The following is a 72,089-nucleotide window of genomic DNA, read 5'->3' on the forward strand; positions in this document are numbered from 1 at the left end:
TACTAATAAGAATTTAGAATAGAAAGCACAGAATCAGGCCTAATATGTATGGAATCTTGATTCAGAAAAATAGGGCCCTGGGAAGCACTGGGAAATAAATAGCTTATTCAATAAATGGGGCTGGGTTCGTTGATTATCCAGATGAAACAAATATTGAAATGTAATTCCTACCTCACAGTATTTAGACAAATCAGTTCCAGGTGACTTCTAAATCTGTAAGTGAAGGCCAAAAAATAATACAACCACCCCCCGCCAGGGTTTATAAAAGATCAGGAAGTAGAAGGACTTCTCAAATGGGTTTAAAAAAACATTAGCTATAAAAATTTTTATAAATTTGGATATATGAGATTTAAGAACATATGTTAATGAAAGGATGCTGTTTGTACATGACAAGGTATTCCACACAGTGAAAGGAGGTAATTGCAAGATATCACTAACAAATGGGTCAAGGTCAGACTGTATAACAAATGCCTAGACACCCATGTGAAGAGAAAAAACTCAATGGAAAATGGGCAGAGCCTAACAAGGGCATTGCAAAGAGGATTGCCACTCGACCTAACACATGTGAAAATGTTCAACTTCATTAGCCACCAGGGAAATAAAAAATCTAACCGTAAAGAGATACACTGTCACCAAATTAAGTTAAAAAAGTCAGGAGCACCAAGTGGCAATGGTGGGATTTTTGTGGATCAGTAAGGAACTTTCATACATTATTGGAAAAATTGTAAACATATTATATACTATGTTTGAATATATAATTATGTTATACCCTATCAATCCCACTGTTAAGGGTATGTGTGTTTGTGTACTAAGATACATGTAATGAGGTTGCTTTATAGAAGCATTATTTATACTATCAAAAGCTGAACCAAACCTGGGAATAGCCTAAATGTTCATCAAGACTGGAAGGGATATATGAATTGTGGTGAATACATAATGGAATTCTATACTGCAATGAAAATGACTGAAGAACAGCTACTCTTAAAAAAGGTGTGACATGGATATAAAACAAGCCAAATTAAAATTATGATTTTATTCATGTGTACTTCAAAAGCAAGAAAAACTAAACTCCAGTATTTGAAGTTGCATACTTAAGCATTAAAACTATACTCTAAAACAAAGGAAGGTATCACAGAAGTCAGGAAATCTTGACCTCTTGGGGAACAGGAAGGGTTTTTGGAATTGGAGGAATATATTAATTTAGGTGAAGGTCAACTGGTAACAGAGACCAAAACCCAGAGCTCCGAAAGACATGATTATTTATTTCTCACGTCATCAATCATCTGGACAGTCCAGGCTGGTGGAGAAGCTATGGTCCATGAAGTTTTCAGGAACCCACCTTTCTTCCATGTCTATCTACCTTCCCCTAAAATATCAATCTCACTTCTAAGTCAAGACTGAGGTTTTGCCTTTCCAGCCCTTGGGAAGGTGCTGTTGTTTGGGGTGTTCTCCAGAAGGTGTGTGTTGGAACTTAAATCACTCAAATCACCTGTTAATGATATTTAGAGGTGATACCTTTTGAAGGTAGTGAGAATTAGATGAGGTTATAAGAGTGGAACCTCTAAGATGCAATTAGTGGCTTTTTCAGAAGAAGAAGAGAAACCCAAGCTATCAAATTTGCTCTATCTACCATGTGATGTCCTGTGCTGCCTTGGGACTCTGCAGAATTGCTTTCAAAAAGGAGTCCCTCATCAGATGCAGCCCCTTGACCTTGGGATTTCCAGCCTCAGGACTATAAGAAATAAATTTATTTTTTAAATGAATTACTTAGTCTGTGATAGTCAGTTATAGCAATGGAAAACAGACTAAGACAGAAAAGGAGAAAAAAAATTCAGGATGAGCAGCCAAGTTGCACACATCAAATTTATTTATATCCATTGGTCCAAACTTGGTGACACAGTCATGTATAGCAAGAGCATCTGGGAAATATAGTTTAATAGGATAGAGTTGGGAGTTTTCACTGCAATTTCTCTAACTCGGCTCTATCATGTATATTGGGCAAAGGGTGAATATACCTTGCCTTTTGTTCATAGGCCCCTGGAACACAAAGAGTCACATCCAGGCCTGATGAAGAGAAATGTGCATAAGTTAGAGATATTGGTCCTTTAGCTAGCTAGACATTTTGTTAGCATCCTTGAGGAAGGGGTAAATGTCTTATATTTGGGAAGAAAATAAACCCAGACATTTGGTGGCCCAAGGAATGAGCTGGGGCAGAGAGAGGTAATATTGTAGTCTTAAGGAGGTGGGTGGCCCAGAGGTAGGAAGGTGGTTCTACAGGGTCCTGCAGTTATGAGGCTCCTTCTATCTAGTTCTGCATCTTGAACACAAAGCCTCCAGCTAATGGTCTGAGCTAGTGGTTCTACTCCATTCCCCTGGCAAAATGCCAGGTGTTATTTTGACTTGTTTACAGACTCTAACACTCCTGTCACCACATCTGCCTTCAGTAAAGTAGGAAGGCAGTAGAGGGGGAAGGGAGATCATGGACCTTTTATTTTTAAGATATTAGCTGGAAGTTGTGCATATCACTTCTGCTTACAGCTCTGCCCCAAATCTAGTTTCAGCAGGCATCTAATTGAAAAGGAGATTAGACAATACAATCTGTAGCTGGCAGCTTTGCATTCAGCTAGACCTTCTATTTCTGTAGGAGTGAACAAAGCACATGGAAGGAATGTTGCTAAGTCATCTCTGCCACAATCAACTGGCCATTGAAGAAGGGACTGAGATGGGGCTTTTAAAATAGAAATAGAAATAGTATCTGGAACAGGGTTCACCATGTTCACAACATTTAGAGTTCAGTAATCAGTAATCATCCAGATTTCCAACAGACATACACGTTAATTTATAAAGGAAATCTCCATCCAGGTCCATCACAATATGATTACTGCTGTAAGTTCCAGAATGCTTTAAGCACTCTTGACGATAGCCACTGTGATCACATAAGCTCCTCTGTTGTCCTTGGCACTTGGCACGGCACTGAAGCACTGTGCAGAGATTACCAATTAAACCAGTGAAGTTGGTAGTTGAGGGTCTTTCACAATCATACAAATGGATACAGAGGAGACAAAAAGAAAGTAGAAACTATGTCAGAATTATGTGAACCTGCTAGATATTTTTTTAGGAGGCATTTGGAATCACTATATTTGACGGCAAAATCCTATCAATACCCTCATACGTCTTTGGCGGTATACGGATTTCATTAAATCCAAGATGGTGGATTTTCCATGTGGCTAAGGGAATTCTTGATCCCATAAGTTACTCTCTCCTCACACTAAACTTTTGTTCTTATTACAGCCCTCAGGTCTGATATCCTTCACTACAGGATTTCCCTATATTCAAAATGTCAACAAGGCAAAGCACTGATGGATGTCTGGTGATCACGAGTGTTATCGAAAGTGTTTCTATGGTTGGATGTGACAGTCTTGTAACCAAGGCTTCACAAATCTTGGGTTATCTCCCTTTACTGATTCTCTATTTTCAACCAATTAACAAATTCTATCTACTCTACCAAACACCATCAAAATCCTTCTCACATCCATTTACCTTCAACTTCACTGCCACCATCCTTGTCAGGCAGCATCATCTCTTACCTGTACGATCATAATACCTTTTTGACCGGCCCTTTTCTTTCTGTTTCCACTCTTGCTCCTCCATATAACAAATGCACACTTTTCTAACTCCAAGTCCTATCTATGGTGCAAAACTTTTAAAGGGCTTCCCTAACCCTTAAAAATAAGTCTAGATTTCTGATTAGGCTTCAATGAGTGATGGATCTGGAAATTATTAAGAAATTCCCCCATTCAGGCTTCACAGGAATGGCTAGCACCAGAAAAATATGTGGAATATTTTTGTAATATTAAAAATGAAGGCTTTCTTATTCAAGAATCAAAACTCAGAAAACATAAGGAAAAACTTGTATATGTCTTGGGTCATGAAAATGAAAATGTTTTGCATGGTAAAAGACATTATACATGCAATTTAAAAGAAATTAAAAGAATACAAAAAGTTATAATCAAGGATTATTATCCACAATATATAAAGAACATATATGAGTAAATACGAGAAATACAACATCATAGGAAAACAAACATAGATTATGTACAGGCAAATCACAGAGAACAAATCAAAGATGAATGGCCAATAGGCACATAAATGGCCAATAGGCACATTTTAAAAATTATAATAACATATATCTACTGAGGAAAATAGTTAAATAAGTAATAGAATATTCATATTACAGAAAACCATAAGTCCTTGGAATAAGATGGACTTTTATTAAGTGAGAAAAGCAAGAACAATATTGATATGAACCCATTGGTAAGAATACATTCCTATGGGTATATATGTGAAATATATAGGAAAAAATATGAAAGAATACACACCAAATTATTCTTTTTTTTAAAGTTGATAGGATTGATCAGGGCATTCAGTATGGGCTAGGTAAAATGAAATTTTTAATTTATTCTACATGCTTTTCTAATGTTGAATTTCTTTTACAGCAAATATTTATATATCCACCTATCAAGTAATTCTAAAAACTTTTAAAAAAAACAACAGAATATGTTTGGAAGTCACTTAGCAAAGTGCTTGGTATATAGTGTTAATGATAGTTGGAACCACACAAACAAACAGTGTTAGGAGTTACCTGGAAATGTCCTTAGGGAATGTGCAGCTCTACAGATATCCCTTAATCCATCTATCTCCAACCCTCTTACTGCATGTTGATTCCTCTCTATTTGCTTGAACCATTAGCTGTAAATGTAACTTAAAAACAAAGTATATTTAGTCATTGTACTTGTGGATCTAGCACTTGGGGAATTTCTTCAGGTGCAAATGAATTCCATGCTTGGGTTTGAGGATAATGTGGTTTGAGAAGACAGGAGGCCTGGTGAGGTCTGGAGTCACTTTGAAGTGGAGCAGAATCAAGGCAATGGCCACCTTTAACTCCAGCATGGCAAACTGCTCCCCGATGCAGTTTCTGAAGACACAGGGGAAGAGAAAGTGATGCTTGGAGCAATAATATTCCACCTGACTCTAATAATTAATTTCTAGAATCACAAGTCTAAAGTTTATAGTAAAGTAACTTTTTCACATTAAATGCCACTGAAACTTTTGGACTCTAGCCTTATGTTGTTCCCTGTAAGAAGATGAATGGGAGGCTCCAACATGATGTCCTCCCTACATAAGACGGCAGTTGGAATTACCTACAGAATTGTTTCTTCTGCATTGATGATGGACTCTTTGGAGTCCATGAGCAATAGTTTACATTGTATGATCTCTTTCTGAGACATGTGAAGATAATTGTGTTATCCTTTGTGAAACTAACTGATCTTTTCAGAGGTTTTTTGTAAAAACCAATATCTGCCTCATGAGACAATGAGGTTCCATGGAAGAATTTATAGCGCTGAGGGTCTAAAAGGAAGTGACTCCTAACTGAACATTTTTGTATATTTTCAGCAACTTCATATTGTCCTCACCTTGGTCCAGATGAGAATGGTAAGAAGGCATAAGGGTGTCTCTGATCAGAATTCTCCTTTGTAAATCTCAATGGGTCAAAGATCTGCAATAAGAAGACAACCCCACAACCATCCCCAAAACAATATTAACATATTTCTTAAAGTTACTACATACTGCTCAACAGAAACAATGGAAACCACATAGGCAATTTAAAATGCCTTGGTAGGCACCTTTTAAAAAGATGAAATTACTCTTTATAGTAGAATTTATTTAACCCCCCAATTCTATTGTTCCAAAATATAATTAGTATAAATAATTATTAAGGAAATACTTCACATTGTTTTGGTACTACGTCTTTAAAGTACATATCTCAATCCTGATTAGCCATGTTCAAGTGTGCAGTAGCTCAGTGTAGGCTAGTAGCTGCTTCACTCACAATGCACCTCTAGACCTGCAGACTTTGGCTACCAATTGACTTGTCTGCTAGTCAGAGTAAAGGGGAAGCAAAAATATGACAAGTGGCATTATTTTTACTTTGGAAGTGAGAGTGCCACATAAATCCATAGTTATTAATTACCAGGACAGGTAGACTAGGTTAGAGCTGAAACCCTACTGGCATATGTAAAGACAGCACTGGTACTTGAGTACTTGAGTTTCAAAAATATTGAATTAAGGAACTCAATGCTGCAACACATCTCCTCTTTGCCTGTCTAGATCCTCTCTCTATTTCCCAGACTATTCTGGGCCCCAGGAAGCTGTCACACGTGGTTTTCCATTGGGTTTGGACAATAATAGACACTGATAAGGGCTCTGGAGAGCGGGAGGATAGAGTTCCCTGTATTTACTCCCTGGCTCCTCTCTGCCTGCTGCCTCCGCTTGGCTGCATCTCTACCACAGCTCCTATCTGATGGCCTTTCCCCTTGAAGTTCATTCTCTCCAGGTTCTGTAACCCTCCCTCCTGGGTATCATCAGGCCTAGAAGAGATAAACACTTCTGGCAGATGTCTGTTCTAATTTGCTTTTCCTAAACCCTGCCCACATCCTCATAATAGTTCCTTACAACACATTCAAATCACCCAACTTGAGTGTGTCATCGATTTTCTGCTAGGATCTCTATTGTTCCATCCTGCAAAAGAGAGACTGAGTTTCCTAAATAACTCTATTGTCAGGCCTCAGTCTTGGAGATATCTAAGTAAATGCTGGGTAGAGCTTTACAGGGAAATGGCTGAAATAGAAACTGCGGCAATTTAGAGGAGATTGTGGGACATTATGTCAATCTGTTCATTCAAAGCAAAGGTAAAGCAGGAGTGGGGAAAGAGGGTAAGTTCCCATTAGTGGTCAAGTTCTATTCATTTTGGAGTTTTATGTCTATTTTTTGATTGCTTTCAGCTATTTGCTTAAACTGTAGAGCCACATTCATGCTCAGCTGCCCCAAATAAATTGGGTAGCGTTTGTACTCTGAAGTGTGTCTGTTGGAAGAGAATCATACCTTTGGGCTTTTCCAGACAGCAGGGTTGTGATGAAGACCCCAAATACTGAGAACCACGGTGATTCCTGAGGCAGGAGGGAAATAAAGAAGAATACAGGAGAAAGAATAAATTGGACTACTGCTATACTGTTCCTCTGAAAGGCTTATTCTGGAAGGAGAGCTAGCTCCTGGCAGAGCTGTGTGGCAGAGCTGATGCCACCAGAGAGGGATACAGGGAAAGAAGAGACTTAGATTTATACCCTAGTTTTCAGAGCAATGATTTACTTAATTCGTGATTTTATTCTAGGGAGCTCTTGGTGTCATATCGAAATGTTAAACTATGCTTATGTTTTTTCCACATTTGGAAATTACTTAAATGTCTGTAAATGGAATATAAAGCACCCACTAGCAACAACTTGGGTATGTTAAGAACAGAACTATAATTGTATCATGCAGATCCAGTGGCCAATTTTTGTTGATGCAGTTCAGACATGGAAAATGGGGAATTTTGGCAAATATTCATATAGTTTGGGGATAAAAAAGACAAAGGAGAGAGAATTTGAGATTTATTTTGTTACTAGAAATAATTCTGGTAAATTAATTCTGGATCTATCAACCAAGTTACAGGAAGGTTGTAGGTGTTTTCCACAAGCAATCCCGTTGACTAGCTTCCTAAGGCAGTTAGTGGGGCACTAAAGCAGACAGTGAGAGTGTCTTGTGTAATCCCACTGCATCTTACATGCCCAGCCCAGAAACCTAAGCTTGGAGTATGGGGCGTCTGCATGAATTTTAGCTTTGCTTATATCAATTAACCTCATCTGTACATTGGGGTTCTCCCAGGTTATTGGTGACATCAAAAGTATTTAAAAAATTTTTTTAAACTGTAAAACACTGTAGAAGTCAAATTCCAAGGGGTGAAAATGAGAAAATGTTTGAAGGCCCTATGTATATTAAATGTTTCAAACTTAGGGTGATATTATGATGATGAGGCAAAAAAATAAATCCCTCTGGGCCTCTCAGAATAAGATAATGATGCTCATCTCCCATGAAGTCTCATCTGGGTCTCAAAATCAGCCTAACAAATATTATCTTAGAAAAATACCTTACAATGGGAGAAAGCCTGGGCTGGATTCTAGAAATGTAGGTTATGAGCTTAGCTTTGCAGTAACTGGCTACGTGCCTTGGGAAAGTCACTGAAACTGAAATCTGATCAAGGAATTATCCTCTGAGCTATTGATAGATGCCTAACCATAAGCCAGAGGCCTTGAGGGTAGAAACCCACCAATCATTGTCACTGTGGTCCCCAAGATCCCATGGTCTCTAGGAACTGCTTAGGAAAAGAATACAAAGACCTGCAGGCAAGGAGCGTCCATCTGAGAAGGTAAGGGGCTTGCTGAGTTCTCTGGAAATGGACGTGACTGGAGGAATCAATCGGAACGTCTCCTTGATGCACATTGTGGTGTATGACATCTCACCCAGCTGGTCCCTGTGAGGACGAGGGAGGGAGGGAAGGGTCTCAGACTTCATATCTGGTTGTATAGTTTCCTACCTTTTGTTTGTTCCTAATAAATACTACTCTCAGGTTAAAGCTATTTTGTCATGGGTTTATGTATAAGATCGTTAAAATGGGACTTTCCACCTCAGGATCAGGTGAGGTCCCAGAGGTAGAGGAAAAAAAAAGAGGGGCCACATACCCTCATTATATAATGAGGCGTTCATCTAACAGCAAAAGGCTTGCCAAGGAGATTTTTGAAAACCAATTTTGCAACCCTTAGCTCATCATATTGGCCATTTGGTAATGTGAAATTCTAGTTTTAGTTTTGAACATTTTCCTTATGCTTAGGATAAAAAAAAAAAAGAGTAATTCTTCTTACCCTGGCAAGACTGTATAAGGAATAATTAAGGATTGAGGAGAAAAGACTAGAGAAGTTTAAGAGAGAAAAAAACATCCTTTAAAGAGATTTGTTGGAATACTGGAGTGCCATGGAGAATGGAAGGGGGTGCTGGCCCACCTCCAACACACAAAGGGAAGCTTCACTAGGGCAACTCAGATGGTCTGATGAGTGCTCCCTGGAGTTTGGGGAGCACAGGACTGATACGAGAGGCTCAGAATGGACAGAGAGGCAGGGGAGAGCAGCTGCACAGTAGAAATGTGCCAATGTGTCCTATGACCAACAAACCGACCAGAGGGAGGGAGGGAGAGCTCCAGATTCAGCTGGAGAAAGGCTCTGCCCAGGACCAGAATTCCCTGGGAATCATGGAGTTTCCAAGAGACCCACAGATGCGAGAGAAAGGGAAGCATTAAATATCCACCAACCCCCCTGAACAGGATCACGGTAGTTACAGACCTTTTCCCCTTTTTTTTTTTTTTTTATTTGAATTATTTGCATTTTATTTTTTTTTATTTTATTTTTTTTTTAAATTTTTTATTGTTGGCTGTTCAAAACATTACATAGTTCTTGATATATCATATTTCACAATTTGATTCAAGTGGGTTATGAGCTCCCATTTTTACCCCATATACAGATTGCAGAATCACATCAGTTACACATCCATTGATTTACATATTGCCATACTAGTGTCTGTTGTATTCTGCTGCCTTTCCTATCCTCTACTATCCCCCCTCCCCTCCCCTCCCCTCCCCTCCCCTCCCCTCTTCTCTCTCTGCTCCCTCTACTGACATTCGTTTGTCCCCCTTATATTATTTTTCCCCTTCCCCTCACTTCCTCTTGTATGTACTTTTGTATAACTCTGAGGGTCTCCTTCCATTTCCATGCATTTTCCCTTCTCTCTCCCTTTCCCTCCCACCTCTCATCCCTGTTTAATGTTAATCTTCTTCTCATGCTCTTCGACCCTACTCTGTTCTTAGTTACTCTCCTTATATCAAAGAAGACATTTGGCATTTGTTTTTTAGGGATTGGCTAGCTTCACTTAGCATAATCTGCTCTAATGCCATCCATTTCCCTGTAAATCCTTTTCCCCTTCTTTTCTCCCCAGCCCCAATCATTCCTGGAAGAGTCAGAAAGAGCAGCTTCCAGGTAGGGGAGGAGCTGATCAGTAAGGACAAGACAGCAAAAAAGTCCTCACTCTCTATTGGCTTCCAGGCCCAAAGAAGTGCCAAACTGGGATGGAGGGAGATGCTCCAAGGGGATGAGTATTTGAAGGTCTCACTATTATACGGGGCTGGACAGTTTAATCATGGACGTGAGACTACTCTTGTGATTTAAATGGATGAGACATACGGGGCTGGACAGTTTAATCATGGACATGAGACTATTCTTGTGATTTAAATGGATGAGACATATGGGGCTGGACAGTTTAATCATGGACATGAGACTATTCTTGTGATTTAAATGAATGAGACCTCTATGCGATCTCAGGATTCTGTTCTGGAGATGAAAGAACTTGCTCCATAGAGCAAGTTTGAAGTGTCAGCAGAAGAATAAAGTTGTATTTTTAATTTGCATTCTAGTTAATCAGTTTGGTTCAAAAGTAATAACTGCGTATATTTAGTCTAGTCACTTTTTTGTATTTGTATTTTCTTTTCTTTTTTTAAGTATATTTTTAGTTGTCAATGGATCTTTATTTTATTTATTTATATATACGGTGCTTAAAATCAAACCCCGTGCCTCACACATGCTAAGCAAGCACTCTGCTACTGAGCTACAACCCCAGCCCATATTTTCTTTTCTTATTACTTACTGTGAATGCAGAATTTGTCCATTTGGTAATATGAAATTTTAGTTTTGAACTCTTTCCTTAAGCTAAAGATAAAAAAAATAATTCTTACACTGGCATTTTGTATAATTAAGAATAAAAAATTTGCCCACCTCAATCATGGTGCAAAAAAAAAAAAAACTAGGAAAGAATTTTAATCCAACATAGAAATGGTCTGACAAGGAGCCAAATGGAAAAACTTGGACAACTATCCAGCTTTCCCATAAATTGCTTTTTGCAGAATGATTGCAGCACCTGTCTAGAGGAATTGTAAATTCTCAGAATACCACATCCCAATGTCATTACTATAAATACATGTGACAGTAAAAAAAGACATTTTGTTCTTTGTAATATTTTTGCCCTTTGTCTCATTAAAATAAATGACAATTAACAGATCATCTAGACTTTGTTTTCTCAGCCAGCAGAGAGTTACTTACTCTTTTCCCATTTAGGCCAAACAAGAATGAGAAAGGGTGATATTTTAGTTGTATAGGTATTTACCCTAGTGAAGGTTAAAATATCTAAGGCATGTTGGAAAGTGATATTCACTGTTATCACATCAATGAATAAATAAAGAATGATCACTCAGCAGGATAAGAGAATAGGAAGTTCCCACAGCCATTCACAGGCAAAAGTGCTTTGTGAAAAGCACTACCTTATCTGATGACCACCATAAAGTTTACTAATCAAAACAGCATGGCACATTATCAAAAACCAACAGAACAGGTTAAAGAGCCCAGAAATATATCCACATATTTATGGACAACTATTCTTCAGCAAAGATGCCAGGAACACACGGTGGAGAAATGGCAGAAATGGATTGAGAAAACCAGATGTGCGTACGCAGAATAATAAAATTAGAACTTTATCTCACCCCATATAAAAAAATCAACTCAAAATGGATTAAAGACTTAAATTTAAAACCTGAAACTATAAGACTACTAAAAAACAAAAGGGAGAAGCTTCTTGACATGTCTTGACAACATTTTTTTTTACATATGGTTTTCTAAACACAGACAACAAAAGCAAAATCAGACAAATGAGTTTGCATCAACCAAAAAGCTTATGCATAACAATCAACAAGGTGAAGAGACAGCCTAAAAAATGGGAGACAAGATTTACAAACCATATATATGATAAAGGAATAATATCCAAAATGTATAATAACTGACACAATTCAGCATCAAGAAAACAAATAATCCAATTAAAAAATGGGCAAAGAACCTGAATACACTATTTCTCAAAGACATACAAATGGCCACAGGCATACAAAAAACATGTTCAACATCACTAATCATCAGAGAAATGCAAATTAAAACCACAATGAGATATCACCTAACCATGTTAGAATGGCTATCATAAAATAAAAAAGAAAGATAAACATTGGTGGGGATGTGGAGAAAAGGGAACATTTGTACACTATCAGTGGCAATGAAAATTAATGCAGTCCTATAGGAAGAAGTACGAAAGTTCCATTAAAGATTGCAAATAGAATGACCATATTATCCAAAAATATCATTTCCAGATATATATCAAAAGGAAGCAAAATCAGTATGTCAAAGAGACATTTGCATTCCCATCTTCATTGCAGCATTATTCACAATAACCCAGATATGGAATCAACCTAAGTGTCCATCATCAGATGAATGGATAAAGAATATGTGGCAAACATACACAATAGGAAACCATCTAACTCTTAAAAAGAAAGAAATCTTGGGCTGGGGTTGTAGCTCAGTGGTAGAGTGCTTGCCTTGCATGTGGAAGGCACTGGGTTCAATCCTTAGCACCACATGAAAATTAAGTAAAGGTATTGTGTCATCTACAACTAAAAGTATATTAAAAAAAGAAGGAAATCTTATCATTTGCAAAAACATGGAAAAACTTGGAGGACATTATGCTAAGTGAAATAAAACAGGCACAGAAAGACAAAGACCATATGATCTCAATCACGTGAGGAATCTGAAGAAGTTGAATTCCTAGAAGCAGAGAGTAGAATGGTGCTTCAGGGGTCTAAGGACAAGGAGATACTAGTCAAAGGATACAAAACTTTGGTTAGATAGGAGAAATAAATTCAGGAGATACATTGCACATCATGCAATTCTATGGTAGCATTGCAAGTACAACATACAATTTGTGGTATACTTGAAAACTGCTAACAGGTTTGAAATGTCTCATCACCAAAAATAAGTATGTAAGTTAATAGATATGCCCACTGATTGATTTAGTTATCCCACAAGTTATACAAGTATCAAAACATCACTTGCATATTTGTCAGTTAAAAATAAAAATGAGCTGGATGAGGTAGTGCATGTCTGTAATCCCGGTAGCTTGGGAGGATGAGCCAGGAGGATGGTGAGTTCAAAGCCAGCTTCAGCAAAAGTGAGGCACTAGGCAACTCAGTGAGACCTTGTCTCTCTCTCTCTCTTTTTTTTCCCAGAGGACACAACATCGTTGTTTTTTGTTTTTTGTTTTGTATGTAGTGCTGAGGATCGAACCTGGGTGGCACGCATGCCAGGCGAGCGCGCTACCGCTTGAGCCACATCCCCAGCCCGAGACCCTGTCTCTTAATAAGACACAAACAATAAGGCTGGGGATGTGCTCAGAGGTTGAGTACCCATGAGTTCAATCCCTAGTACCACCCCCCACCCCACCCCACCCCACCCCTGGCAAAAAATAAAAATGACTGTCCAATTTTGTATTTTATGCTATATAAATTAAGCCTTTAATTTGTGTTAAGAAATCATTATAATTCCTTATAAAATGATAGCTCTACTATACCTTTATAACTTCAAATTTTGCTTTACGAATATTTCAATTGAGCTAATCCTCTCATATGAAATACGATGTTTGTTTTCCTAGTCATGTGGCTCAGTGACCCTTAGAATTTCTATCTTTCTGCTCCTTTTTACCAGGCAGGATGAAGGGTGTGATTTATGTCAGAAACATGTTGTTTCTTTCCAAACAGCATATTTGAGGAGCAAATCCATAAACTGGATTTTATTAATAACAAGATATGCTTAAACCTAGCAAAGTAGAGTTGAAGTTTTCCATGTGGTTAACTTCTACTAATTCTAAGGAAATCACTTTGAGCCCCCATGCCAGGCTAGGTGCCTGTCTTCTAAGTCTCTCTGGTGGCTAGCACATATCTCTATCATTGTCCTTATCACGCTATATTTCAATTTGTTCTATGGAGCTCTGTGTCCGCATTAGACTGTGAGCTCACTGAGGGCAGAACCCACATTAAATCTTCCTACTGAATACCATGTTCAAAGTCCAAAGTCACCTCGAGGAATGAAATTGATGACAAGGGGATGGTTTAGAGTGTCCACAATGAGCCTTAAATGATGCAGCTGTTCATTCAGTTCTCTCAGGAGTCCACTTGGGCCCAACCATTCAAACTCTAAATGCTAGCCTCTGGTCAGGTCCTCATTTCCAATGTGCCAGAGATTGGGTGAAAGAAAGAAATGGGTCATTTTATACACCACTGAGTAGAAAAGCAATGACAATTTCTGGATGAATGAATTTTTGCAAAAGACAAGGCATTAATTTGGGGCTTTCTTGAGAAAGAATAGAGAAATAGCCTACCTCTTCTGCTTCCACATACACATATCACGAGTCACTGTCATTATTAAGGAACCAGGGCAAAAAATACAGCAGAATCCCAGGGGGAGACTTAGAATGAAACGATTAGGGAGGTAGATCTTACCAGGTGATGGAAGATCCGTCCCCTAGGATGCTCCTGATCTCTTCCCGGCATCTCTCCTGATGCTCAGGGTTCAGAGCCAGGCAGTAGAGGAGCCAGGAGAGGCTCACAGCCGAGGTGTCATGCCCAGCCAACATGAACGTGTTCACCTCGGACCGCAGGTCAGCATTGGAGAAGCTGTCTTCATTTTCAGCCTAGAATGTACAGTAGAGATGTTTTAATGAAATGTGAGTTTACAGATCTTTGGAGACCCAATTAAAATTAATGGCTCCAGGGGAAGACTTAGAGATTTAAAAAAAAGTTTCAATTTTTATTCAGTTCAACAAATATATTCTATGAGTGACACCTCACTCAGAGCATAAAGGAGAACCAACATTAGACAGGAAAAGCAGACTGCAAAGTGCTTTCCACTCATCAGGCCCAAGGAATTCTCTTCAGACTCCCAGATCTATCCAGATTTTCCAGTGCCAACTCCTTCTCTTTTTACATGCTTACTCATGTGACCCATTTTCCTTTGATTCCCTAAATTCTATGTATCTGTATAATCCCCAATCCTGTCAAATACATAATTTAGTCTTCAATGACTATGTCTAGTGACAGGTGCAGGATTCTATCCTTACCCCAACCTTCATGGAGCCAACCTCTCAATTCAAAGTACTGTTAAATTTATTGGATCAGCTTTGCTTTTTTCTCCACCGCATCCCCTTTTATCCACCTACACACATAGTTAACTGGATGATTAACTAGGCTAAGATATTTGGAAGATTTACCTGGGCAGAAAGGATAATATCCAGGAAATCCTGGTACTTTTTCTTTTGAGTGTTATCCTGCTTCATTCCAGCCTTGAGGGGTTTTTTTCTGTCCTGGATTACCTTTTCTGGGTAGAATAATATCTCTCCATTACCAAAGTGGCAGCAAAGTCAATCAAAGTCAAGTAAATTATAAAGTAAGTCAGGGCCCATGAATAACTTCAGATTTTGCTGGCTTTTCAGAGACCAGACTGGGTACATTACATTTAAGTTGATTTAATTCACAGATGACTTATTTTTCCATCAAATGGACAACTTTTGATCAAAGTTCCAAAATAAAATACAACAAACCAAAGATATAGTTTATATAAGTAGGCAAGCAATATAATTAAGATAATTTCAAATTTAGATTCAAATGATCAATCATTCTTTTTTTCCTCTGAAATATCATCTTCATGAAAATTATCAGGTGAAATAGAAGATAGGCAAAACAATGGAAAAATGACCAAGAATAAACAAATAACCCCCCACCTCCAACACATGCTTGTTTGAAGGGACCAAAAGGAAAACCCCAAAAACATATGGAACAGAGCTATAGTTAAAAACCATAATCCAAGAAAAATTTCTAGAAATAAAAAATTGAAATCTATATATTAAAGGACCTAGTCTCTGCCTGGAAAAATTGGAACAGAATGACCAATTGTGATCTATACCTAGTAAAAATATTTGACATTAAAGACAGAGGAAAAAAAATCCTCAGAGACTTCTGACAAAAAGATTAAATGAGTTTTAGGGAAGAGAAAATTGGGCTAGCTCAAACTTGAGACAAACAGTAAAGAAATCAAGACAATAGTAGAACATTTCCAAGAAACTCAAGGAAATGAAGTATGAGATAAATATTTTATATGTAGACAAACTGTCCTTCCAGTATCAAGGCTATAGAAAAAAACTTGTTTTAAACATGGAAGAACTCAGAGAATGTTGTGCTCATGAACCCATTCTGAGGAATCTGCAGAGATGACTACTTCATTAAAAGTGCAGTTGGTTGCTCAACTATGTCTATATACTTGAAGTCACTGAAGTGTACACTTGCAAAAGGTTAAGATGGCAAATGCTAAATTATATACATTTTACCACAATACAAAAACTGGCAAGCTAGACCTCTTAGAACAGTAAAAGGTTAAATAAAGAAAAGTAGGAGACTAAGGATTCTACAAAGGAAATAAATACTATGGTAGCCTCAGAACAAAAACATAAACATCTTTATACTCCATGTATGTATAATATGTCAAAATACACTCTTCTGTCATGGGTATCTAAAAAGAACAAATAAAAAAATTAAAAAATATAAACAACTTAAATATCAAAGGCAGTATATTTAAAAAGACCAAAGATTACATGCTGTATAAAGAAACTATATAGTGGATTCAATAATGTCTCCCCAAAATTCATATCTACTAAGAGCTGTGAAGGAGGCCTTATTTCAAAAATATAGTCTTTGTGGAAGCAATCAAGTTATGATAAAGTTGTATTGGATTAGAGTAGGACCTACCTCACTGACTTGTATTCTTAAAAGAAGAGAGGAATTTGGAAGCAGAGAGAAATCAACGATTTGAAGACAGGCAGAAATAATAGTGACGCATTTGCAAGCTGAGGAATGCCAAGGATCATTAGCAGACACTAGGAGGCAGAAAGAGAAGGCAAGAGCCTTCTCTAGAGCCTTCCCAAGGAAACATGGCCCTGCCAATACTTTGTAGTTCTAGCCTCCAGAACTGTGATAGAGAAGAAGTCTGTTCTAAACATCGGTTCTAGTTTGTGATCACTTGTTATGACAACTTTAATAAATAAATACAGTAATTATACCATAATACACACAGTAATGATAACGTAGTTATATGACAGCATTGTGACCATGTATAACAGTCATTTCAATGAATGAGAATGAGAATAATATGCTTATTGAAATAAAAAGATTTTAAAACTGGCTCATAAAATTAAATCCAACTATGTGCTGCATAGAAGAAACATACCTAAAACAAAGTAATTCTGAATGGCTAAACATAAAAGGATAGGTGAGATTATATCAGACAATCATACATGACAAGGAAACAGGGTTGTAATCTTGATATTGGACAAAGTAGAATTTGAACAAAACTTATTGAACAAGATTCAGTTTTTAGTACTAAAAGTCATGATATCACAAGACAATCGCTAAGAAGATATATACTTCAAGTAACAGACCATTTTACCTTGGGCTTGCAGGGTTGGGTTCACCTCCCTCAGCCGGGGAGTGAGGGCTGAGGTTGTAAAATGCTTTGTACTTTACTCAGAGTTGCCTTTCCTCTGTTTCTATGCATTTTAGGCTTTCTGTAACTCATTTATTGATTCCTGGAGTTTCTCTTCTTTCTCTCCTTGGAATAGTTTCCCCTTTGTGGCCTTGACTCTTGTGACTTGCCAAATTCCTCAAAGGGTTCTTCTACTAGGCCATTTTGTCTCATGCCCATCAGAACCAACTCTTTTATTACCTAAATAATCTATAATTACAACTCCCATCAGGCAGCACAAAAGTAAATCTGCCTGCATATGTTTAAGTCAAAGGCCTCCAGCGTAATAGGAAAATAACTTTGATGTGCAGAAATATTTTTGAGTTACAATTGACTATTTCCTGCTACTCACATATATTTTAAAACTTAAATAAAATGGAAATTAAATGTAACAAAATCGACTGAAATAGAAACAGAAAAACAATTTACTTTCATAGAAGAAATGGATAAAAATATGAAGGTGCTACCTACCTCTACACACACACACACACACACACACACACGGAGAAGGAGGAAAGAAACAGAAATATTTGAAGCAATAAATGACTGAGAACTTTCCAAAATTAATAACACCAATCCACAGATCCAAGGAGCTCAGAGAATGCCATATAGGATGATATAAAAAATACATATATGCACAGCATATTCAAACTGCACAAAACAAACAGGAAATCATTAAAGAAAACACAGGAAAAACACCTTATTTATAGAGGACCAAGCATGAGAATCACATTGGACTTCTTGTTAGAAGCCATGCAAGCAAAAAGAAAGTGTAGTGAAATGTTTGAAGTGTTGAAAGAAAAAAAAATCCCATTTTCTAAAATTTTGTACCCAGAGAAATCATCTTTAAAAATTAAAGAGAACTTTCTAAGGCATATAAAATTGAGTAAATTTGTTACAGTAGAAATATTTTGTAAGGGCTGGGGATGTGGCTCAAGCAGTAGCGCGCTTGCCTGGCATGCGTGCGGCCCGGGTTCGATCCTCAGCACCACATACAAACAAAGATGTTGTGTCCCCAAAAAACTGAAAAAAATGGGTAAATGTTAAGATTCTCTCTCTCTAAAAAAATATTAAAAAAATATTTTGTAAGAAATGTTAAGAAGAAGTTCTTTAGCAACAAGGAAAATGATACAGACCAGAAGTTCAGATCTGCCCAAAGAAAGGAGCGTTAGGGGATAAGTGAAGGTAAAATATAGGTCTTTTGATTTTCCTATTTTTAACTGAGCTAACAGATTACAGTTTGTCTCAAGTAATTTCAGCAACAATATATTTAATGATTATAGTTTCCAGATAAGTGGAATAAATGGCAAGTAATGCTATAGGGGACAGGAGGGAGAAATCGGGAATACTCTGCCAGAAGGTGCTTGCACTACCAGTGAAGTAGTGTAGTGTTACTGGAAAGTAGACTTGGATTAACTGTGGATATGTATGGCCACTGACAAAAGCAAGATGTATGATTGATAAGCTGACAGAGTAGAAAAAAATTAAGTCATAGAAAACACTGAATTAAAAACTACAGAAGGAGGGCTGGGGTTGTGGCTCAGTGGTAGAGAGCTTACTTGGCATGTGTGAGGCAGTGGGTTTGATCCTCAGCACCACATTAAAAAAATAAATAAATGTAAAAAAAAGAACTTTATTAAAAACCCACAGAAGGTAGGAAAAGAATGGAAGACCAAAGAACAAAGAACAAAAACAAAGAGTAGAAAGCAGTAATAAATCTGGTAGCTACTAATTCAACTATATATATCATTTATCTTTTTTAAGCACCAGTGATCTAAATGTACCAATTGAAAGACGGATTGTCAGAGTACATAAAAAATGAGACACAGCTATATGTTGCCTATAAGAAACTTACCTTAAATATAAAGATACATACAGATTAAAAGTAAAGGAAAGAAGAAAGGTAAACCATAATAAATAAGCAAACGAAGGCTGGAGTATTTATATTCATTCCAGGCAGAATAAACTTCAGAGCAAGGAAAGGTACCCGATAAAGAAGGTATTTTATAATGATAACGAGGTTAATTCTCTAAGAGCACATCAAAAATCCTTAATGTGTATGCATAACAACAAGCATCCAAATACGAGAGGCAAAAACTGATAGAATATTTGGATACTTCACTGTCTCTCTATTATAAATCCAGTGTAGAAAAATCAGGAAGCACACAGTTAAAACCAACAACATCATCTATCAACTGAATCTAATTGACATATGTGGAATACTTCACCCAATAAAGAAAAAACCCAGATGAAATGGACCAAATCCTTGAAAGATAAAATCTTCAAAAAACTCACATGAGAGACAGATTAAAATAGGTCTGTATCCACTAAAGAAACTAAATCAATCATTGAGAACCTTCCAGAACAGGAAAAAAAAAAAAACAGGCCCAGATAATCTCACTAGTGAACTCTACCATACATTTAAGGAAGAAATCAAATGAATTCTATACAGTGTCTTCCATAAAATAGAAGTAGAATACTTTAACTCATTTTATGAAGCCAGCATTACCTTCATACCTAAATAAGATAGAGATATTACAAGAAAACCACAGACTGATATCTCTCATGAACATAGATGCAAAAATTCAACAAAAGTGGTATTTACTCCAGGTGGGCAAGGCTGGTTCAATATTTGAAAATCAATCAATGTAACTTATTAATTAACAGCGTAAAGAAGAAAGAGTATGATTAATCAGTAAATACAGAAAAGCCATTTGTCAAAATCTAACACTTATTCATGTTTAAAAGAAATCCCAGCAAATTGGGAACAGAAGGAAAACTTCCTCACCTTGACAAAGAATATCTACAAAACCCCTAAGTGTATATCATAGATAATGATGAGAAACTTGATATTTTCAATGAAGTTAGGAATAAAACAATGATGTCTCCTCTCACCACTCCTATTCAACATCTTACTGGAAATCCTTGCTGATACAATAAGACAAAATAATATAAAGTATACAGATTAGGAAAGAATAAACAGAACTATGTTTATCCACAGATGATATGATAGTAGAAAAATCTCAAAGATTCAACAAAAAACACCTGAAACTAGTAAGTAATTATGACAAGGTTGTAGGATATGAAGTTAATAAATAGAAGTGATTTTTTATATACTATCAACAAACAATTGACATTTGAATTAAAAATAGAATATTATGTACATTAGTTCTGAAAAACATAATACTTAATATAAATGTAACAAAGGATGTGCAAATCTATTATGAGGAATGCTTTAAAAACCTGAAGAAAAAAATAAAATTTATCTAGATAAATGAAAAAATATTCCGTGTATGTATATAGATAGGAAGATTCAATATTGTCAAGATGTCACTTCTTCTTCCCTACTTGATTTTTTAGATTCAACACACTCACAATGAAAATCCCCAGCAGGTTATTTAAAAAAATTTTTTTTTGGGGTACCAGGGATTGAACTCAGGGGCACTCAACCACTAAGTCACACCCCCAGCCCTATTTTGTATTTATTTAGAGACAGGGTCTCACAGAGTGCTCAGCACCTCGATAAATTGCTGAGACTGCCTTGAACTTGCAATCCTCTTGCGTCAGCACCCCAAGTTACTGGGACTATGGCATGCATCACCATACACAACTGAAAATGTTTTGTTTTTAAAGTTTTCAACAACCTGGACACTTAATATTTTCTCTAATACTTTTGATTTTGTTCTTTCATCATAATTATACATAATGAAAATGTAAAGAATCATCTAAGTCATATGTAGCTGCCCTCAAATCCACTCCTATTTACTCCAATAACCATATAAAAGTTAATATTTTCTGTGATCCATGATGCAAAAACATTTGAGGACTATTGCTATAAAGATGTAATGCCCACCTGTATCTTAAATTGTTTCTAACCTGCTTCACTGAATGTTCTCCTTATAGTATCTATGTGTATATGTAAGTGTGAATATGCATGTATTGGTGAGTCTTGAAAGTTTCCTGGGGGCAAAGATATTTGATATAGTAACTATACTTTATATTTAATATTTATCCAGTGCCAGGTACCATCCCAAGTCTTTTACATTTATTAGCACACTCATCATCACCAGAAACCTATGAGATAGGTTTATTTTTAAATCACCATTTTTCAGATGACTTTGAAACAAAGCAGTAACTGTCCAAAGTCAGGCTGCTAGTTAATGATGGAGTCCATGAGGGATAGACCTCTGGGTGAGTATTCTCTATTATGATACTTATGAAAAGTAATGTTGAATTGCTTAAAAAATTTATTCTAATTTTTGAGTTTACACTTTGCTAACATAAACATATTTTTGAATTAAGCTTCTTTTGTGTGCATTTCCATGTCTACTCTTTCTCCCATCCATTCCTACATTGCATGAGTACTTTTAACTTATAATTATTACTGTAATAACTGCACAAAAGCTATATGTTATATATGTTTTTAAATCTTAAGTGTCCACTTATTGTGTTTGTATTAATAACTGCACATAATAAAAGGAGAAGTCCTGAGAAGACTAATTACTACAATGGATGTAGCAAACTCTTCTAAAGGACTCAAACTCTATTTCATTTGAGCAGTGTCCTTATAAAAGCTCCATTAAGAACAATAATTTTTTTCTGTTCACACTGAGGCTTATCCCTCTTGATAGCCACAATACAATTAATGATGATATATGGACTTGGGCAAATCAAATCCAAGAAATACCCATGTATTTACCTGTGTGTTGATGTAGCACTTTGCTTAACTCTTGGAAGAGGTGGCCATTAGGGCTGAACTTGAAAATTATGTCATGGTGGTGCCAGAAATTGTACATGCGATAAAATATAATTTTGCGGAGTTCAACCGTTGCTTTTACATAAGGATCAAGGGAGCTAGAAAATAAAGTTGGGACACTGTGTCAATAATTGACTTAGATAATGATGAACAAATATCTGTTTTGCTCTCCTGTCACTGACCCATTTATCTGGCAGTTGGTCTCCCGGCTGAAAGCACATTTCATGATTATGTCCAGGGCCATCAAGTTGATGTGTTCAAAAACCTCCATGGCTGTGTCCTGAGTGCTGCAAATCTTCTCCCACTTATCCTGGCAGAGGAGGTCAAGATCAACATCATCACTATCATCAAAATGCCTTCATTTGCAGTCTCCTCCCTGACCTTGCCCTTATAACATAAGAGACACAATTTTGACCCCTCAGGAACCAAAGTTAAGAAAGCAAATGAGCCATGTGCTTATTTTGTGTTAGAGTCTGTAAACAAGTCAAAATAACACCTGGCATTTTGCCAGGGGAATGTTAGAGTTCATAAACAAGTCTGGATGGTGCCTGGCAAAATGCCAGAGGGAGTGGTTTGAGAAGTAAGAAAAGAGAGCCATTAAGTGTGGAGATTCCTGATTGGTTGACTGATGTATCTAGTTTATGTTAATTAGATAAGCTGTGTGGAATGTATAAATACTGCTCCTGTCCTGTAATAAACGGCTCCCTCTTCTGCTGTATCAACGTGCACAAGTTGTTCGTCACCCCCCGGTTATTTTGCTGCAGCCGGACTGTGGCAATTTTGGGCTTGAAGAAGAAAAATATGCATCTAGCTGAGTGATAAAAAACATGTAATAAATTGCATATCTGGTAAATGGTCCTTCAAGTGTTACTATTTCCACATAGATCAGAGTTCTGTAGAATAGGCATTGCTAGTGCAGGCCCCATAAGTACAAAGGGTTTCCTTCCTTCACTTTCAGTCCCCAACTTCCTAGACACCCTGCCACTACTCTCAGCCACAGTAACGGTACTTAAAAGATACTTGCAACATTTTCAAAAACATTTTATATTCAGAAACTGGGCTAGAGAGAAGCTGGGCAGTGGAATAGTTGCAGGGAGCTGGCTCCCAGCCAGGTGCAACCTGTGCCCACCTGAATTCCCCCCACAAAGAGACCTATTCACACGGCTTGAAATGCTTTGCCTGACTTTCCCAAACTGGCACAGAGTCCCCAGTTGTAAATGTAATTGTCAATATAAATATTCTTTGTGTAAAAATGCAAATAAATGGAAATGTTTAAGCTCAAGTCAACCTGCATTTGTTGAGCATCTACAAGTGCTAAGCTAGTTCCCAAGGACTAGGAGTCTGAATAAAAGGTAGAGTTTGAAAACCTTATACCAAAGTGTCAATTGTTTAGTCAGGTAGCTTGAATCTGAATTAGCTACTTTAAAAAATATTTTAATTAATTTCCATTAGTTGAATCTATTAATGGGGCTCAATGTGATATTTCAACACATGTATACAGTGTGCACAATGAGCACAAATGTTACGTTTAGAAGAGATGAGAGCAAGAGCAGTCTTTGAAGTTCAGTGCACTCTGGAACTGTTCTGCAGGGGGAGGAAGTATGAGAGGAACTCATGGAAATGGACTGAGAAACAGGAAAGGCAGAAATAGCTCCTAGAAATGGAGGTTGAAATTGTGTTGGTCGCTGAGCAGCACCAGAATTGGAAGAGGGTGCCCTCTTCCCTCTCTAACTCTGTACCTGGTAGTCTTTGGGTCTTTGCCTCAAGGCCTCACCAATGACTTCACCACCATCCAGGCAGGGGTTAAATGGGATTCTGTGAACTTGGCTGAGAAGCCAGTAGAGGAACTGGAAACAGTGATTCCTTGGGAACAGAAATGATTTTGGAGATGATGGTGAAGGGAATTTGGCTTTTTGGTATTTGAAGTATTTACGATGAAACTGTATTAATGAATTATTCACCCAATTAAAAGAAATACAATTTAAAAATTAAAAGCTTTTTAAAAGTAGAGCTTGGGCACAGCTAACTATAAATCAGAAACGATCCCAGGAATGCTCCTCTGCAAAGACCTCCTTCTCCTTTGGGGTGTAGATCACCTCATAGTGATCCTTCACTATCTACAAGGGGAACTTCATATCCGGATTTCAATGAAGACATTTAATCCTCTGCTTAGTTCTTTATGGCCCTCATACAAATCCATTCCAACCTACAAACCTTTGTTCATGCTGACCAGCTCCATCTAGAACTCTCTCAATCATATTATCTACATATACACACATCTAATTTATATTTCATGGTAAATTTTAGTCTCTCTGGAATCAGAAGCTGCCATAGCTGGTCTTGGCTTTCTTACTTGTCACCTACAGCACTTACTGCATGAATATCACTACTTGGTACTTGGTGTATTGCTATAGAATCTCAGAATATATCTAAGTCAGAAGACTAGATCTTTTCATTATTATTTTAATCACCCAAAGAAAACAGCAAAAGCTTACACAAACATCTGTTTTTCAGTGGGTACTTATACATGGATTAATTTCAGAAATTGACTTTTGATTTTCACTATCCATGAAATGTATGCCTAATACAATTCCAGTTAGAAGCCCCTTGCAATGCAACAGAGCTTCACTTCCCCACCCTACTTACCAACATCGTATTCACAGAATGGGCCATCATATCGACATATGTTTTCAGGATATCACAATGGAATCCAGGAGTCAGTAGTCGACGATGCTGGAACCACTTGGGCCCATCTAGATTCAAGAGTCCTTTTCCTTGAGAAATAAAAGACATAAATCCATGCCACTTATTAGATCAGAGAAAAAGGAAAGATAAAGAATAGCATGGAGTGAAATAGTATAATATCAAAGAAGGGCTCATAGGTTAAGATGGTAGCGAGTTTTGTTGCTTATATCTGGGATGGATGAATTTAACATCCTGAGTTTCAAAGTCTGATAAGTTTCAAAGTCTGATGAAATGAGAGTGGTAATACTAAAATCACTATGTAGTAATTGAGGAAGTTGATTAAACTTTCTGAGGCTTATTTTTTTTCAATAATAAATTTTGATAATAAATACCAATCTTACTGTGTCATGCAGATTCTATGGAGATGTATAATAAGATACAAAACCTAGTCCTGCCCTAGCTCACAGTAGAAACACAACAAATATCCATCTCCTCTCCACTGTAAACCAATTCATAAATGAGTGAAATACAAATTCACTAGGAACTGTATTTCCAGATACCACCCTCTTGAGCCCTGGTCTATGAATGACACACATGTAAACACTTATCAAGGCTAATACCTCACCATAATCTATTGCCAGAGTGTTCATTAAGGATTTATTTTTAAAAGGACCTGAAAGTCTGAATGACACTATTCATTGAGTGCTTAAAATATGCCAGACTCATGATGCATAGTCTGGCTCTGGTACAATGTTGGGCATTACATAAAGTGCTAGAAATACACATTAATTTGTCTCATAACAGCTATAACAGTGATTCTTATCCTCATTTTCAAAGATGAGGAAACTAAGGCATAGAGAGATTAAATTACTTCCTTAAAATCACATTCAATTAGTCTACTGGTATGGGGGGCAGGATTCAAATCTAAGGGGATCTGGATCCAAAGCCTAGATTCTTTCATTTAATTCTTTCCTGGTCTAGCACACACATTGATTATATGACTAAAGAGCTTAATTTATCTGCTCATAGAATATTGCCAAACTGTACTTCAGAATAAAATTCATTGATTTGCATATGAAAATAAGAGAACTACAAAAAAAAGAAAGAAAGAAAGAAAGAAAAATCCAAGGAAACAAGAGAGACCAAAGGAGTCTCTCAGAGTAGGAATGGTGAAGCTACAATTTTAAGGAAAGAGAAGGTAATGTAGGTTAGATACACAAAAACAAAATATAGATATTCTGATTTAGTTTAAATTTATGTCTTGTTTGGAATATATTATATCATTTTCAGTTGCTTCATTCATATTGGCAATGTCATGGATTAAAAAAAAGCTTTATTAATATAAAGTGCTTAAAACAGTTCTTGGAATGCACATAGTCAATGAATGTTGGCTAAAACAAACAATAAAAATGTGATGTCTCTATTAAAACAAAAAAGAAATTGAGGAGACAGTTTCATCCCTATGATGCCTTGAAAATGGGACTTTGAGGAGAGAAATGGATGAGAAGGCTTTCCAGGAAGTTCTGAGTTGACCTTCAAGCTCCCCTGTGACCTTCCCCTAGATAACTCCCAGTATATATCAACCTCACTCTTGATACTTTTGAGGTCAGATTTGAGTCTCTGAAATGCTCTACCATGCAAAGGGGACTTAGTGGGAAAGCAGGTTACAAGTTGGCGCATACATACCAAGACACGGAGTCATGAACCTGTATGGGTACTGGGACTTGGGGTCTGCAGAGTCAAGCAGAGGAAACAAACAAAAGACAGCATTAGAGGGAGCACTCATTACTAGTCAGTGAAGGTTTTTTTTTTTTTTTTTTTTTAATCATTTGCTCGTGTTCACCACAAACAGGGAGCAAATGGGAGCCCTGGGAGGTGGGGGAAACACAGGTCTTGGTTCAGTACCAGAGAACAGCAAGTCCGGGGAGACACACAGATACCCAAACCCAGATTCTTCCCTCATTTTCTCTTCCACCAACAGAAACAGTGGTTGCCAGAGGATTGCCACATTTCCAGAACAGGAGTAGCACAACATATATCCTTTGTGAAAGGTATATTAAATATGAGACACACCAGCAGTCACCATAGAGTGAGATACGAACGCCTCCTGTTGCTCTTGTGACTCTGACATGGAGTTTCTTAAGAGTTGAACTTGAGACAAATCAGAGGAGGGGGATGGGAAACCTGGAGACTTTCAGGGAAAGGCTCTTTTCTTTTATAAGGTTTTACTAAGGATGAGGAATATGAAGAACAGTTAGAATATGAGACACTTGTTTTGCAAAGTTGACAGAGCAAACACTGGCCATGTTAGTTCTGTGCTATGCATAATTCACGGTGGAGACCTTGAAAAGGGGTGGGCAGAGGAGGCAACTGATTCATGGCCCCCAAAAGAACATAGTTGAGTAACATACATAAAGGTTAAAAAAAAAACTGGATCATAATCAAGAGGTTGGGCTGGTATTGGAAAGATATACATCCAGAATTATGTATTGAGCCTACAGGGGCGGGGATACTTCTGATTTCCCCTGGAGGCTTATGTTCTGGACAGATGGGAGTCGGAGTATTGATGAAAGGGAAGTCACAAAAATGAGAGGGGCAAAGGCCAGTCTGGTAATGACAGCTCAGCTTTAAAGGACTCTGGAGTTGGGAACTAGACTAGGGACTGAGAAGGACATAAGGAGTTCACTTGGTCAGAGTCCCTGCAGGTGGACACTCAGTATTATGAGGCTGTGACCACCTGCTGGCTTGTGTCCTAACCACAGAGTCAGAGGGGTCAGAGTCCTGTCCCCTCTCCACACTTGCTCCAGGGTATCATAAAGATACCCTGATACCAGGGTATCATAAAGGCTCCTCTGAATGGAGCCTCCACTGCCATGGCTAATATCCAAAGCCTTCACAGTATACTGGGCCCATAGGCCCTGGATTGGCCTATTTTGATCCCCAGCAAGCAGCAGAAGGAGGAGCTAGAAGCACACTTCCTGAAGGACCCCTTTCCATCCCTGGGTGCCCTGGTGCCCCTGGCCTCCCACCTCGGCCTAGAGGAGCAACACATGAAGAACTGGTTTAGGGTGCAGCAGTGTTCATACTGGTACTGGGAACCAGGCTGTCACCGCTTTGAATTCCACCCCTACCGGCCCTCGCAGCCCTCGTGTTCATGCTGGGCACACTCAACCTGGGCAAGCCCAACCTGGGCAAGCCCCCCCTGGTCTGGCTTGTCTTGTACATGCCCATCTGCCAAAGACGCCCACTTCCCCAGCCCAAGAAGCCCCAGAAGCTTCTCCATTGAGGGCCAGGCCTGTGGGAACCTTCCAGAGAGTACCCAGGAGAGTGTCCCAGCAGCAGCCTTTCCTGGGGAGCCCCATGGCTGGGGCCTCGGGGTATATGGCAAGCAACTAGAAGCCGCCTTGAAGACACTTGCACATGACCTTCAAGACATCCTTGAAGAAGAAGACAAATGGGGTCCAAGAGATTTCTGAATGGATACGGGTTCTGTACCTGCCACATTCCACAGGTCTCACAGGTCCTCATTCTGGCCACTATTCCATCTAATTGTTGTCCCCACCTGTCATTTGAGTCACTTGGGAGTGTGTCTGGGTCTCTAGGAGTGGAATGGGGTTTCTGGGTGTATTCCCTTCGTGCTTCCCCCCACCCTGCAGGTGGACACTCAGTATTATGAGGCTGTGACCACCTGCTGGCTTGTGTCCTAACCACAGTTTTCCCTCATGAATAAAACCCCTCGTTTTTTGTTTTTTTTTAAAGACCCAGTACTAATCTCTGCCTCAGTTCCTGCTTGTGGGTCATGTCCATCTCACTCCTAGGAGGATTTGCCTCTTGTCTTACCTGTTCTGCTCAGAAATGTCTTTGCATAGTCTGGGTCATAGATAAAGAAAAATGCCTGAAAGGGCCCAACCCAACAAGGGAAGGCACAAGGATACTTTTCAACAGTCTCCTCAAGCTTCTCCATTTTATCTTCCTGAAGAAACTGCAGGGAAGAAAAGAAGAAAAAGAAAAAATAAAGTAAAGGAAATTAGAGAACTGGCTGGACTTGTCCTGTCTCAATAACTTCCTTAACAGGACTGCAAAACTCAGGAAATAATACCAAGGACTAACAAATGTTATGGCATCAAACTGAAAAGAAGAAATAAGTGTGTCAAGAGAGAAACTACAGAATGGGAGAAAATCTTTGTCAGTTACTCTTCTGACGGGGGATAAATATCTAGAATATATAAAGAATTAAAAAAAAAACTAACACCTCCTGAAAAAAAACCAAGTAACCCAATTAGTAGATAGACAAATGAATGAAACATATTCCTCAAAAATCAGAAATAACAATGGACAAGAAATATCAGAAAAAATGCTTGACATCTTTAGCCATCAGGGAAATACAAATCAAAACTTTATTGTAATTCCATCTCACTTCCATTAGAACTGCAATCATCAAGAATACCAATAATAATAATTGCTGGTGAGGAAGTGGCAAAAAAGAACACTTACATTTTGTTGGTGGGATTGTAAATTAATATGTCCACTAAGGAAATTATTATGGAGGCTCCATAATAATTTATTTCTAGTCAAAAGACTAGAAATAGAACCACCATATGGCCCAGCTATTTCACTGCTTGATATTTATCCAAAATAATTAAAGTAGCATACTATAGCTATACATAGAAAGAAGTGCATATATATGCCATATATACATATGTAAAGAAATAAGTGCATATATATATACCATATATATGTATACTATTTTTTAGCATTATAGTTATACATAGTAGTTGTGTTCATTTTGACAAAATCATACAAGCATGATATTTGATTTATTCCATTTCAATCCTTATTTCCCCCACTTTCCCTTCCATCCTCCCTTTCTCTATTTTCCTTCCTTTACTAATCTTCCTTTGCTTGTTTATTTATTTTTGATTGTTTGCTTTCTATATAATTTATATATACTATATATATACTATTTATATATACTATATATATAATATATATACTTTCTATATATATATATATATATATACTTTCTATAAATACTATACATACTATACTTGAAATTCACTGTGGTATATTTATACATGCACAGAGCATGACTTTGTTAAGTTTATTCTGCTTTTCTTCTCCTTTCCAGTCCTTCCTCCCTCCATTTCAATTTCCTTCTTCTTCTCCACTGATCTTCCCCATATCCTTATGATAGCTGATCCTTCCTTTTTTCCCCTTATTGTGTTCTAACTTCCCTATGTGAAAGAAAACATTTGACCTTTGATTTTTCTGAATCTGGCTTATTTCACTTAGCATGATGTTCTCTAGTTCTATATATTTACTGGCAAATGCCATGATTTCATTCTTTTTTATGGCTGAGTAAAACGTGTGTGTATGTGTGTGTATCACATTTTTTTAATCCATTCGTCTATTGACAGCATCTGGTCAGGTTCCATAATTTGGCTATTGTGAACTGTGTAGCTATAAACATTTATGTGGCTGTATCATATAGTATGCTGATTTTAGTTCTTTTGGATAAATACTAAGAATTGGGATAGCTGGGTTCCTTTCCTAGTTTTTTGAGGGGTCTCCATACTGCTTTTCAGCGTGGTTGTATTAATTTTCAGTCCTTCCAACAATTGCATATTTACGTTTATAGCATTGCAATTCACAACAGCCAAGTTAGGGAAGCAGCCTTAGTGTCCATCAATGGACAAGTGAATAAAGAACATGATATAGATACACATGGAGTTACTCAGCCATGAGGTAAGATAAAATCATATCACTTATAAGAAGGAACTAGAAAACATTATGTGAAGTAAAATAAGCCATACTCAGGAAGTCAAGGGCCATATGTTTTTTGTTTTTTTTTTTCTCACATGTGGAAGCTAGAGAGAGAGGAAAAAAAAAGGTGGGGAGGGGCGGGGTTGGAGTGGAGAGGAAATCTTATAAAAATAGGAGGAAGACCCTTAGGGTAGAAGAAAAGGATCAGGAAGAGGGAGGTACTGTGGAATGAAATTGATCAAATTTTGTGCATGTATCAATATAACACTATGAATCCCACTATTGGGCTGGGGATGTGGCTCAAGCGGTATCTCGCTCGCCTGGCATGCGTGCGGCCCGGGTTCGATCCTCAGCACCACATACAAACAAAGATGTTGTGTCCGCCGAAAACTAAAATAAATAAATAAATATTAAAATTCTCTCTCTCTCTATTTAAAAAAATGAATCCCACTATTACATATGATTATAATGCAGTAATAAAAAACTAAAGGAAAAGAAAAAGGAGTTGGGAGGGGATAGAAGAGGAAGAAAAAGAGAGAAGGTGACTATATGAGATGATGGAAATGCTAATTTGTTTGACTATATTAATCTCCTTACTATTCTTATGCCTATCAAGATAAATATATTAAAACATCATTTTATTAACCTTAAACATATACATTAAAACCTGAAACAAAATAATCAGAAAATTTTCAGCATTTTCAATAGTCATCTTGAAAGGTAGAGACAATGAAATAATGCCTTCAAAATTCTGAGAATAAACAATTTTTTTCTTTTTTTCTTCTGGTACCAAGGATTGAACCCAGGGGGCTAAGCCACAGCCCCAGCCCTTTTCTATATTTTATTTAGAGACAGGGTCTTGTTGATTGCTTAGGACCTTGCTAAGTTGCTAAGGTTGGCTTTGAACTCATGATCCTTCTGCCTCATCCTCTGCAGCTGCTGGGATTACAGGTATGAGCCATCTCCCCTGGCTTGGGAATAACCAATTTCTTCTTTTTTTAAGTTGTAGATAGACACAATGCCTTTATTTTACTTTTATGTGGTCTGTGGATAGAACCCAGTGCCTCACACATGCTAGGCATGCGCTCTGCCACTGAGCCACAATGCCAGCCTTGAGAGTAAATAATTTCTAAAGAATTCTATACCTAGCCAAACTTAATTCCATTCATGTTTGAAATTAGAATGTTTATAGCCATTTAACAGCTCAAAAAAAAATCTTTCACTCATTCCCAAGAATCAAACCATAAAAATGATGAAATAAATAGGAAACAAAAGAAGCCATACTGACCAGGAGACATGAGATGTGACACAGGACAGCATCAATAGGAGGTCCTGGAACAACAGCTACGTACCAGGCCTAACTGGATTCGAGCGGGAGGAGAGGGCTGTGGGAGAAATGCCTCCAGAAAAGCATCTGGCCTGATAGATTACTTGGTATATTTTAATATTTGAAAATACTGAGATGTGTGTGATAGCCCTATTAAAGCTATTTCCATAAAAAGCATAACAGATATTGAAAATCTAAGCACATGGGAAACTGAGGAAGTTAGCCATACTATAGGGGAGGGAGCTGTAGTAGAAAAGGGTCAAAATCAGCCTGGACCATTTAGATCAGCAGTAAATAGGATTCACACAACCAAAATAATATAGAACACCAAAGAAAGAAACTGAATAAGACATTAGAAGATGAAAACCTACATGCCCCACCCGTCCTTTTAAGATTCTGCACAGCCCTTCACAGACATTCTTTCCTCTCCTAGGAATTCTCCAAGACTCTATGAGCCTCCATTGAAGCACTTTCTACTTTGTATTTTCACTTCTTTTGGTGGCCTAAGTCTGTACCTGACTTGGGCCCCTTGAAGGTAGGGGCCCATTTTGTTTTTTGTAATTCTAGTATCTATCACACAAATGCCACTCAAAATTGGTTGAATTAAAAAAAAAGAAAATCAGGACTGGGAGCAGATTTAGAGAACAGGAGAGACCCAAAAGCAACAGTCTCCCTCTTTATTTGATAAATTTCAATCAATCATATTTCTTGAGAGGTTGGCTGGGATAGCTCCCTGCTTCACAAGAATCTTAGGAAAAGAAAGTTAATTTTCTTTGGTTAGAATGGACTAAAGGGTGCCAACAATTGTGTTTAATGTTGCACATTTTATGCAATTAATAAGTATTGTTTATAATAACATACTATTTTAAACAATATATGTGGAAGGCATTTTACAATGTAGTACCTATATACATGGAAGAGATGGGTGAAGCAATTGGCGGTTACCCCTCGCTTTTTCAATAGCTCCCTCCCGATCCCCCACTGTTTCTTCTCTAATGACCTTTCCCTGTGGGGCTGCTGAAAAGGTGCTGAGAGTCACAGGCTGAGCTGGGGGCTCCGTGCAGGACCGAGGGTCTGGAGATAGGAAAAGCAGCAGACGCCTCGCCATCCGCAGGCTGTCTCTGGCACCCACCTACGACCCCTTCCCTTCCAACTACCTTCTGGTGCCCGTAGAACCAGTGGGTGGGAGGCGCCGGGAAGGGGCGGAGGTCTCGCAGCAGTCGCTGCCTTCGTAGGTAGAGTTTGATGGTCTGCAGGAGTCCCAGGGCCAGGCAGAACACGAACGCCAGGTATAAAGGCCGCGCCCATCGCGTTTCCAGCCAGGAGGCCTCCATCGCTCTGCGCACGCCAGGCTCACTAGCAGGCTCCAGGGACCGGGAGGGACGTCGTGCGCTTTCACCAGCCCAGAGCTGGCGAGCATCACTCAGGCTGTCGCCTCTCAGCCCTGCATTTCCCGGGGAAGGAGAAAGGGCGGTGGGAGGGGAGGTTCAGGCCGGGGAGAGGAGGCAGGAGCGCGTTCTTGATTCCTAACCCTTTATCCACTGATGCGCATCTTGCTTTAGGCGAATTTCTTTCACTGTTCTGCGGTGTAGTATTTCAATCATGGAAGATCCGAATTTAGATTTTGAAATAACGCCTAGGCTGAGCTAATTGTTTTTTTCTATTTGTCATCAATAAATAATAAGCTGCTATGCAAAAAGACCTTCCTTCCCACTCTGGAATCCTATCTAAAGCTACAGGCGCTGGAGTGGGGGAAGGGAGGTGTATGATGATTTTATGTATGTCATGTGGGCTTATAGAGAGTGTGCTGATGAATGTTTTACAATTGCTTCTCACGCCGATTTGTGACTAGTACCAGCGTCTACAATGTTTCATACTGTGGATATGAGGGCACTGAATCCTGAATTGGAAAGAGACACAAAACAATACATCATCATATAGTATTTCCACCATTCAGATATAATCAGGGCTTACTACATAATTTATGGCTCTCAGTTCAAAATAAACATAGGATCAAAGTTTTATTAATTTTCAGATAACAGAAAAACTTTAAACCAAGCAAATGCCCTTCAAAGTTTAGGGTCCTGGGTACTGTTCAGGTCGCAGTCCATGAAGTTGCCAGCCCTGGATGCAAGAAACAACCTCAAGAGCACAGAAAATAGTAAACTGTTAAATACAGTCAGCCCTTCATAGAATGTGGCTTGTTGTACAATAATTAAAGAAACAGTCAATGACTTTTAGAATGCTTTAACCAACTACCAGATATTCTCACCCCTTCTCAGTACTCTAGAGAATGTCTTGTGTTCTCTTCATTCTTTTTTATGTGGAATTTTTATATTTTAAGTTTTAGTTACAGAAGACATTAGAGTCCATTTTGATAAAATTATACATGCATGGAATTTATCTTATTCTAATTAAAGCCCAAATCTTGTGGATCAAGGGTTTTAAACATAGTTTGTTGAAAGCCTATTCATTCAACAAATATCGATCACTTATAACACATGAATCAGTGTTCTCAAAGCTGGAGATAAAGCAGTGAGTAAAATACCATCTTTGCTGTCACAGTGCTTCTGTTTTTCTGCCCTTTGTACCTGGATCCTAAGCTATGAGCTGATGGGTGCAGAATTATTCAGGGTCCAACTGCAGCTGTAACCAATGCTGAAACCAGTTTCTACAAGCAAGAGTCTGCTGATACATGTCAAATATATGATATAATATATGTACAGTAAATCCTCTGTGGATTGAAAATATTTTTAAAAAATTGCATCAGTACTGAACATGTACAGACTTTTTCTCTTGTCATTATTCCCTAAGCAGTACAACAATTATATACATAGCATTTACATTGTATTAGGCATTACAAGTGCCCTAGAGATCATTCAAAATATTCAGGAGGACGTGGTTAGGTTATATGCAAATACTATGCCAGAGACTTGAACACCTGTAAATTTTGGTATCCTTCCGGGGGAGTTGGTCCTGGAACCAATCCCCCATGAATACTGAGAGAAGACTGTAATTACAAAGTGTGAGTTTTTAGAATTTATTTCCTATTAGATGGTGAACAAGGATTTTACAGGCCCCAGTTTCTGTCCCTCCTCTCAGCCTTCTTTGTAGGTGTTGCCCATCATCTATTCATTTGTTCATTTACTTATGCGAAGGCAGGCATGATTCAGATGTTGGATTTACAGCCCTGAACAATAAACCCAATTTCCTCTATAGCTTCCTATTCTCTTCTCTGTCAGTACCCACCCCATCCAACTCTCCTCCCAGTCTTTGGGATTTTATTTGGTAGGTACATGGTTAAAACAGTCTCTAAGGCTGGTAACTTCATCCTGGACCAAGTTCTGGCCTCTTGCATATTCCATTATACCATATCAGTAAATGTTCCAGCTTCCCCAGACCTTTCCACCTCCTGCCCACCTCCATCCCTCAATTGGATATTGATTATAGTTGTTTTTAAATATATATTTTTTGTTAGACATGGACACAATATCTTTATTTTTATTTATTTTTTTATATGGTGCTGAGGATTGAACCCAGTGTCTCACATGTGCAAAGTAAGTGCTCTGCCACTGAGCCACAATCCCAGCCCTGGACATTGATATTTGAGAGTGTCTGAGAATCTTCTGGTTTAGTTTCTTCTGGGTAACTCAAGACACCTTAGTATCCTGCTTCTTGCCCAAACCATGATGGGTATATGGTGACCTTCATGTGACCACATGGTGATCCTGGGCTAAAGACCTTAGATCATTGTTCTACCTCAGCGTCCTGAATATGCTCTTCTTCATGATATTTAGCCTTGTCTGGTCCTTGTGTCCCTTGTGCTGACTGGCTAATACAGGGTGTGACTGGTGAACTTCTAGTTAGTCCTCAGGGTCACAGCTGGTCCCACCCAGGCTCTTGCTGGTGGTATGAATTCCTCTGAGGTCTTAGCAGTTGATGAAGTAACCCCTCTGCTCCAGGGTCAATTTCTCCCACCCAGAATCACTCCCATTGTTCTTTTGGAGGTAACAAAGTTACTTTGTGACTTTTTGCAGTGTACACAAGTAGCCTATGAGAAGCTTGAAGGTGTTAGCTCAGGTCTTCTCTCTCCTTCACTCCACTGTCACTCTGGTTCCTTCCCAGAGGAAGCAAGTCAAAAATCTATGCTTTTAACTTTTCCTTCTATCTATCTTCTATAGTTTGGATGTTTAATGTTCCCAAAAGGCAGTGAGCTGTGGGGTGAGAGTCCCTGAAAGCAGTCCCCAACAAGGCCACGTGTAATGGAGCCATAGAAACAAAGCCAAAGCTGTAATGGAGAACCAAGGAAGGAGGTGGTACCAGGGTGTGTGGCACTTGTAAAGGGAATCTACGGGCAGTGTGCAAAGCCAGCCTGAGAATGTGGCCATGTGGGTTGGAACTAGCAAGGCTGCAGGGCTGTTCAAGCCTTTGGGAGCCCACCTTCTGTCACAGTGTGCCATGGATGTCAGACAGGGAGCTTTAGGATTTCATGTTTGCCCTGCTAGATTTCAATCTTGTTTGAGTCTGATCCGTCCTTACTGTTTTCCTATTCTTTTTTTTTTTTTGAGATAGATAGATAGAGAGAGAGAACCTTTTTTTTTTGTAAATGGACACAACACAATGCCTTTATTTTTTATGTGGTGCTGAGAATCGAACCCAGGTCCCACCCGAGCTAGGTGAGCGCTCTCTACCGTTGAGCCACAATCCCAGCCCTGTTTTACTATTCTTTGTTAATATTTACTTTGTGCCTGTGTGGGACAGGCATTGCATTTTGGAATTATATAAAATGTTTCTTTTTTATTTACATAGGAACTCATAGCTGACTTTGCCTTAGGTCTCAGAGGAGACTTTAGACAGACTTTTAAAAATATTTATTTATTTTTAGTTGTAGGTGGGCACACAATATCTTTATTTCATTTTTATGTGGTGCTGGGGATCGAACCCAGTGCCCCACATGTGCTAGGCAAGCACTCTACCACTGAGCCACACACAACCCCAGTCCTAGACGGACTTTTGGACGTTGCTGTAATAGTTTAGATTTTAGGGACTCTTGGGTTAGAGAGTGCATTTTGCATTGTGTAAAGGTGTGGTCAAGGAGGGTGCAGTTGCTAGTATTAATATAAAGAAGCCAAGATAGATATGAACCCCAAAATATATATGAAACTTTAGAGACATTGAGAGGAATGATATGGCTTGGAAGTTGAATGTCCTACAAAGATCTGTGTGTTAAAGACTTAGTCTCCAAGGCTGTAATATTGTGAGATGCTGTGAACCTTTAGTAGGTGGGGCCTAGTAGAAGGTCTTTAGGTCACTGGGTGAATGCCTTGAAGAGATTGTAGAACTCTGTCTCTTCTTCTTTTTCTTTGCTTTCTGGTTCATAGGTGAGCAGTTTGTTCTTCCATTTATTTCTTTTTAAAAAAATATTTATTTTTTAGTTGTTGGGCACAATACCTTTATTTTATTCATTTATTTTTATGTGGTCCTGAGGTTCTAACCCAGGGCCTCACACATGCTAGGTGAACGCTCTACCACTGAGCCACAACCCCAGCCAATGTTCTTCCATGTATTTCAACCATGATGTGCCAACTCACCAGAGGCCCAAAGAATTGGGGCTACCTGATCTTGGCCCAGAAACTAAAGAACTGTAAGTCAATAGTCCTTTTCTCTTTATAAGTTACTTGATTCAGGAATTTCATTATAGTAACTGAAAGCTGATATAATATACTGTCCAAACCTCCATTTGCAGGATTTTAGTCTCTATGGGAAAAAGAAACCCTCCTATCTCTAAATACCTGACCTTTGCCTCTCCTTACCTTACTGCAAGAGGTGTACTTTTTCCTGCCATCTTCATTTCATGTGATAGGAAATGTACTTTTTCTACGTGTTCACTCTGTCTCTTATTGAGAATGAAGATCTATAAGCTACTCCAACAGGGCATGCTAATGGAAGATAAATAAATTTTGAAAATTATTTATTCTTGACAAATACCAGCTTTCAATATTTACCACAACTCAAAATCCTATTCTGAACACCAAAAGCTGAGCAGTGACTCCTTACTGCTCTTGGCACTGAATTGAATTACCACTAAATTGAATTGCCTTGCCTACAGTACAGGGGACTGGGAATTATGAAAAGTCCCAGAAATATAGATAACGAGCCGCGTCCTTTGATGAAAACAATGCCCTGAGATTGCCAGAAGGAGTCCTTCAACCTCTTCCAATGTGCATCTTATGGCTTCTACCATGTGACAAACAAGAGACAGGAAGTTAGTGGCATCAGGGAACTACCTCAATACTGTACAAAATCTGCAGAAAATTATACATTTATCTACAAATATGGCAGTGCAAGGTAACAAGCTTTTGACCAAAGTTATAACTCAGCACAGAAACACATAATTTTGATCCATTAAAACGTGGAAATATTATTATTTCTCAATAATAAGTAAGTTTTTAGAGATAAACTCTTTTTGGAACATGGAACCATGGGATAAAAATCTAGACATTTGTGGTGCTGGTTCCCAGGACAGCATTGCTACCTACCAATGTGGGATTCCAGAGATTCACTCATTTGCTCAGTTAGTAGACGTGTAGGATGTTCACTGTGTCTTAGACCCCATATATCTACATGCTGGGAACTCAGGGTAGTGGGGAGATGAGGACTGCTTATGTACTCTTAAGGTAGTCATCATATAAATGGTACTGATATTCAAGGTAGGCAAAGGAGAATCCAAACTGTCTAACAAGGCAAAAGGATGCAGAAGAGAATGCAGGAAAGTTTCATAGCTAAGGAGATATTTTCATCTGTGTATTTATAGATATTCACTGAGCAATTACTCCCTCATCCATTGTCCTTACCACTGAGTGAAATAGACAAGATTCTGCCCTCATGTGGCTTAAAGTCTAGTGGGGATATGCCTTAAAATGCCACAGGTATCCCATAGGTGGACAAAATGGGAAAAGGTGTTCCACATGGCAGAAAAAAAAAATGTGTGAACAGAGCATGAAACAGTCCAAGCCAACTAGCTTGTTTAGCATGGCTGGATTTTCAAGTCTCAGTAAGTAGCATAGGTGTTAAGACTACATATAGGGCAAAAGTCAGACTGCAGTAACTTGGGAGGCCCATTTAAGGAGTTTGAACCTTATTTAAGGCAATGGGAATCCACTATAGGATTTATAATGGGAAATGACATGGTTAGATAGTAGATCAGCTAAATATTTTTATTGTGTACTTACTATGTAAAAAATCACTATTCTAAAGTAAATTATATCTAGTAACTTATTTAATCTTCATAAGAAATATTTGAGGTAGGTATTACTATTGTCCCATTTTGCATATATGAAAACAGAGACACAGAGAAATTGTGGAACTTGCCCCGAGGATATCAGAGGGTAAGAAATGGGGCCAGTATTTGACTTCAAGCTGTCTAACTCCAGGTCCTGAAACCTTAACATTTATGAGAATAAATTGGAGGGTAGTGGCACAAATGGACCTCAGGAGACCAGTCCCAATGCTATTGCAGTATTCTGATAAGACATGATGGTGGCCTGGACTAGGGTGTGCAGAGGGACAAAAAGCCAGAATGTGTGGGAGAGATATTGGGGTATGTTTTTCATGGGAGTTGGTGAAGTCCAGATTTCCCTGGACTTTTTCCCTGTCACACCCTTGTGTGACACCCACGTGTGACAGGGAAGAAGCCCAGAGAAATCTGTCTCTATTCACTGAGATAGGAAGAGCAAAAAGAGCCAGTCTTCCCTAACCCCTACCACATCCCCACCACCTGCCCTCGTGTGGCTTCTGCATTTCTCCAAGTAATCCTCAAGACTTACCTTTTCCTCAGACACTTCCCTAACCACCCAGCCCATGGGAATCTATCTTGTGGACAATTAAAGCATGTACTTTGATGCCTTTCATTTGGCACTTCATTCACTCATGTTCTCATTTATTTGTTATTCTTTCCACGTTCAGCAATCCAATGCAGACTTACAATACATTTCTTTGTATATTCACTTTATTCTTTTCTTTTTTGTATTCCTTTTTTTTTTTTGTAGTATCAGGAATCAAACCCAGGGCCTCACACACACTAGGCAAGGTGTGATTATTTGCTGAGCTTATTATAAATACAATACACATGTAAATTTTCCAAGGTACAATCTTTTTTCTAAATTTTTTGTTCTTTTTAGTTATATGTCACCATCTATCCAAGCTGGCGACCTAAACTGGGTTCATAAAATCGGACTATTCCAAAAACTTAAGAAAATGGTAAAGAAAGCACTCAAACACACATAAGTACCTTTTCAAAATCCAGGGATGGCTCTGTGACCTTAGAGGTCCGTGGAAAGAGAGTGAGCCATTCAGTGGGTATACCACTGAGCTATACATACCCACAGCTTTTGTGAAAAAAAAAATTACTGAAAGAGGGTCTCACTAAGCTGCCCAGGATGGTCTCAAACTTGCTATCCTCCTGCCCCAGGCTTTGGAGAAGCTGAGATTATAGGTGTGCACCACTGTGATAGGCTTCCACTTATTTTTCTAATCAGGTTTTAAAACTTTATGGCAGCTCAAATGCTGTTTTTCCCCATTTATTGGATTTTCTCAGAGCCTATGTTTGTGGTAGGCACACAGAATCTATTTCATGAAGTTGTTTAATTCACTTGACTTAGGGAGACATACTGGATCTAGGGAAGATATAAGAAAGAGCAGGTGAGAAACATAAATCAGGAACCTACAGAACAAGTGGGCAATGAATAAATGGAGGTGTTTCAGACCAAGAAGTTTGTCTGTTAAGGGGATAAGTATAAGGCAGCAGGTGGGAACATAGATGAAGAGAGAATAAAAGTAAAATGATGGTTATTGTAAAGACAAGAAATTTGGTGCTTGCTCTGAAGGAAAATGGCAAGAGAAAGACTTTCAGGTTCTAAGAGAGGGTCAGTAAGAGAGAAAGTATAAGGCCAGGGAATCCTTCAGGAGGTGAATAAGGCATCAGGTAGAATGGATGAATAGGATGGGGCACAGGAATTTCATTGTGAGTTCTAAGCGCTTTTATGAAAGTATCAAGGGTGGGAAGTGATCACTTTGTTCTGCTCTTAATCAACACAGAAGTAGTTTTGAAGTGATCCAAGTTGGGAAAAGCAACACATTAGAAGCATAAGAGGAATAATGGGAGGAGAGATGGACTGATGAGATCACTGAGGCCAGTGGATCTCAAGGCATCTTCTTCCCAGGCAGAAGATTGGGTGCCCTAGCAGAGGAGAAATTTGGAACAGTCGCTAGATATCATCATCCCATTGTGTTGCTTCAGTAGTTCTTAAAATTTTAATATGGAGAAGGATACTGTGCTAAAATACAAAGATGGAAATTGTCAAAATAAATTCAATTAAGAATGTACTTTGGAATGAAGGGAAGGCGGAGATGGGTATTGAAATGACAATAGATGAATGGGACATAGCTCTCTTGTGTCCATGTATGAATATATGACCTGAGTGACTCCACATCATGTACAACCACAAGAAAGGGAAGTCACACTCCATGTATGTATGATATGTCGAAATACATTCCACTACCATGTATGACTGTCAGGAGCTGCTCTCGACAAAAGCTATGTGCACACCTGTAAGTCCTGAGTAAAGGGGTGCTGAACAGTTAGTGCACCCTGCAATACATTGGGCTTTACCTCCTCTTAGATAAGGAAGGTGTGGCTCCAGGAGTGGGTGTCACCCGATGGGGTTGAATTACACCCACCTGTTCCTTTGTAATCCTACCTCTTTGCCCTTTTTTTGGGGGATAGAATGTTCCATGGAACCTCCCCTTGTGTGTCCCCTATAAAAGAATAAAGAATTCCAGTGGTTCGATCTCTTTCCACCGACCTCTAAGGTCACAGAGTCATCCCCGGATTTAGAAAAGGTACTTCTGTGTGTTTGAGTGCTTTCTTTATCATTTTCTTAAGTTTTTGGAATAGTCCGATTTTGTGAACCCAGCATAGGTCACCAGCTTGGAGAGATGGTGATATATAACTAAAAAGAACAAAAAATTTAGAAAAAAGATTGTACCTTGGAAATCTTACATGTGTATTGTGTTTATAATAATCTCAGAAAATTTGCAGAAGTATTACTTTTTCAATTTCCTTTTTAATGATTTTATTCAAAGTGTTAATTACTTTGGTAATAGTTCTGACGGGTCACTTGTTTTTTCTTGTCATCTTCCCATTTTTAACAATAGGTTTTAATTCACTTGAAATAATTAGGTTAGAGGAAGAAATGCAGGTGTGTTTAGTTGCATAGAGTGCATTAGAGTTTAATTTTAGAAATATTCTAATTTTATAATATCATAATTATAATTTTAAATAATCAATTATCAATTACATAAAAAACAATGCTTTATAATTCATTTGATTAAAAATTTCCTCAGAAATATGATATATCAAGAACTATGTAATGTTTTGAACAACGAACAATAAAAATTAAAAAAATAAATAAAATTAAAAAAAAAATTTCCTCAGAGTTGGGATCACATGATCTAAACCTTAGTCATTAGGAAAACAAAAAGATGGAAAGGAATTTGCTTTCCCTCCTTGTCTGCCCTACATTAAGCTTTCCTTGTGGCAAGAAAGTTAGAGAGAGTATCCTTAAATGGGAAAGAGAAATTGGAGTATTATACTGCCTTGTGTTCAATTTGTTTATAGATCAAAGGCTGCTGATCTATTGTTTGCAAGTGTGTCACATCTGTGACTAGAACATAACCCTTGGACTCATGTGGTGCTTGGGCAAGTAGCAACCTCTCTAAGCCTCAGTCACCCCTGTGAAAAATGGTATACTGTCCACAGCCCTGTTGTGCTAGGGCAGTGGGAGAGGTTGCTGAGAGATCACCAGAAATGGGATGTGAGGCATAAGGTTTATTGAAAAATGGTTACAGAGAAAATCCAGTGGCAACAGGTTGGATAAGTGTTTTTAACCAGAAAGTCTAGGGGAAATATGCTGGACAAGTACTTCACCAGAAGGTCTAGGGGCAGTAGAATGAACAGTGCTTCATCAGAAAATTGTGCTTCCATTTCCCCATGATTCTTTGTCCAGTGGCAACTGGCTGAACAAGGACTTCCTTATCCATGGTGCTTTTGCAACAGGGAGCAAGGTTTTTGTAGGTTAAGTTACTAGGTTACAGAGGTAGTGACATCATTAACTTAGTTTGCTTTACTCCATTGTGCAACCAGCATCCCAGGGAACTTGACATGCATGCAAGAAAACAGCTTTCTTCAGAGAGCACTGTTATGGTTTGTGAAAGAATGATCAAGGCTTGCCGCCGGAGAAAATGCCCATTTAGTGAGGAACAGCTCTGCATATTTATAGAGCCGGGGGTGGTTTGAAAGTTATGACAGTTTAATGGTTGAAGGGTTTGACAGTTGGCATGGGGTGCTTTTTGATTGGTGGGTAAGGATCATGTGAGCCAGCAGGGCTAGTCTGATTGGTGGGTAAGGATCATGTGAGCCAGCAGGGCTCACCATTGGACAGCTCTTCTTGGGGGATGGGGAAGTTAGTCTTTGGAGCCGGGGTGACTCCCAACAGTTTGGATGTCAGGTGTCCCCCCAAAACTCATGTGTGAAATAATGCAAAAAGGTTTAGAGGAGAAATGATTCAGTTATGAAGACCTTAACCCAATCAGTGAATTAATCCCATGATAGGATTAACTGAGTGGTAACTGAAGGCAGGTAGGATGTGGCTGGAGGAGGTGGGCATTGTGGGGTGCCTTTGGGGTGTATATTTTGTATCTGGTGAGTGCAGTCTCTTTCTGTTTTCTGATTATCATGTGAGCTTCTTCCCTCCACCACACTCTTCCTCCATGATGTTCAGCCTCCCCTTAAGCCCTGAGGGATGGAGCCAGCTGCCTATGGAATGAGACTTCTGAAACCCTGAGCTCTCAAATAAACTTTTCCTGCTCTACAATTGTTCTGGTCAGGTCTCAGTCATAGCAGTGAAAAAGCTGACTAAACCAGCACTAATGTGCCTTACTTCCAGCATACATAAGAGCAAGTCAGTGCCCTTCAAAATAATATTTATCTGGACATTCCATCCCAGACTTGCTCTCACTGTAACTTTTCTAGGTTTTTGGGAATGGAGAGGGGGCACTTTAGGGACATGGGTCTTATTGTACTCCTTTTTTTCCAGTAATGACATACAGTGGTAGCTAGCATATACAAATTCATAGAGTTAAAAGTATGTTTGATCTTGAGGTTTATTTGTTCAATATTTACCTTAAGTTGCTCAAATACTGCTATATTGAACTTTAAGAAGAAAAGTATAGTGGAGATTACCAGGGAGTAGAGGAGTTCAGCTTCACCTTGAGGTGGCAGTGAGGAGTTTTTGCTTAATGGTTATAAATGTCCTAGTTGAGTTATTAAAAAGTTTTTAAAATAAGCAGCAATGATTACACAAAATTGTGAATATAATTTGTGCCACTGAATTGTACTCTGGTTAAAGTTTAAAATCTTTATTACATGTATTCAACAATAAAAACGAATTACATAATATGTCCAAACCGTTGAATGTTAAATAGGTGAATTTTATGGTGTTATGGTTTAGATATGAGGTGTCTTATGAAAGCTTCTGTATGAGATGATGCAAGAATTTTTGGAGGTGAAGCACAAGAAATAAAACCAACAATCAACAAGTGGGATGCCATTAAACTAGGAAGCCTCTGCACAGTTAAGGAAATTATTAAGAGTGTGAAGAGAAAGCCTACAAAATGGGAGAAAATCTTGACCAGCAACTCCTCATTATACAAGTTAGCAAGTAGTTTTTGATCAGCATCAATAGGCACAGCTACTTCTCCATGCTATGGGAAACATAAAGACATATTACAACCTTCCAGGGGTCTTTGGTGGAGGTGTCTGGGTACCAGAAAGGTGGGAAGATGTTTATTTGTTAATAAGTCTTGACAATAGCAAGCACAATTTCCCCAAGATTTTAGCTCATACTCTACATAAAGTTCTATATTATTTGTTATTTTTTTTAATAAATTATACCCATATCCTTCCAAATTCTCTGTAAACATCATTTTCAATGGGTATGTGCACCTAGTCACCTAGTTTGTCATACATCTTCTCTAGGAGACTCCCTTGATAGTGAAGCTTTCATTTGTGCCAATATGTGGTGTAGATAATCTGTTACATCTTCCTGCTACTCAGAAAAGTTGGATTAAACATAAAAAACAAGAAATACTCTCTGGAAAATTTGTTGCTGCCATATGGAATAGAGGTTCAATCTAATCATTTCCTCTATTACATTATATTTTTTGTGGAGTGTTGGTCATCGAACCCAGGGCTTTGCAAATGCTAAGCACATGCTCTAAAACTGAGCTACATACCTGGCCTACATCAATGTTTAACAGTAAATTCTCTAGAGCCAGATTGCCTGGGTTGGAATCTTGGCTGTACTTTTTACTGGCTGGGTGGTCTTGGGTGAGCATCTGACCTCTTTCTACTTTGGATTTCCCATCTATACCATGAGAGTAAAAGAGACAATCAAATAATTTTGTATGGTTGTTGTGAGAGAAAGCATGTAAAGTTCTTTATTCTGTGCCCTGTACATAGTAACAGCTCACTAAATGTTAACTATCACCATATTATGAGCCCCCAAAGTGGTAAGAACAAACCCAGGATTCAGAGAGAGAAGAAAACAGCCTCAATTAAACACTAGGTTCTGACTCCAGACTTTTACCCATTATAGTCCTGCATGTTGTGGGTGAAAAACTGAGATAAGGCAAGTAGACCAGAGTGATGGCCCAAGAGTCCCTGAGGACAGAAAATATCCACAAAACAGGGGAAAGTTTAGGTGGGATGGTATATAGGTAGTTGAATTCCACTGCTCAGCAGTGCCCAGGATTTAGGGGAGAAAGAAAAGAATTCTTGCCACCTGGGTTGTATAATAAATAACCTGTCATTAGATAAGGCAAAGGAGGTTAAGAGCTTACCTGGGTGACGGAACCAGTCAGGAGGAAACTCATGGCCCTGGGAGAGTGATATACTAGGAATTCATCTTGAAAGATCTTTAAAGTTTTACTTATTGAATTCTGGGCATTTGATTAGATCTTGGGGGAGATAATCATGAAAAAAGTGAGGATGAGAATGATATAAGCATGTTAACTGCTGCTCTTTTATGATCTCTGTGTCCTTTCCCTACCCAGCATTCCTCACTTGATAAACACCTATTAATCTTTTGAGACTCTATTTCTTTGAAGATTTCTCTTTTCTTAGTGAACATTGCATTTGTCCAGTACAACTGTACACTATTTTTTTGTACTGATGTACCTTTCTAATTTTAGCTACTAGACTGTGAGGTCAGGAAATATTAGTTGAATGAGAAGTCCTATGGGATATTTGGGGAAAGGATTGTTATTTCATCTTGCAAAAGAAGACACTGAGGACAGACCCATCCCAGGACCCACCCCAGGGCTTGGACCAGATGCCAACCAGCAGACCCACCCTGGAGTCTCCCATTGGGTTAGCAAGTACTATACATCACCTCCAGGACCCACACCCCCAAGACCAAACCTCCCACTCTAATAACCTTCACCATCCTCAGGGAGGAGATAGCAGCAAGTAACTGACAGCCCCACCTATTGGATGAGAAGGGAAGCTGGAAAGATACTGATCTCCAACAAAAGCTATCCTTGTATTTTTCTTCAAGATTTTTTTCTCTCTCTCTTCTCCCGCCCTCACACCCCCAACATTTGTGAAACCAAGTACTTTTCAATAATTAGGCTACTGAGAACTGGGCTGTCTGAATAATATATTACAGTGGTGCTCTATATTCTTTTATCTCCTATTTTTACTTTTCATAATATTCATGTTTGTTTGTTTGTTTTTTTACTCTACTGTCTGGCCACTTACTTGTCTCTCCAAAATTACTTTCTCTCTCTTCTCCTGCTACTAACCAATTTCTTAGATTCTATTTCACACTTTCTAAGATCTAATTACTCTATATCCTCACCTCCTACCCCCTTAACATCTCATCCTATACCTCACCCCTGGTTCTTTGTTCACCATCAGAAACTGTAGACCCTTTTGCAAACCTACTGTTTATATTGTAGATAATAATTGAACTCATCATTTCTGTATATTGTGACAAAACTGTAAACACCTTAATAAGCAGCTATTTTGGTTTAAAGTTGTACATTGTTTGTATTGGAATCTGTTCACATTGTTCTCCCCCTTAAAGGAGAGGTATTAGAAACCTTCAGGGACATACAAGCATATAGGGTAAAAACAATAATGCCTCAGATCCACAGTGCTAGAAGGGAAGACATACAAAGAATATGAAAAAACAAAGGAAGAAAGTGCCCTCCCCAACAATCCCAGATATTACATTATTAAAATACATGGCCAGCACAAAAGAAGAAATGACAGAGAAGGAGTTCAGGATGTATATAATTAAAATGTTCTGTGAGTTAAAGGATGATATAAGAGAGCAAATATAGGCAGCAAAATATTATTTCAATAAAGAGCTACATAAGCAAATAAGGAAGCAAAAGATTACTTCAATAAGGAAATAGAAGTTCTGAAAAAATACCAAACAGAAATCCTTGAAATGAAAGAAACAATAAGCTAAATTAAAATCTCAATAGAAAGCATCACCAAAAGATTAGATCACTTGGAAGACAGGACCTCAGACAATAAAGACAAAATATATAATCATGAAAAGAATGCAGACCACACACTGAGGATGATAAGAAACCATAAGTGGAATACTTAGAATTATGGGATAACATAAAAAGACCAAATTTAAGAGTTATTGGGATAGAGGAAAGCATAGAGTTCCAAACCAAAGGAATGAACAATTTATTCAATGAAGTGATATCATAAAGTTTTCCAAACATGAAGAATGAAATGGAAAATCAAATACAAGAGGCTTACAGGACACCAAATGTACAAAATCACAACAGATCCACACCAACGAACATTATAATAAAAATGTCTAACATACAGAATATGGAGAGAATTTTAAAAGCCACAAGAGAAAGAAATCAGATTACATATAGGGGGAAACCAATTAGGATATCTGCAGATTTTTCAACCCAGACCCTGAAAGCTAGAAGATCCTGGAACAACATATACCAAGCTCTGCAAGAAAATGGATGCCAACCAAGAATCTTATATCCAGCAAAATTGAGCTTTAGTTTTGATGATGAAATAAAAACCTTCCATGATAAACAAAAGTTAAAAGAATTTACAACTAGAAAGCCTGCACTACAGAACATCTTGGCAAAATATTTCATGAGGAGGAAATGAAAAACAACAATGAAAATCAGTGAAGGGAGGTATTACAATAAAGGAGAAACCAATCAAAAGAGAAACCAAGTCAAGTTAAATACCAAAAATAAACAAAAATGACTGGGAATATAATCATGTCTTAATAATAACCTTGAATGTTAATGGCCTAAACTCACCAATCAAAAGACATAGACAGGCAGATTGGATTTTTAAAAAAGACCCAATAATATTCTGCCTTCAAGAGACTCATCTCATAGGAAAAGACATCCACAGACTGAAGGTGGGAAAAATCAGACCACTCACATGGACTCCAGAAACAAGCAGAGATTTCCATCCTCATATCAAATAAAGTAGATTTCAAGCTAAAGTTAATCAAAGGGGATAAAGAAGGACATTTCATACTGCTCAAGGGAACCATACACCAGCAGGACTTAACAATTATAAATATATACACTCCCCTAATTGGAGCATCTACATTCATCAAACAAACTCTTCTCAAGTTCAAGAGTCAAATAGACCACAACACAATAATTCTGGGTGACTTTAACACTCTTCATTCACCACTGTATGCATCTTCCAAACAAAAGCTAAACAAAGAAACTATAGAACTCAATAATACAATCAATAATTTAGACTTAACCGACAAACATAGAATATTTCATCCTTCAATGAGCAAATACACTTTCTACTCAACAGCACATGGATCCTTCTCTAAAATAGACCATATATTATGCCACAAAGCAACATTTAGCAAATACAAAGAAATAGAGATAATACCCTACATTCTATCAGATTACAACATAATAAAATTAGAAATCAATGATAAAATAAAAAATTGAAGCTACTCCAATACCTGGAGACTAAATAATATATATTGAATGAAAAATCAGTTGCAAAAGACATCAAAGAAGAGACTAAAAATTCTTAGAGGTAAATGAGAACATTGATACAACATATCAAAATCTCTGGGACACTATGAAAGCAGTTCTAAGAGGGAAGTTCATTGCATGGAGATCATTCCTTAAAAGAAGAAAAAGTCATGTTTATACAAACAGCCATACTAGTGTCTGTTGTATTCTGTATAAACGTGGCTGTATAACCAAAGTGATACTGCAATCTGTACATATGGAAAAATAAGAATTCATTCTTCATTTGAATCAAATGTATGATATGTCAAGATCATTGTAATGTTTTGAGCAACTAATAAAAAAATTAAAAAAAGAAACCCCCCAAAGAAGAAAAAGTCAACAAATAAATGACCTAACATTACATCTCAAAGCCCTAGAAAAAGAAAAACAAATCAACACCAAAAGCAGTAGAAGACAGAAAATAATTAAAATCAGAGCTGAAATCAATGACATTGAAACAAAAGAAACAATTCAAAAAATTGACAAAACAAAAAGTTGGTTCTTTGAAGAAAATAAATAAAACTGATAAACCCTTAGCCATGCTAATGAAGAGAGGGAGAGAGAAAGCTCAAATTACTAACATCTGTGATGAAAAAGGAAATATCATGCTGGACACTACAGAAATACAGAAGATAATTAGAAATTATTTTGAAAATGTTTACTCCAATAAAACAGAGAATATTGAAGGCACTGACAAATTTCTTGAGTCATATTATTTGCCCAAACTCAATCAGGATGATACACAATTTAAACAGATAAATTTCAAGCAATGAAATAGAAGATGCCATCAGAAGCCTACCATCCAAGAAAAGCCCAGGACAAGATGGATACACAACTGAGTTCTATAAGCTCTCCAAAGAAGAATCAATATCAATACTCCTGAAATTATTTCATGAGATAGAAAAAGAAGGAACACTTCCAAACTCACTCTATGAGGCCAATGTCACCCTGATTCCAAAATCAGGCAAAGACACATCAAAGAAAGAAAACTTCAGATCAATATCTCTAATGAACATAGATGCAAAAATTCTCAATAAAATTCTGGCAAATCAAATACAAAAACATATCAAAAAGATAGTGTACCATGATCAAGTGGGGTTCATCCCAGGGATGCAAGGTTGGTTCAACATATGAAAATCAATAAATGTAATTCATCACATCAATAAGCTTAAAGATAAGAGCCATATGATCATCTCAATACATGCAGAAAAAAGCATTTGACAAAATACAGCACCTCTTAATGTTTGAAACAACAGAAAAACTAGAGATAATGGAAACATATTTCAACATCATAAAAGCTATCTGTGCTAAGCCCCAGGTCAATATCATTCTAAATGGAGAAAAATTAAAAGCATTCCTTCTAAAAAAACAGGAACAAGACAGGGATGTCCTCTTTCACCACTTTTATTTAACATAATTCTTGAAACACTAGCCAGAGCAATTAGACAAATGAAAGAAATTAAAGAGATATGAATAGAAAAAGAACTCAAATTAGCACTATTCCCCTACAATATGATTCAATACTTAGAAGACTCCCCCAAATTCCACTAGAACACTTCTATAATTAATAAATGAATTTGGCAAAGTAGCAGGATATAAAAACAACACTCATAAATCAAAGGCATTTCTGTATATCAGTGACAAATCTTCAGAAAGAGAAACTAGGAAAACTATCCCATTTACAATAGCCTCAAAAAATTGAAAATATTTGGGAATCAACTTAATGAAAGAGGTGAAAGACCTCTGCAATGAAAACTACAGAATACTCAAGAAAGAAATTAAAGAAGATCTTAGAAGATGGAAAGATCTCCCTTGTTCTTGGATAGGCAGAATTAATATTGTCAAAATGACTATACTGCCAAAGCACTATACAGATTCAATGAAGTCCCAATCAAAATCCCAATGATATTCCTCATAGAAATAGAAAAAACAGTCATGAAATTCATCTGGAAAAATAAGAGACCCAGAATAGCTAAAGCAATCCTTAGCAAGAAGAGTGAAGCAGGTAACATCACTATACCAGACTTTAAACTACTGAGCAATAGTAACAAAGACAGCATGGTATTGGCACCAAAATAGACTGGTAGACCAATGGTACAGAGTAGAGGACACAGAGACTAACCCACGTAATTACAATTATCTTATATTAGACAAAGGTGCCAAAAACATATATTGGAGAAAGGATAGTCTCTTCTACAAACAGTGCTGGGAAAACTGGACATCCATATGCAACAAAATGAAATTAAGCCCCTATCTCTCACCATGCGCAAAACTCAACTCAAGTTGGATCAAGGACCTAGGAATTAAATGAGAGACCCTGTGCCTAATAAAAGAAAAAGTAGGCCCAAATCTTCACCATATTGGATTAGGCCCTGACATTCTTAATAAGACTATAGAGCAAGAATTAAAATCAAGAATCAATAGATGGGGTGGATTCAAACTAAAATACTTTCTCTCAGCCAAAGAGGTGAATAGAGAGCCTACAGAATGGGAACAAATTTATACCATACAAATATCAGATAGAGAACTAATCTCTAGAATATAGAAAGAACTCAAAAATCTTAACACCAAAAATCAAATAACACAATCAATAAATGGGCCAATGAACTGAACAGACAGTTCTCAGAAGAGGATATCCAATCAATCAAAAAAAAAAAGTTTAACATCTTTAGCAATTAGAGAAATACAAATCCAAACTACTCTAAGATTTTATCTCACTCCAGTCACAATGGCAGCTACTGAGAATACAAACAACAATAAGTGTTGGAGAGGATGTGGGGAGAAAGGCACACTCATACATTGCTGTTGGGACTGTAAATTGGTGCAACCAATCTGGAAAGCAGTATGGAGATTTCTTGGAAAATTTGGAATGGAATTACCTTTTGACCCAGCTATCCCAGTCCTCGTTCTGTACTCAAAGGACTTAAAGACAGCATACTGTAGTAACACATCCACATAATGTTTACCGCAGCACAATTCACAATAGCTAAGTTGTGGAACCAATCTAGATGCCCTTCAGTAAATGGATGGATAAATAAACTGTGGTATATATACACAATGGAATACTATTCAGCATGAAAAGAGAATAAAATCATGGCATTTGCAGGTAAATGGATGAAGTTGGAGAATATGATGCTAAGTGAAGTAAGCCAATCCCCAAAAACCAAAGGCTGAATGTTTTCTCTGATATTGGGATGCTGATCCATAATGGGGATGTGGGGAAAGAATGGGCGGAATGGAAGAACTTTAGATTGGTCAAAAGAGAGAGAGAGAAAGGGAGGAGGTAGTGGGCTAGGGCAGACAGTGGAATGAGATGGACATCATTACCCCAAGTACATGTATGAAGACATGAGTGGTGGGACTCTACTTTGTGTACAACCAGAGACATGAAAAATTGTGCTCTATGTGTGTACTATGAATTGAAATGCATTCTGCTGTCATGTATAACAAATTAGAATAAATAAGTAAATAAAATTTAGAAAAAAGACAGTGAGGCTCAGAGAGGATAAGCTCCTGGCTACAAATGAGTAGATATGAAAAGACCCAGGGGACATTTTGGAAGCAGGTGGAGCAGGGATTTTGGGAGTCCAACAAAGAAGGGTTCTAACATCATCTTGGACTCTCAGTGCCTCATTTACCTTGACCACATCATTTACCTCTGTCTAATCAGTTTCTCATCACTGAAATCATGGTACTGGTATAAGCGGTCACACCCACTGAACATTTGGTAATCTGGATTAAAATTTCCTTGAAGTTGGAGCTTTTGTTTGTTTTTCTTGAAGGTTTGCCCCATCACTTAGCCTCCTGCTTGGCACATAATAGGTACTCACTAAATATTTGTGAACAATATAGAGAAGGTGAAGTGTGTGTGTGTGCGCATGTGTGTATGCGTGCGGGTATGTGCACGCAGTACCACTGTCAGCTGCTAAAGCTTTGCTCTCACTGACTCCCAAGGTGGATCAAGAAGGTTAATCAACTCTGGACTTTGAGGTTGAGCTTGGTCCTTACCCTTCTTATCCCACAGATAGGTAGGACAATCACCCCAAATCATTAGCAGTGGGGGTCAGAAGTCAGTGACACTGGGGTACAGTGAGTGACCCAGAAGCTGCTGCTCCATGAGCATCTCTGCATTGAGCCCTTCCAAATTCATGAACATCATCTCTGGGCTCCTTGCTTGGCCTGCTTCTGCTGCTGTTCAAAGCAGCCCATCACTAATTGCATAGGTGGGGCTGCTCAAAGCCCGCCAGCACTTCCTATTTGGCCCCACCCACTGGCTCTTTGAGCATAACTGGCTCTTTGAGCATAGGAAGGTGGGTAAGGGGAGTAGAAGGCTTGGGGCTCTTAAAGCCTGGGCAGCAAGTCCACAGGACAGACTTTGGCATGAGGAGCACATAACCTCCAAGGAGTATCCACCTTACCTCTCAGGTGAGGCTTTTCCATCATGCTGTTACTCAGCTCTGTCATACACTCCTTCCTCAAGAAGACCTGACTTCACCTATGAAGGGCTGGGATTGGTTCTTTCCAGGCTGAGCACCTCTAGTTCTCTCAGCTGTTCTCAAAGAACCAGGCTTTCCGATGTTTCCTGCCCCAGTCTCTCAACGATGTCCTCTGTGCCTAGTCCTGTGCTTCCCTGGGTGCGCAGATATCAGTGTGATGGAATTCCCTTCCCTGTGGGATATGTTGTATGTGGTGACAATGGACATGAATTGTAGGAGGTGTCAGAACACAGGAAAAGAGCTTGTTCTGCCAGGGTGGGTGGGTGATGTTGAGGCAGGAGAAAGGGTTAAAATGAAGAGGGAGGAAACTTGAACTCCTTCAAAATCCCAGCAGAGCTGAGAAACTATAGACACAAGATAGGCCACATCAAGGTCAGGCTGACTCCTGCATAAGCAGGAAAAAAATGGTAGTGAGACATCTGCCATCCAGTTCCTGGAGCCCCATCAAAAAAGAGGGCCATGATAACCTGATTGAACCAAGAACATGTGAAGAACTTGTGGTTGCTGAGCACCTTACCCAGAATTTGGTAGGGGCTAGCTCCCTTAACTCTGTAGATTCATATAAACTCCTAGACAATGGCCACTCAGAATATCCCTCTCTTAGGGCCCCTCTGCTTTTGGGAGATCTGCTTTCTTTCTTAATATTACTCTAATAAATCCTATTACTTTGCCCTTGTGTCTGTGGATTTCATTCTTTGAATTTGGGAGACAAAGAACCCAACCCCAGGCTCTGTGATAAAAATGTCGAGTAGACTTCCACCACGCGACCAGCGTACTGGTTTCATTAAAGAGGTTTTTGGCATAAAAGTTAACTAGTGATATCGAAATAAACACACAGACTCAGTTACCTTTTTCTATGACCAGGTCCGAGACGGCTCTCTCTCACAGCTTGAACCACCCGGTAGGGCAGCAGGGATTACTCAGGGCTAGCAGGAGAGAGAGAGAGAGAGCACGCCAGGGAGTAGCCTTTTATTGGGGAACAAGAAATTCAGGGGAGAATTCCATCCAATGAAGGTTGAGGGGGGCAGCACTCCAAAGTCAGGGTCAGTGATTGGCCCCAGGGTCAGTGGTCAAGTCACACCCCCACACAGACAGGCTCTCGCACCAGGAGAGGGTCGGGAAAGCTTCGACACAGTTTACCCAGAGCGCCTCACACCCAAACCGAGAGTTGCCCAGTCACATGTGAGAATGGCTCCCCACTTATTCCCCCTTTCTTTTCTTAAAAATGAGGCGGCGGTTCACTCTTTGGAGTTTCTGTATTCTTGTTCCAAAGACTCGCCATCCTATAATTACAACACAAAAGAGAATTAACAGCAAAGAGAATAATCCAATAATGTACCAGGCTGAGTGTTTAAGAATATTTCCAGGGTTGAATCCATTCAACTCCTTCAATATTTGGTTAGCCAAAGAAGAAGGATCTGAAAAATCAGCTTTATTATTTTGAATGTCTTGGATATGGTGATGAAGTTCCAAAATATCCAAGCTATTATTACTATTTTGCCAAATACCTAACAAATGGTTTTTAACCTTCTCCCAATCCCAGAGAGAAGCGTTGTACTTGGCAGCTGTAACACACGCATATTTATAATTTGCATGGCATTGAAGCCTTTCTTTAAATTTTAACGCTGAAAGTTCATTACCTATGTCTATAACAGTCACCTCTAAGGCGTTTAATTTAGTCTCAATCCTTTCGTCAATATTTACTTGATTACGTAGAGCCTTGGAAGTATTTTGAGCTCAATTATTAAGAAATTTTGCATGCTGAATATTTTGAGACAATGTCAGAGGCACAGAGACAGTGGAGGCAATAAAAGAGACTAGCGCCAAAACACCAACAATTATAACTCCAATAGCACGTTTAGGTCTTGCTAGCTGGGCATGAATTTGCTGCAAGTCTTGTAAAACAGTATCAGCATACCATGGCTCTGAAATATTAGCAGGTAATAAAACAAAAGAGGGCTGATGAAATATCAGCACTCCTTTTCCTCCATTATATCTAGTAATACAATTGGTTAGGTTACATTTGTTACAAGTAACAATATATCTGTCATCCATTTAACTTTTACATTTCCAATAATTAAAACATAAGGAGACTGGACACAGGCTCGTAAGCCATAGCAAGATCCCTCCTTACAGTTCTTGCCAACAAATTTTGGTAAAGGCTTGTCTGTAAAATGTAAGAATTCTGAGGCAGCAATTAAGCGCCAAATATTCTTTTGAATACCACCTTCAGTATAAGTCAAAATATTACTAACATATCCTGCAGGTGTCATAGCAGAATTTTTTCATAATTGTCTCTTATCAACTTTTGGAGACCAGTCTAAAATATACCCACTATCTTTAGACACCTTATGTTGTACAGGAAAAGTATTTACACAATCCATCCATCTAGGAAAGGTGCCAATCTCAATTGTAGAACTATTTGGACAGTGGGGTATCCGTGGAGGTTTTGCAGAAATGACTGGCTTATTATGGAAAGTCCCATCTTAATTACTGATCTAGTATAAGGTTTTAAGTCTCCATAAATAGAATTATTTGTCAGTCTAGGTCTATCAGTCGCTGTCTTTTCCTCGAATGATACTTTCAGACAGCCAGCATGTTTATCGTGGGACCAACACAAAGGTAATTGGGCACTGTAGCCAGAATAATTAAATCTAGTCACATGATTGGGAGTAATATGAGTATCTGTAAATCCTCCCATCATGAATGAGTCATTAGTAAATACTGGAATAGATTCTCCAGTCCACACAGCTGGGTGTACCAGGGGTTGATCTGGGAAATATGTCCAGTAAGTGTCTATCTGATTCCCCTTTACCTGTCAGCTCAGCAGGGCAATTACTGTTGCTACCATCATCACTGGGGTCCTGTTCTTTCCTAGGAGTCGAAGTATTCGGGAAGCCTGTGTTGTTAGCTTCTTCACGACTTCCCATGAAATCAGCTTTTCAGCTGGGTCAATCTGGTCTTTCTTCATCTTTTTTCCGATATCTCTTCCTTTTGGATAGGGGCTCCTCCGGGTCGATCTTCAGTCGCTTGAATCTGGGTTCTATCTCTTCCATGTCTGATTGCGCGTTCAGGCACCCAAATAGGATGAAAAGCACTTTCTGGAAAGATACAAGCATGATCTCTGCCCCACATAAGCACTGGGTCTGGGCCTTTCCATTGACCGGTCTGTAAATCTTTCCACAAAACTCTGCCTAAAGGGCCTGTTATTGAGGGAGACATTTGCCTCTCAGCAGCAGTGTGACCTTCTGTGTCACAATTTAAAAAATTTAAAACGAACAAAGCATGATTGAGGCTATCTTGGGGAGTCATAACCCTATCCCCCCCTTTTAATTTTTGTAATTGAAGCTTAATAGATAAATGAGCTCGTTCCACAATGGCTTGACCTTGGGAGTTATAAGGAATTCCTGTTTTATGATTAATTTGAAACTCTTGGCAAAATTGTTGAAAAGAAGAGCTTACGTAAGTTGGAGCATTATCTGTTTTAATCTGCATAGGGCACCCTAACACAGAAAAGGCTGCTAGGCAATGAGAAATTACATGTTGAGTATTTTCCTTAGTACATGCTGTGGCAAAAATAAATCTGGAATAAGTGTCTACTACGACATGTATATAACATTGTTTACCAAATTGAGGAATAGGAGTTACGTCCATTTGTCATATTTGATTTGGTTTTAATCCATGGGGATTTATCCCTGATGGCAGAGATGGAGTGTGAATAACACGCTTAGGGCATTGGCTTGCAATTTGATGAGCTTGTTCTCTGGTAATATTAAATTTTTTTACATAAGCTAGAAGCATTTTGATGATGTAAGGAATGGGAAGCTAGTGCACAGTCATATGAAGATATCTGTTGACAAAAAGTTACTAATTTATCAATTCTGTCATTACCTGAAACTAAGGGTCCTGGAAGATTAGAATGAGCTCGTATGTGTCCTATGAAACATGGGTATTTTCGCATTAGCACTGCCTTTTGTAAATTATGAAATAATTCAAATAACTCTTGTGATGAAGTATACCCAATAACTGAAGTTTCAATATTTTTAGTAACTCTGACTGTATATAAGCTGTCAGAATAAATATTAATATCTCATTTGAAAAGTAATTTAAGGCACAAATCAGAGCTTGAAGCTCTGCTCTTTGGGCAGAAGTATAAGAAGTTTGCATTACCTCTGTGTGAACACGACTATAAAAACCTGCTTTACCTGAGCTTGAACCATCAGTGAACACCAATAAAGCTTCATCTATAGGATGTGCACGTACAATCTTTGGAAAAATAAGTGACGTTAATGATGCAAATTGTATAATCTTATCACAAGGGTAATGGCTATCTATCTGTCCAGGAAAATCAGCAAAAGCTATCTGCCATAAGCTAGAAGTTTGAAAAAGCCAATTAGTCTGTTGAACATAAAATGGAATAATTATGATATCAGGCTCAGATCCAATTAATTGTAAAATCCTAGTTCTGCCCTTAATTACTAATTGAGCTATGGAACCATGAAAAGGAATTAATGTTTTTTGAGGGGAGTGGGATAAATAAATCCACTCAATAACTCCTAATCTTTGTCATATGGCTCCTGTTGGGATATGCTCAGTTGGAAATATTAATAAATACACTATTTCTTTAGGATCAACTTTAGTAAGCTGTGCATTTTTAATGTCATGTTCAACTCTTTTTAATGCTGTTTTAGCTTCTAAGGTTAGCTGACGTGGAGAGGTTGGAGAAGGATTTCCTTGTAATATCTGAAATAAAGGACTTAACTCAGAAGTAGTTAGTTTTAAGGATGGCCTCAGCCAACTAATATCTCTTAAAAGCCTTGAAAATCATTAGGGGTTTGTACGGAAACTGTTTGTTCTGCTCTGGTAAAATTAAAGACGGCGGCTCCCATGGTCGGTGCGATGACGTCACATTGCACGACCATCACCTACTTCCTCATTCTTGGCCCCGGGGAGGGCCGACCGGAAGTTTGTGTTCCGGCCAGGCAGAAATGATGACAAGAAGGCCGGCTCATCCGCGCCATCTTGATCCGCCACGTGGGATTGAGTCCTGCAATATGTATTATCACCAGTAGATGGAGCCCTGAACTTAAAATTGCACATGCGACATTCGCGTGCAAAATGGTTATTTTTTTCCGCAAACATAGCATCTCCCACGGGGCTTTCATACTAATTCTTGCGGCTTTAATGTTTCCTTCAGTGCCGCAGCTAGGGCTACTGTCTGTAAATGAGTCTATCTCAGAACATAAGCGGATAAACTCAGAAACTGTCCCTTTTTACGGTGCGGCCTAAGAACATCCTGACAATGTTTATTTGCATTTTCAAATGCCAATTGCTTAACAATAAACTCGCATGCCCCCCGGGTCCCCGATCGACCTGTTTGCAGTTTGGTACAATCGGGCTACGAAATCTGAGTACGGTTCACTCGCACCTTGCCTGATTTTGGTAAGAACTAAATTGGATTGGTCTTTAGAGATAATCTGCTTCCAGGCACGTTTTGCACAATCAGTTATTTGATCCATATATTACAAATTTATAATTTAACTGTCTTTCTAAATCAACAAATTCACCTGTTCCTAAAAACATTTCTACTGGAGTCTGTAAATTCTGTCTTCTATTTCTTTCTGCCTGTTCTGTACAAAAATCAGTCCAATAAGAATGCCAAAGTAAGAAATCTCCACTCAAACAAGATCTAGCTAACGAAATCCAATCACTAGGCGGGAGGGGCTGCAAGCAAATATTATCTATCAGGCTCTGTACAAAAGGCGTATTCGGACCATACGTCTCGCATGCACTTTTTAGTTCCTTAATGGTTTTAAATGGGATTACAGCATGAACTCTAACTCTCTGATCTTGCTCATTAATCTGTTCAAAAACTGGAAAAAGTTGAAAACCGCTAGTATCTTGAGCCTTCTTAATACCTCACTGGAACGGGGTAAGAAAAGTCATTGTTAATTCAGACTACCTGTTAATTTTTGTCCTTTTAGCAGGTAATGGCCGAATTCAAATAGCCTGGGCAGGCGGTGTTAAATGCAGCCTGTTAAAATTTCTCTGTAAGTCCTGAATTTCAACGTCTGATTCTTCTCCCTCGGACTACGAATCGTGGGTAGACTCTGCGCTGTTGCCATTTTGAAAATGGGCTTCTAAGCCACGTGGTGGAGAAGGACTCTGTGCCTCTGTAAGAATCTCTTCCAGATTTTCTTCTCCAGGAAGATAGTCTACCTGTTCCGGAGGGCTTTCTAGGACTGCGGAGGTTTCTTCTCTATGATGTTCCTCCCTATAATCTCCCTGTGGGCTAGCCTGATCATGCAAGTTTATTTTTTTATTTTTTTTTTTTTTAATTTTTTATTGTTGGCTGTTCAAAACATTACATAGTTCTTGATATATCATATTTCACAATTTGATTCAAGTGGGTTATGAGCTCCCATTTTTACCCCATATACAGATTGCAGAATCACATCAGTTACACATCCATTGATTTACATATTGCCATACTAGTGTCTGTTGTATTCTGCTGCCTTTCCTATCCTCTACTATCCCCCCTCCCCTCCCCTCCCCTCCCCTCCCCTCTTCTCTCTCTGCTCCCTCTACTGACATTCGTTTGTCCCCCTTATATTATTTTTCCCCTTCCCCTCACTTCCTCTTGTATGTACTTTTGTATAACTCTGAGGGTCTCCTTCCATTTCCATGCATTTTCCCTTCTCTCTCCCTTTCCCTCCCACCTCTCATCCCTGTTTAATGTTAATCTTCTTCTCATGCTCTTCGACCCTACTCTGTTCTTAGTTACTCTCCTTATATCAAAGAAGACATTTGGCATTTGTTTTTTAGGGATTGGCTAGCTTCACTTAGCATAATCTGCTCTAATGCCATCCATTTCCCTGTAAATTCTATGATTTTGTCATTTTTTAATGCAGAGTAATACTCCATTGTGTATAAATGCCACATTTTTTTTATCCATTCATCCATTGAAGGGCATCTAGGTTGGTTCCACAGTCTAGCTATTGTGAATTGTGCTGCTATGAACATCGATGTAGCAGTGTCCCTGTAGCATGCTCTTTTTAGGTCTTTAGGGAATAGACCGAGAAGGGGAATAGCTGGGTCAAATGGTGGCTCCATTCCCAGCTTTCCAAGAAATCTCCATACTGCTTTCCAAATTGGCTGCACCAATTTGCAGTCCCACCAGCAATGTACAAGTGTACCCTTTTCCCCACATCCTCGCCAGCACTTGTTGTTGTTTGACTTCATAATGGCTGCCAATCTAACTGGAGTGAGATGGTATCTTAGGGTGGTTTTGATTTGCATTTCTCTGACTGCTAGAGATGGTGAGCATTTTTTCATGTACTTGTTGATTGATTGTATGTCCTCCTCTGAGAAGTGTCTGTTCAGGTCCTTGGCCCATTTGTTGATTGGGTTGTTTGTTCTCTTATTGTCTAATATTTTGAGTTCTTTGTATACTCTGGATATTAGGGCTCTATCTGAAGTGTGAGGAGTAAAGATTTGTTCCCAGGATGTAGGCTCTCTATTTACCTCTCTTATTGTATCTTTTGCTGAGAAAAAACTTTTTAGTTTGAGTAAGTCCCATTTGTTGATTCTAGTTATTAACTTTTGTGCTATGGGTGTCCTATTGAGGAATTTGGAGCCCGACCCCACAGTATGTAGATCGTAGCCAACTTTTTCTTCTATCAGACGGCGTGTCTCTGATTTGACATCAAGCTCCTTGATCCATTTTGAATTAACTTTTGTGCATGGCGAGAGAAAGGGATTCAGTTTCATTTTGTTGCATATGGATTTCCAGTTTTCCCAGCACCATTTGTTGAAGATGCTATCCTTCCTCCATTGCATGCTTTTAGCCCCTTTATCAAATATAAGGTAGTTGTAGTTTTGTGGATTGGTTTCTGTGTCCTCTATTCTGTACCATTGGTCCACCCGCCTGTTTTGGTACCAGTACCATGCTGTTTTTGTTACTATTGCTCTGTAGTATAGTTTGAAGTCTGGTATCGCTATACCGCCTGATTCACCCTTCCTGCTTAGCATTGTTTTTGCTATTCTGGGTCTTTTGTTTTTCCATATGAATTTCATGATTGCTTTCTCTATTTCTACAAGAAATGCCGTTGGGATTTTGATTGGCATTGCATTAAACCTGTAGAGAACTTTTGGTAATATTGCCATTTTGATGATGTTAGTTCTGCCTATCCATGAACAGGGTATATTTTTCCATCTTCTAAGATCTTCTATTTCTCTCTTTAGGGTTCTGTAGTTTTCATTGTATAAGTCTTTCACCTCTTTTGTTAGGTTGATTCCCAAGTATTTTATTTTTTTTGAAGATATTGTGAATGGAGTGGTTGTCCTCATTTCCATTTCAGAGGATTTGTCGCTGATATACAGGAATGCCTTTGATTTATGCGTGTTGATTTTATATCCTGCCACTTTGCTGAATTCATTTATTAGCTCTAATAGTTTCTTTGTAGAGCCTTTTGGGTCTGCTAGGTATAGAATCATGTCATCTGCAAATATTGATAATTTAAGTTCTTCTTTTCCTATTTTGATGCCTTTAATTTCTTTCGTCTGTCTAATTGCTCTGGCCAGTGTTTCGAGAACTATGTTGAACAGAAGTGGTGAGAGAGGGCATCCCTGTCTTGTTCCAGATTTTAGAGGGAATGCCTTCAATTTTTCTCCATTCAGAATGATGCTAGCCTGAGGCTTAGCATAGATTGCTTTTACAATATTGAGGTATGTTCCTGTTATCCCTAGTTTTTCTAGAGTTTTGAACATAAAGGGATGCTGTACTTTGTCAAATGCTTTTTCCGCATCTATCGAGATGATCATATGATTCTTATTTTTAAGTCTATTGATGTGGTGAATAACATTTATTGATTTCCGTATATTGAACCAGCCTTGCATCCCAGGGATGAATCCTACTTGATCATGGTGCACAATTTTTTTGATAAGTTTTTGTATCCGAGTGGCCAGAATTTTATTGAGGATTTTTGCATCTAGGTTCATTAGAGATATTGGTCTGTAGTTTTCTTTCTTTGAAGTGTCTTTGTCTGGTTTAGGTATCAGGGTGATGTTGGCCTCGTAGAATGAATTTGGAAGTTCTCCCTCTTTTTCTATTTCCCGAAGTAGCTTGAAAAGTATTGGTATTAGTTCCTCTTTAAAGGTTTTGTAAAACTCTGCTGTATACCCATCTGGTCCTGGGCTTTTCTTAGTTGGTAGTCTTTTGATGGTTTCTTCTATTTCCTCAATTGATATTGGTCTGTTTAGGTTGTCTATATCCTCCTGACTCAATCTGGGCAGATCATATGACTTAAGAAATTTATCTATGCCTTCACTATCTTCTAATTTATTGGAGTATAAGGATTCAAAATAATTTTTGATTATCTTCTGTATTTCTGAAGTGTCTGTTGTGATATTGCCTCTTTCATCCCGTATGTTAGTAATTTGAGTTCTCTCTCTTCTTCTCTTCGCTAGCATGGCTAAGGGTCTGTCGATTTTGTTTATTTTTTCAAAGAACCAACTTTTAGTTTTGTCAATTTTTTCAATTGTTTCTTTTGTTTCGATTTCATTAATTTCAGCTCTGATTTTAATTATTTCTTGCCTTCTACTTCTTTTGCTGTTGTTTTGCTCTTCTTTTTCTAGGATTTTGAGATGAAGTATGAGATCATTTATTTCTTGGTTTTTTCTTTTTTTAAGGAATGAACTCCAAGCAATGAATTTTCCTCTTAGAACTGCTTTCAATGTGTCCCATAGATTCCGATATGTTGTGTCTGTGTTTTCATTAATCTCTAAGAATTTTTTAATTTCTTCCTTGATGTCTTCTATAACCCATTGATCATTCAGTAACCTATTGTTCATTCTCCAAGTGATGTATTCTTTTCCCTTCCTTCTTTTATCGTTGATTTTCAGTTCCATTCCATTATGATCAGATAGGATGCATGGTATTATCTCTACTCCTTTATATTGTCTAAGAGTTTCCCTGTGACATAATATATGATCTATTTTTGAGAAGGATCCATGTGCTGCTGAGAAAAAAGTGTAACTGCTTGATGTTGGGTGGTATACTCTATATATGTCAATTAAGTCTAGGTTATTAATTGTGTTATTGAGTTCTATAGTTTCCTTATTCAACTTTTGTTTGGAAGATCTGTCCAGTGGTGATAGAGGTGTGTTGAAGTCTCCCATGATTATTGTATGGTGGTCTATTAGACTCTTGAACTTGAGAAGAGTTTGTTTGATGAACATAGCTGCACCATTGTTTGGGGCATATATATTTATGATTGTTATGTCTTGTTGGTGTATGGTTCCCTTGAGCAGTATGTAGTATCCCTCTTTATCCCTTTTGATTAACTTTGGCTTGAAATCTATTTTATTTGATATGAGTATGGATACTCCTGCTTGTTTCCGAAGTCCATATGAGTGATATGATTTTTCCCAACCTTTCACCTTCAGCCTATGTATGTCTTTTCCTATCAAATGCGTCTCCTGTAGGCAGCATATTGTTGGGTCTTGTTTTGTGACCCATTCTACTAGCCTGTGTCTCTTGATTGGTGAGTTTAAGCCATTAACATTTAGGGTTATTATTGAGATATGGGTTGTTCTTCCAGCCATATTTGTTTATTTATGTTACTAAACGTGGTTTGTTTTCCTCTTTGATTATTTTCCCCCCTTTAGTGTCCTACCTCCCACTGTTGGTTTTCATTGTTATTTTCCATTTCCTCTTCCTGTAATGTTTTGCCAAGGATGTTTTGAAGAGATGGTTTTCTAGCTGCAAATTCTTTTTTTTTTTTTTTTTTTTTTTAAATATTCAGGGAACTTTATTTTTAAACGATAAATCAAATAGACACAGCTTTCATTTACCCAAACATGCATAATCCAACCTGAATATAAAATGCACTCAATTGGCAAATTACACATGAAATACAAAGGGAATGCAATTTTACATATGTGAAATGATTGCCAGCTATAGCAACTTAACAAATTAAAATTGTTGTACATTAAAAAACAAAAACAAAAACCACCTTAAAGCCAATTATCTATAGTAAACCAAGGGCAAGTTTGATACGGAATGATTTGATTCAAGCAAAGAGTAAGGCACCTGCTATGAATTTAGAGCAATAACTTTCATTTTTAAAGTTACAATAAAATAGAATTAGGTAACCAAGACTTGTTTCAAAGAGGAAAACAAGTATAGGGATTGATTTACTGGGTGAGAAAGGCAGGTAAAGTTCAGATAAAAACCTGCTGGCCCAAGGTTGGCCAATTCCTCTCCTAGGGGAGCAGTTAAGTTCCTAGATGCCCTTAACCACTCCTCCCCTTTACTCTCCTCCTTCCACGAGGGTATGTCGGGAGTCCCCTATGAGGTTCGCACTGTGTATATATTAGGTAGCAGATTTCCCTTCTGTTCCTCTTAAAACAGCTTATTTTAAAAAGAGATATCCTGAGGCGATTAACAAAGCAAACATAAGCAGCCTTCTACCAATTCAGTAGTACACACACGCTGCTCAGGCTTTTTGCACCAAGTTATGGCTAAGTAGAGCCAACACTTGCAGTTTTCAACAGTACTAGAAAACACAGAATCTGCCTTATCACCCTCACCCTTACTATTAATAAGAAAATCTGATCAATCATGACCTATAAAATCATATAAGGGAAGACTGAAGACTGATCCTTATCAGTAAACCCATTTAATTTCAAATGCCACTATACACTGATATATCTAGTACCCATCCTAAGGGCATTTTAATTATAAACCTAGAAAAAACGCTTTCAAACCTTAAGTGGAACTTATTAGTTGATGTGCCTTTTTTGGTATTAAAAAGTGCTATAGATATGCTAAGATGTCTTATGGCACTCTGGACTCAATGGTAGGTCTTGATGATACATAGATTTCTAGTAGCATTTTTCCTTAAAATTTTGTCTAACATAGTAAACTCCTTTGATATATTAAAATAATCCTGGTGAAATCAATGTGACATAAACCTTCCCTGACTTCACTCCACCATGGTAATTTTTAGTGAAACCTCAGTGACTGATTAAGTTACAAAATGCTTTATTTTTTTTCCCCCTAAAAATGGGATCTTACATTATGCTCACTCATGCAAAATCCAAGGTAGTGTAATAGAAACAAATTCATGAAAATAGATGTGGCTTATATATAAGTATCTCTGCTTGTATTATGCATTCAGAAGCTTTTCAAAATTTTTGAATGCTAATTGTTATGGTAAAACTAGGCTGTGTTCCATTTATAAGCACCTTATTACAGGACAGTTACATGACCCTATAATGGAGTGTGCTTTTGACTCAAGAGTAATAAAGTGCCTAGCTATATAAAAACCTCAAGATTCCAAATTTTAAATTAAGCTGACTACACTTTACATGTTAGAGTTAACAAAATCTAGACTCTGTCTACACAGATTTAATCTAATTATTCATACTGCATACTGTTTTAACAACCACATTAAAAAAAAAAACTTACACTTTACTAAGTAGGGTCCACTACTATAGTTTAACAATCAAATTTTATTGCTTTATTCATGTGGTGCTTTTTGCAAGGCACTGTGGTATGAACTAGAAAACCTGGAATGACTCGTGATAAACCTTGGAATGACACATGAAGGATGCTATGAAAGTCATTCTGAGGCAGGATGCTTTACTGAATCGGTTTTAACCAGGGTATCAAACATCAGGAATGAGTTCAAGTTAAAATTCACAGGAGAATGGAAACATCTTAAGGTGAGTGACTTCACATGCCCATCCTGATACTCTGAATAATCTGGAAAATTGCGGAGCCGCAGACGACGAAGATGAAGAGCGCCAGCAGCCAGGGTCCCACCGACGCCTTCTCCTCGGGGGCGTTTCTCGAGGTCTTGGCGACGTTGCCGCGCTGCGTGATGTTCTTGCTGTGCTTCTCGTTGGCCATCCGGATCCGCTGCTTGGCAACCATCTTCGCGGCGCCGCCTCCGCCCGGCCGCCCCTCGGCCTCGCTCGCTCGCCTCCCGGGCCGCTGTGAGGCTCGGCTCCCGGAGCCCGCGCCGCCGCGGGCAGGAGGCGCTCGGGACGGGCGCCGGCGGCGGCCGCTGGATCTGGGCGCGACGAGCGCCGGGCGCGAGCTGACGGCGTCGGGTCGGCGGGTAGGGCCAGCAGGGCGCGCGGGAGCGTGGAGAGAAAGAGGAAGCAGACGCAACAACCCTAGCTGCAAATTCTTTTAACTTTTGTTTATCGTGGAAGGTTTTAATTTCATCTTCCATCCTGAAGCTTAATTTCGCTGGAAACACAATTCTTGGTTGGAACCCATTTTCTTTCAGTGTTTGAAATATGTTATTCCAGGATCTTCTAGCTTTCAGAGTCTGTGTTGAAAGATCCGCTGTTATCCTGATTGGCTTACCCCTAAATGTGATCTGCTTCCTTTCTCTTGTAGCTTTTAAAATTCTCTCCTTATTCTGTATGTTGGGCATCTTCATTATAATGTGTCTAGGTGTGGGTCTCTTATGATTTTGCACATTCGGCGTCCTGTAGGCTTCTAGGATTTGGGGTTCTGTCTCATTCTTCAAGTCTGGGAAGTTTTCTCGTATTATTTCATTGAATAGATTGCTCAATCCTTTGGTTTGAAACTCTGTCCCTTCCTGTATCCCAATGACTCTTAAATTTGGTCTCTTGATGTTATCCCATATTTCTTGGATGTTCTGCTCATGGTTTCTTAACAGTCTTGCTGAGCTGTCTATGTTCTTTTCAAGTTGAAATACTTTATCTTCATTGTCTGATGTTCTGTCTTCTAGGTGTTCTACTCTGCTGGTAGTATTCTCAATTGAGTTTTTAAGTTGGCTTATTGCTTCCTGCATTTCTAGGATTTCTGTTTGTTTGTTTTTTATAACCTCTATTTCCCTGTGTAGTTGATCTTTTGCTTCTTGGATTTGTTTATGTAATTCATTGTTGAAGTGATCTTTCATTGTCTGATTTTGCTGTCTGATGTCTTCCTTGAGACTCCAGATCATCTGAAGCATGTATATCCTGAATTCTTTATCTGACATTCCATCTGCTGCAGCTATTACCTCTTCTAACGTTGAGTTGACCTGCATTGCTTGTGGTCCTTTCTTTCCTTGTCTCTTCATACTGTTCGCGTTCCTTTCTACTTAGTGAAACTGTTGTGTTATTGAATTTTCCCCCTATATATTTATATTGGTCTTGTATAGTTGCAAAGTCTCCCTCGCAGGAGCGGGCGGCGACTCTGTCCCTCTGCGGGCCGCTAGGCTTGTTCTGTGGGTGGTCACAGTTCTGTCTACTTTGCAGGTGCCGGCAGTGGCACTACCCCTCTGCAGGCCTCTGGGGCTGTACTGCCAGTGGGTCGCAGGTGCGCCTACCTTGCAGGCATGGGGGGGGGCGGCTCTACCCTTCCTCAGGCCACTGGGCCTGTTCTGTCTCTCGGTTGCAGGTCTGGCCTGTTCTGATGGTGGTCACAGTTCCACCTACCTGGCAGGCGCGGGGGGTGGGGGGCGGCTCTGCCCCCCAGCAGGCCCCTGGGCCTGCTCTGTGCGTGGTCACAGTTCCCTCTACCTTGCCGGTGCAGGGGGAGGGGGCGGCTCTGCCTCTCAGCAGGCCGCTGCTCCTCTTCTGCCAGTGGGTCGCAGGCCCGCCTACCTTGCAGGAGTGATTGGAAGCTCTGTCCTGCCGTGGGCCACTCGGCCTTTTCTGTCGGTGGTCACAGTTCCACCTACCTGGCAGGCGCGGGGGGTGGGGGGTGGCTCTGCCCCTCAGCAGGCCGGTGGGCCTGCTCTGTGCGTGGTCACAGTTCCCTCTACCTTGCCGGTGCAGGGGGAGGGGGCGGCTCTGCCTCTCAGCAGGCCGCTGCTCCTCTTCTGCCAGTGGGTCGCAGGCCCGCCTACCTTGCAGGAGTGATTGGAAGCTCTGTCCCGCCGCGGGCCACTGGGCCTTTTCTGTCGGTGGTCACCTGGCAGGGGCGGGGGGTGGTCGGTGGCTCTGCCCCTCAGCAGGCCGCTGGGCCTTCTCTGTGCGTGGTCACAGTTCCCTCTACCTTGCCGGTGCAGGGGGAGGGGGCGGCTCTGCCTCTCAGCAGGCCGCTGCTCCTCTTCTGCCAGTGGGTCGCAGGCCCGCCTACCTTGCAGGAGTGATTGGAAGCTCTGTCCCGCCGCGGGCCACTGGGCCTTTTCTGTTGGTTGGCACCTGGCAGGGGCGGGGGTGGTGGGTGGCTCTGCCCCTCAGCAGGCCGCTGGGCCTGCTCTGTGCGTGGTCACAGTTCCCTCTACCTTGCCGGTGCAGGGGGAGGGGGCGGCTCTGCCTCTCAGCAGGCCGCTGCTCCTCTTCTGCCAGTGGGTCGCAGGCCCGCCTACCTTGCAGGAGTGATTGGAAGCTCTGTCCCGCCGCGGGCCACTGGGCCTTTTCTGTCGGTGGTCACCTGGCAGGGGCGGGGGGTGGTGGGTGGTTCTGCCCCTCAGCAGGCCGCTGGGCCTGCTCTGTGCGTGTTCACAGTTCCTTCTACCTTGCCGGTGCAGGGGGAGGGGGCGGCTCTGCCTCTCAGCAGGTCGCTGCTCCTCTTCTGCAGGTGGGTCGCAGGCCCGCCTACCTTGCAGGAGTGATTGGAAGCTCTGTCCCGCCGCGGGCCACTCGGCCTTTTCTGTCGGTGGTCACAGTTCCACCTACCTGGCAGGCGCGGGGGGTGGGGGGTGGCTCTGCCCCTCAGCAGGCCGCTGGGCCTGCTCTGTGCGTGGTCACAGTTCCCTCTGATCATGCAAGTTTAAAGTCACATTCCTAACTTTCGGTTTAGCCCCTAGAGCCTTTGTTTTTAAACGGCTCAAGGGAAAGGGAATTAACTTAGCCTCAGGCGGATTTTCCATTTGAATAGACCTAATAGCTCTCTGAATGCCTTTTAATAGATCTTCAGGGGGCCACGAACTCTGGCCCATATATTCAAAAAGACAAATTTCCAGAGCCGTCCAAGTTTTCTGAATATTTTCTATGCCTCCAGGTAATTCATTAGAAAGACAAACTTTTTGTAACTTCCTTCCTAGTTTCTCCCAAGTAAGTAAATTTGGGGACTCTTGTTCACAAAACCAAGGGCAAAATTCGCCTACAATCTTTAAGAATTGTAATAACTGAGTTTTCTTTATCTGTTATCCTTTCTGATTAATTATAGTGCCTAAAATAGTCAGATACATTTCCTTATCCGTAGAAGTTGAATTTCCCATTTTAATTAATTTAACGTCTCTTTCCTTCAATATCTCCAGGTACTTTTGTGACCCTAAATTGTCACCAATTCCTTTATCTTTATCTTTATAGCGCGCTCCCACTCAATCTAGCTAATCTAGAATGCACCCCTCGTGGGCGCCAAATTCCACCATGCGACCAGCACACTGGTTTCATTAAAGAGGTTCTTGGCATAAAAGTTAACAAGTGAGATCAAAATAAACACACAGACTCAGTTACCTTTTTCTATGACCAGGTCCGAGACGGCTCTCTTTCACAGCTCGAACCACCCGGTAGGGCAGCAGGGATTACTCAGGGCTAGCAGGAGAGAGAGAGAGAGCACGCCAGGGAGTAGCCTTTTATTGGGGAACAAGAAATTCAGGGGAGAATTCCATCCAATGAAGGTTGAGGGGGGCAGCACTGCAAGGTCAGGGTCAGTGATTGGCCCCAGGGTCAGTGGTCAAGTCACACCCCCACACGGACAGGCTCTCGCACCAGGAGAGGGTCGGGAAAGCTCTGACACAGTTTACCCAGAGCGCCTCACATCCAAACCGGGAGTTGCCCAGTCACATGTGAGAATGGCTCCCCACAGTGACCAACTAGCTGGGTTAGCCCAAGCTGAAGGAATTTACAAAATGGGTGATTTTGAAACAGTAAGGGTCCTGGACACACATGAGGGGAATTGTGGCATAATGTCCTGCAGGTGAGGGGAACTGATGTTAGAGTAGCCTCATAAAAGAGATAGGTTTAGCTCTCTTCCCACATAATGTGCATGGTGAGCTCCTTGAACTCAAGTGCACTGACCCCTTCCTGAACCTCAGTGCCCAGAACACAGCTGGGCATGATGTGTGGAGTTAGAGGAAGAAGAGGAAAGAGCAGCCTGAGAGCAGCAGAGGGACAGGGTCAACTCCCTGTTCTGTTCAGCCCTGACGTGGTCACAGAGCTCAGTAAGGGGCAGCAGGGAGAGAAGCTCTGTAAGGGGTTGTGTGCTGACCACACTTAAGAGGAGGTGGAGGATATGAAGCTCATGCAGAGAGCTGAGGCTCTGACCCCCACAGCTCAGCAGAAACAGCTCCAAGTCCCTCACTTCTGCTGAAAGATCCAGAAATATGTCCCTCTGGTCATTTTACTCTCTAATCTCAAACCTTGAAATAAAAGATGATTTTTAAAGATTTGTCTTTCCACTGATATCAAGTCCAAGAGAACCAGGAGTTGCAATACATTCTGATATGGTACCTAATTTCTGTTCTTAAGACTAAAAGGCTCAGGGGTCACTCCAGTTAAACTGGGCTAACTGGGCTGCACGAAATAGCCACACAAGAGACACAAATACCTTTTTCTTTGGGGTTGCTGTGACAGCTTCTCTGACCTTAAGGGTCCACGGAAAGAGAGAGAGCGAGAGCACGCGCTGACCCCTTTTATTGAGGGGAGGTTATTTAAATGAGGCAAGGGGTCAGGTTTCAGGGGGCTGAGTCTATCTTCATGATGTCCACTGTCAGCAGGTTGACTGACACCTGGGTAGGCCACACCCAAGGGCACAGTAAGAGAAGGGGACACACACAAGGCACTTCCATGGAAGATTCTATCCTAAACAGGGCAAGGGGTTATATTACAAAGGAACAGGTGAGCATAGCTTCACCCGTGGGGCTGTAGCAAGACACACCCAGGCACGAGACACCGACCCTCGCACCCAAGAAGGGTGGGGAAAGCTCTGCCACATTTCTGTGACTGAGAGCCTCAGCACCCAGCCGGGGAGTGTAACTCAGTCACATGTAAGGTTGGCCTCCCACAATATGGGTAGATGGGTTCCCAAGTGCCTGCCCACCGTGGTTCCTGGGGAGCTTCCTGACTACCTGAGGGTGATTCTGGGGAGATCAGGTGAGAGTGAAACCCCATCTCAGCAGTTTTCATCTCTTCCCTTTGGAGAACATGTCCTGGGTCTGTGAAAGTCTTGAAAAAAAGTGGCAATTCATTAATCAATATCTAAAAAAATCTATTTGTCATTCTCCCTGGATACACCTAGCATATACCAATAATATTTACTGGACATGTAAAACAGCTGAGTGAGCTGGATTTTTTTTGTTTTTTGCCTTTTTCCCACTTTTTTAGAAAAACAGTCTGAGGCAATCTGTTAGGTACATTGTCCTGTAACTGAAAAACAAACTTCATATCCATGTGGACTTTGGTTTGAAACCTCTAAGGATGTGGGGAAAAGGGTACAGGATGTGGGGAAAAGGGTACTCTTGTACATTGCTGGTGGGACTGGTGCAGCCAATTTGGAAAGCAGT

At 39.3% G+C, this 72,089-nt stretch overlaps 2 protein-coding genes across 2 annotated transcripts; both read right to left on the bottom strand.

Annotated features, from left to right (window-relative positions):
* Window positions 1-4,248: 4,248 nt before the first annotated feature.
* Window positions 4,249-33,689, bottom strand: LOC124110052 (cytochrome P450 4X1). The gene is made up of 12 exons (XM_046469124.2): window positions 33,103-33,689; window positions 28,696-28,837; window positions 26,542-26,586; window positions 24,817-24,944; window positions 22,353-22,480; window positions 22,114-22,268; window positions 15,112-15,218; window positions 14,345-14,535; window positions 8,274-8,407; window positions 6,943-7,007; window positions 5,475-5,557; window positions 4,249-4,975 (listed from the first exon to the last, which is right to left on the bottom strand). Exons 1-12 carry the CDS (start codon window positions 33,277-33,279, stop codon window positions 4,801-4,803), a joined length of 1,530 nt encoding a protein of 509 aa, XP_046325080.1. The 5' UTR covers window positions 33,280-33,689; the 3' UTR covers window positions 4,249-4,800.
* Window positions 33,690-66,103: 32,414 nt separating this feature from the next.
* LOC124109968 (stress-associated endoplasmic reticulum protein 1) lies at window positions 66,104-66,712 on the bottom strand. The gene has a single exon (XM_046468957.2). It carries the CDS (start codon window positions 66,545-66,547, stop codon window positions 66,347-66,349), a length of 201 nt encoding a protein of 66 aa, XP_046324913.1. The 5' UTR covers window positions 66,548-66,712; the 3' UTR covers window positions 66,104-66,346.
* Window positions 66,713-72,089: the final 5,377 nt, after the last annotated feature.

This window comes from Marmota monax, unplaced genomic scaffold (genome assembly GCF_021218885.2).
Source record: "Marmota monax isolate L192 unplaced genomic scaffold, Marmota_monax_Labrador192_F-V1.1 WCK01_AAM20220418_F8-fsc00008, whole genome shotgun sequence".
Lineage (NCBI taxonomy): Eukaryota > Metazoa > Chordata > Mammalia > Rodentia > Sciuridae > Marmota > Marmota monax.

Coding starts and splice junctions, on each gene's coding strand:
- LOC124109968 (XM_046468957.2), bottom strand. CDS start 66,547: ATGGTTGCCAAGCAGCGGATCCGGATGGCCAACGAGAAGCACAGCAAG.
- LOC124110052 (XM_046469124.2), bottom strand. CDS start 33,279: ATGGAGGCCTCCTGGCTGGAAACGCGATGGGCGCGGCCTTTATACCTG. Junction 28,838..33,102: donor GGTTCTACGGGCACCAGAAG/GTAGTTGGAAGG, acceptor TCTTCCCTGCAG/TTTCTTCAGGAAGATAAAAT. Junction 24,945..26,541: donor GTTCATGACTCCGTGTCTTG/GTATGTATGCGC, acceptor TTATTTCTCAAG/GAAAAGGACTCTTGAATCTA.